The sequence below is a fragment of the Cajanus cajan genome, chromosome 2 (genome assembly GCF_000230855.2).
Source record: "Cajanus cajan strain Asha chromosome 2, NIPB_CcT2T_4, whole genome shotgun sequence".
NCBI lineage: Eukaryota > Viridiplantae > Streptophyta > Magnoliopsida > Fabales > Fabaceae > Cajanus > Cajanus cajan.
In genome coordinates this window covers 9,702,618-9,774,706 of record NC_138518.1, presented here as the reverse complement: position 1 = coordinate 9,774,706, position 72,089 = coordinate 9,702,618, and the positions used below count along the sequence as shown (strand labels likewise).

The 72,089-nt window shown below is 38.7% G+C and overlaps 1 pseudogene; it reads right to left on the bottom strand.

The window, feature by feature from the left end:
• Positions 1-34,535: 34,535 nt before the first annotated feature.
• LOC145954689 (uncharacterized) lies at positions 34,536-71,402 on the bottom strand (annotated as a pseudogene).
• Between the last annotated feature and the right edge of the window lie 687 nt (positions 71,403-72,089).

Sequence of the window (72,089 nt, the reverse complement as noted above, 5' to 3'; positions counted from 1 at the left end):
AATAGGTGGAGATATCTCACACGATTCACTTCTAGGACGAGAGGTGAGGTCAACTTGGGTCCTAACCGAGATCAACCAGGTCAAGCTTAATCACGTGCCCGTCCAGGTCTGAATCTGATCTGGACGGTACACTTGCCTTCTAGCCCTGAGCCTGTAGGCGAGAGGGCTTAAACCGTTGGTCCTATGGTTCATATCAGAAATAGGCCGAGATAATATATGAGACGTCACGTCGATTCATGATTCCCTGGGACCTGATAAGAGACGTCTCTTCACCTTACCAAGGAAGAGACATGCATTTATTGCAAAGCCGGCGTTGCAGGGGTGTGAATAATGACGTTGCCACGTGCCGGTGCCTGTTACTAAAGTTAAGAATGTGGGGCCCCTTAGGGTTAGGCGTTACGACGCCCCACACGCGTTATGACCCTTGGGTCTCAGCCCCCCACGCACGACCTTTCACCTTTATAAATATATGTTACTTCTCATTTTTTCATTTCATTTGCACTTCTTATTTTGCACATTTCCTTCTCCGGTGGCCTCTTCCTTCTCCGTTTTAAGCTACGGCGGTCCACGATGGTTTTTGTACCTGTTGTGAGTGGGTGAAGTTGGTGTGAGAGCCCTTAGGTACGCGTATCTATTCTGAACCTTTGGTAGTTTTCTCTTGTGAACCCTTGAGTTGTAGGTTAATTAGGCTTATTTAATCAAATGGACGGCATAAATTATGGAGAGGCTTACAAGTGGGTAAAGGACGATGTGTTAAGGTGTGAGTCTTCTATAAACTTTTGGCATATTATGGAGAGGTTTTACAGAGAGCACGTAATCTGTCGTGATGGGAATGATGTAGTTGTGTGTGAGCCTTACGTTGATAGGGAGCTTATATGTATTAGTTCACCCTCTACTGAAAAGTTTACTTTCTGTTACTCCACCCTCATTTCTAAACTAAAGGTGAGATGGCCCCTTACTGAGTGTGAAAAGGGTGTGCTCCGAGCATTGGACGTAGCCCCAACGCAATTGCACCCCAATAGTTGGGCTTTTGTGCGTGGTTTTGAAATTTTATGTAGTGGCCTCGGGATAACACCGACTGTTGACAAGTTCTTTTATTTCTTTGAAAGTCGGGCCAACAAACGTAGTAGTTAGGTATCTGTTAGTGGGGTCTCGGGTCGGGGAGTGTTGTCCTTTTTTCATCATCCTACAAGGACTTCAAAAAATTATTTTTCCAAGTTCGTAGTGTACGAGGCAGGGAGGGTGTATTAGAGGGTTTTCCTTTATATTGGAATCAGAAAATGATAATCTTTGGTGGGCTAGATTTCGAGAAGATTTCTGAGACTGATCGGGATGATGTAAAAAAATTGAAAATCTCAAAACCATATTCAATACTCGCAAACTCCTAGACTTAGAAGTTAGGGCTACAGAACTGAAAATTTATATAGGTACTCGACATTTTTCTGATAGTTATTCTTGTCGTTTTACGTAGGGTTAACCTTGACTGAATCTGAATGAACTTTTTTTTTGTAGAGAAAATGGCAAGCATGAGCAACCGAGACTCGTCTAGCTCGAGACAAAAATGTCGATGCTGCCCAAGTCTTTGAGAATGAAGTGTCATTGCTGAAGATTGGGGTAGAGAAGCTTCAATCCGAAGTTTAAGCGGTCAAGGTCGACGCTACTTGTCCACTAGTCCCAAGATTATAAAAGGAAGGGGCTTGATGAAATTGTCATAGATCCCTTCAAAAATCACTATTAGTATGTTAATGTTTGAGTCAGTTATTCATCAAGTGTATTTGGCCAAAACCTGCCTATCCACCTCTCTCAACATGTCCATCTTAGATTATATATAGGATGGTACACTTGTTCACTAGTTGCAAGCCTATAAGGCAAGGGGTTTGATGAAATTTTCATATATCCCTTCCTAAAAACATCATAAGTATGTCAATGCTCAGGTCGGTTATTCACCAAGGATACTTGACCAAAAATTTTGTCAAGCCCTTTTGGCAAGCTTATCTCAAATAATATCTGAAATGATGCAAAAACAAAAGGGTGAGTCTAGATTTTAAAACGACCAAAATATAGTAATAATAATTTGAGTATTGCTTGGTTTGGATAGGAAGGAAATATGAAAAGTAAAAAAAGTTGAATAAAAAAAAGTAGAAGAAAAGAGAAAATAAGTTTTAAAATGTTTTAATTGTAAGAAGTTGAAAAACGTGAAAGAGAAATAAAAGATAAACTTATAAAAATTTATATTTTTTAGTAAGTCCTACAATTTTTCTAAAGATCTTACAAAATCTTGAAGAGATTTTATTAACATGATCCCATTATGCCTTTTCTTTCTCTCACTCCTCCTCTCTTTTTCACAATTAAAAATTATATTTTCAATTATCTTTCTCTCTCTTATGCTTCTCCCTTCTCAAGATCTATCTAAAGAAACTATGGGTAAAGGTTCAAATAAGTGGTAGTGACTTGTGTCCTTTAACCAAAAAGCCTAAGATTTGCTTAAGATTTGAATCCTGACCTTAAATATAGAATACACTATGTTAAGAGGGGAATATTCATTGTATTTGATTGAATCTGATTTTGATACACTCTACATTGCTTTCGTGTTGGTCACTCCATCCCTTTCTTTATAACTTTTTTCACAATATATACTCATGAAGAAGAGTTACTATACCTTATATTTATGTCATAAATGTCTTTATTAATAGTTTTAAAGTGTCATCTCCTAATTACCATCTTTAGTTATAAAAAAATATAAATAATTTAGAATAATTATATGAATAAAATTTAAAAAAATGAATACACCAAAATCATCATATATCTTTTATTTATATATATATATAGAGAGAGAGAGAATAGTATAGACATACGATGATTTTTTTTATTATTTTTTATAAAGGGACATACAATGATTTGCTAATGTATAGTTTTCTTCTTCTTGTATTTAGATGGAATATAATGGTAAGTTCAGTGGCGAAACTTGAAAAAAAAAAATTGGGGGTGCCAGATTATTATTTTTATATATATAAAATTATAAATTAATTTTTTTATTAATTAAAAAAATAATAAAATTTCTCTTTTTTTTTACTTAATTTTTTTAGTTTTATTAATATATAAATATAATATATATATATATATATATATATATATATATATATATATATATATATTATATTTATAAGTTAGCATAGTAAGAATTAATAAGTTAAATATTTAATCCTCTTTATTAATGGTTATTTACATGCTAAAAATTTAAATTACGCGTTTGATCCTAAAATGTCTACATGATTGCTTTTATTATAACAATATTTAAAAAATATAACAAATAGAAGGAGAGAGAAGTGTTGACTGAAATACCTCTTCTCCGAGCTTTATTAGATCTTCAAATATGGAGACTTTTAGGTACTTTTTGGCGACCTAACACACTTCAATATTCCTCACAAAATCTCAAGAAATACATGAGGAGAGAGAAATAGAATTTTCAAGCTCTAAAGAGTCTTGGACGAAATTTTGTAGCCCAAGAACAGTGCATGAGTATGCTATTTATAAACATCAAAAGTGGCCAAAATGGTCCGTTCCGGTTTTGGAACGGCCCGTTCTGGACCAGTATGTTAAGAGTTAAATGTGAATCTGGAATAGTCCATTTTGGAAGCAGAACGAGTCGTTCTAGATTCAAATTTTACTCATGGGAAACTATGTTGGAACAACTCATTCTCAACTAGGATTTTAAGACCTTTTTAGCAGATTGGAACGGGCAGTTCCAGTTTTAGAACGACATGTTTCACCTTTAGAACGAGCCGTTGCAAATTGAGAACATCCCGTTCCATTTTCGGAACATGTCATTCCGATTCGAGAACGGCCTGTTCTAGGCTACTAAATCAGTCTTTTGTTAGGCTTTAGGCCTTCGGATGTCATGTCATTTTGTTTCCATACTTGGGAGCTCCTTTTCATTGATAATGGTAGTCCATTTCCTTATTTGTATGCCTTGGACAAAATTAGGTGTCTGCGGGCCTACCTATATATAATTAATTAGGTAGTTAACCTAACTCTAACTCATTATATTACAACAGACTGCAAAAGAGTATTAGAAAATCGTAGGAAAATTGGTTAACTAAAGTACTAACCTGTGAGCTAGGTATAATAGCAACAATGTTAAAGTGATCTATCGATTATATAATAAATCACTATAATTAATAACTCCAGGAATATTCACTAATCCGATTATCAAGTCCATTCATGCATGGCTCCCTAATTAGGCACCATACAAAGACCGCATTCATTTTTATTCAAAACATAATATACCACATTTTGTTTTGGGAGAAATTTCAACGTGCACAACATAATAAACATATATATATATATATATATATTGATTTATGTCTTAAACTTTAAATTCATCGATTAAATTCTTAAAATGATATAAAACACAAGTTATTGATCGGATAGACTCAGAGTATACGAATCTCTTTTTATATATATAAATTATATATATAAATAGATTAATAAACTTCTTTGTAACTGGGATCTTCCAATTTTAGGTGGATTTTTACCAAGCCACCACAAGATACTCATGTGAATCCTTATGTGAGAGGAGGAACCTACATTTTAGATTAACTTCTTTGTAACTGGAAATTTTCTAATTTTGGGTTGGTGGATTTTTACCAAGCCACTACAAGAGACTGACGTGAATCCTTATGAAAGAGGAGGAAGCTACTATGGTCAAAGCAACCTTCAAGAGCATTGGCTGGACATAAAGATCAGGAAGTGTTGGCCAACTTTGAAATTGATTCATTATTTGGCCAAATTTGTGCTAACTTTGTTATTGATTTATAACTTGGCCAAATTTGAGCCAACTTCGTTATTGATTTATAATTTGGCCAAGTTTGAGCCAACCTCCTAATCAGCTATAAGTTGGCATAGTTTGAGCCAACCTCCTAATCAAATACAAGTTGGCCAAGTTTTAGCAAACCTCCTAATCAACTACAAGTCGGCCAAGTTTGAGCCAACTCCTAATCAGCTAGAAGTTGGCCAAGTTTGAGCAAACCTCCTAATCAACTAGTCGGCCAAGTTTGCGCCAACCTCCTAATCAGCTATAAGTTGGCCAAGTTTGAGCCACCTACTAATCAACTACAAGTTGGCCAAGTTTGATCCAACCTCCTAATTAACTATAAGTTGGCCAAGTTTGAGCCAACCTCTTAATCAATTATAAGTTGGCCAAGTTTGAGCCAACCTCCCAATCAGCTATAAGTTGGCCAAGTTTGAGCCAATCTCCTAATCAACTACAAGTTGGCCAAGTTTGAGCCAACCTCTTAATTAACTATAAGTTGGCTAAGTTTGAGCCAACCTCCTAATCAGCTATAAGTTGGCCAAGTTTGAGCCAACCTCCTAATCAAATACAAGTTGGCCAAGTTTAAGATAACCTACTAGTCAACTTTAAGTCGGCCAAGTTTGAGCCAACCTTCTAATCAACTACAAGTTGGCCAAGTTTGAGCCAACCTCCGGCAATCACTCTCCACAATTTAAAAAATGCAAAAGGAAAAAAATTATCCAATTGATCGAAGCCGTATCCAGTCAAATAAAACAAGTAAATGCAGTACTAGGAAGTTGTCCTAGGTCGTCTCCCAATGACCATTTTTCTCTGTCAAAGGCTTAAACACAAAATGGAGGGGGGGGCGTTTGGTTCAAATTTTTCACTTTATAACACAATAGAATGCAGATAACACAACAAGTAAAATAGATTGGCTCCTTGTTCAGATTGTAACTCTCTTATCCTTGGTTCACAATAAGATTACTCTATTAACCACTTAATCCTTTTTCCATCCGAGTTAACCAACTAAGCGAAGATTAACTCAAGATTTCCCTACACGAATTAAGCAAACGTATACAACATCAACCTCTTCACAGATTAAGCAATTGTGGCATTGAGCACAACCCATTAAGCATGGACACATTCATACAGAGGTTATATGGAGAAGAACAAAGCATAACAGAGATATACAAACATACCCAACCTCAAACAAAGAATACAATCCATAACAAGAAGCCAACCCAAGGGATTTTAGCCTTCCATTAAAACGAAAACCGAAATGAAAATGCAAGGATAGAAGAGAAAAACGTAAATGGAAAATCTATATTCTTCAATGCAAGGGTTCAGTTCAGATACAAAATGTAAAATGAATATAAGAGAAGAAGAGAGTAAAATAAATTTGGTAGCTAAAGAGAGCAAAACGTAAAACCCAACTACAAGAGAGCAAAATGTGAAAAAAAAAGATAGAGAATACTAGTTACATGGTCACATTAGATATATCCTTTTTAGTGGCTGCCCTAAAACCCTAAATAAAACCTAGAAGAGTCAAAATGGGCCCCCAAGTCAGGTTTGACCCGAAAATACAATAAAACAAAATACAAATTGAAATTAAATGCTGAGGTGGAAAATGGTGCAGCGGTGACATGGCAGATGACGTGGTAGATGATATGGCAGCTCCACTTGAAGTCCAGAAATTAATTCCAAGCCCAGATAATTATTAAACTGCCCTGAAAATAAAAATTGGAATAATTAGATTCAAAAAATTCAAATTAGTTAAAATATGAATTACCGGTCCAATTAAAGCCCAAATAGAAAATAGTATACAATATCAACAATTAAGCACAATTCAGAGATTAAAATGTTGAGCTTAAGAGAGCTGAAGACTTTAAAAAGTTTTGATGATCACAACAACTTCGAGACAACAAGTGTACAACAACAACATTGAGCACAAAAACAAAGTCAAAGAAGAGTCAAGAAAAATGCCTTGAAGTATAGCTATATAATAGAGCTTAGGAAACAAATTGTTGTGAATAAGTTCTTTTTATATTTGTGTGCTTTGTGCATAGGAAATCTTATCTGAATCAAGTAGGGAGTAGATGATGATGAGCTAAAAACATTGGAGAGTTATTTTGAGGCTTAAAATAAAGTTTTAAGAACTAACTCAAAATAATCGATTATTGTTAAATATAATCGATTATTTCAGCAAGTGGGCTAAGTGGAATGCCTTACTGTAATAATCGATTATTTGCCAAAATAATCGATTATTTCATGAACAACTCTCTGGAATAATCGATTATCCAGCTAAATAATCGATTAAATTGTTCTTGGTTGATTTCCAGAAATCTAAAGAACAAAATAATCGATTATTCTTTAAAATAATCGATTATCTGGGTTTGAAACTTTTATAAATAGTTTGAACTCTTTTGAAACTAAAAAACAATGAGTAAGAACTGATAAACAAATTGTAAAAACGTTTTTGAGAGTCTGTGTGACATCTTGGAGAGTTTTCTTTCTGAAATCCAAGAGTAAAACGTTTGTGAAAAGCTTGTGAGGAAATCATCATCATCATCATACTCTTGAAAAAGGAAGACAAAGATTTGGTCAAGAATTCCAGGTGAATTCGTTCCTGTTTTAATTCTTTATGAATCTTTGTGAAAAATCTTGAGAAAAGTTTCTCAAGTGGTGAAGATTCTTGTAGTGGGTTCTACAAGGGGTACTTTCTTGGGGTCAAGAAAGTGGTTATCTTTTTGTAGTGAAGTATATGCATGTGTGTGTGCTTGTAAACCTTCTTGCTTAAAGATAGTGGAACAAATCTTAATCAGGTGGTGATTAAGGACTGGATGTAGGTCACATGTGGAGTGGCTGAACCAGTATAAAAGACTTGTGCAATCTTCTTCAATCTTATCTCTTACTTTGTAATTTCTTGGTTGAACTTTAAAGAAGATAAAACTTGATTAACATGTGTATGTGAATTCTAATGGTTTAAATCTGTAATTGAATATTATTGCTGAACCTCATTGTATTGTAATCAAGTTGCACATTGCATTCATATCATTGTAACAAGTCTTTAAGAGTGCTTCATTTGAAAATTCTGTCATAGAAAAGTTTTGATTGAGATTAAGATCCAAAAACTCTGATAAATTTTTAAAGGGTCATTGAATCCAATTCACCCCCCCCCTCTTGGATTGGGCCATTCTTTTCTAACAATTGGTATCTAGAGCTAAGTTCTTGAGAGTTATTCAAGATTCAAAAAATGGCCAATAACAACCTACTCTATGGTGATGGTGTCTCTATACATAGACCTCCTGTTTTCAATGGTGAAAACTATGTCTATTGGAAGATTAGGATGAGAATTTTCATTGAACCTATTGATATTGCTGTATAGGATGCTATAGAAAATGGACCCTATATCCCTATGAAAAAGAATGATGATGGTGAGCTTAAGGAAAAACATTGGAGTCAGTGGAGTGATGAGGAAAAGAGAAGAGCCCAACATGATAAAAGAGCCAAGAATATCATAACATCTGCATTGTCTATTGATGAATTTTTCAGAATTTCACAATGCTTATCTGCTAAAGAAATGTGGGACACTTTGCAAGTCACTCATGAAGGAACAAGTGATGTAAAGAGATCAAGAAAGCATACTCTCATTAGAGAATATGAGCTGTTTAGAATGCAAAATGGTGAATCTATTTCTGATTTTCAAAAGAGATTTACACACTTGATAAATCACCTTGTTGACCTTGGTAGGAAATTTGACAAGGAAGAGCTGAATTTAAAAGTGCTGCAATGCTTGGACAGAACATGGCAAGCAAAGGTGACAGCCATTGAAGAATCGAAGGATTTGACCTCCTTGACATTAGCTACTCTCTTTGGGAAGTTCAGGGAGCATGAGCAAAAGCTGCACATATTTGATGAACATGAGCAACAAGACAAGAAAGGTAAAGGAGTGTCATTGAAAGCCTTAAAATCTGCCAAAGGAAAAGAGGTGTGTGAAGAAACAAGCTCCGATGATTCCGAAACTGAAAATTTCAACTTGCTGGTAAAAAATCAAACAAGAAAGAGGAAGCAAGCACATCCTCCTTCAATTGCTTCGAATGTGGAAAACCGGGACACATGAAAGTTGAGTGTCCAAATCTCTTGAAGAAGCAACAAGAGGAGAAGAGGTATAAGAAAAATGCAAAAGGAAAGAGAGCCTATATTGCTTGGGAAGACAATGACTCAAGCACAACAAGTGAAGAATCTGAATATTAGGAGAACAACTTGTGTTTGATGGCTGGAACTGCACAAGACACAATTGTAAGTGACTCCGACCTTGAATCAAATCCGGACTATGACCAACTTCAAGAAGCTTTTATTCAAATTCATGAAGAGGCTGTCAAATTAGGTGCCTCAAATTCAAAGTTGAAAAACAAGCTGAAATGGTATGAAAATGCTTTAATTAAAGCTGAACAAGAACTTGAAGATTTGAAGCATGAGCATGAAAATCTTCAAACTATGTTTAACTTTAGTGAAGCTCATTCTTCAAAAGATGTTTGTGAACATTGCAAAGTTTTTGAAAAAGAAAATGCTGATTTAAAATCCACACTTGCAAGGTTCACAAAGGGAAATGCAAATTTGAATATTCTTTTGGGAAAACAAAAAAACACTTTTGATAGGAGTGGACTTGGCTTTAATCCAAGTACAAGCATACCAATTGTGTCAAAGAAAGTAGCTTTTGTGAAAAGTCAAAATTTTAGAAAACTCAAAAGAAACTTTCTAGACAAGCAACTTGTTTTTATTGTTGTAAAAGAGGTCATACAATTAGGAACTGCTATTCAAGAAAATATGGAGTTCCAAGAGGAAAAATGATTTGGTTTGAGAAGAGTCAAAGGCTGAGAACTAACCAACAAGGACCCTTCACATGGGTACCTAAATTTTTCCTCTAAATTTATGTTGTAGGAATGCTTGAGGGCCAAAAATCTACTTTGGTATCTTGATAGTGGCTGCTCAAGGCACATGACCGGGGATCCCTCCAAATTCTCAAGTCTGAAATTGAAGAATGAAGGGTATGTTACCTATGGTGACAACAATAAAGGCAAAATTTGATGGCATCCTTACTTGCATGAACTTGAGATGATGAGCAAGAAGGAGGACGCCTTCTCCAAGGATCAAGTTCTTCAAAGGTGGACCAAGGTTTTAGGGTGGATGATGATGGAATGGACGAAAATGAAGGTTGGGTAGAAGGTGTTTGAGGAAATGCTTGAGAATGGTACTCTAGGGTTGGCTCACTTCATGATGATGAAGGCCACTTCTAGGGTTGTTTCTCTCAAGGTGGAGATGGTAGGGTTTGGCCGAAAATAGCCAAGGGTGACTAAGGAAATATATAAAGGCACTAAAGGCTCTCTTTATATTCAATATCCAAAGTATTTACAAGGTGTGGGGTGTTGGGTATTTATAGGAGGGGAGGCATCTAGGGTTGCATTTGTAGTAGGCAAATGCATTCCAAATGAAATGCAAATGAACCCTAGATGCAACTTGGTGGCCAAGGATGGAATCTTTGGGTTTAGATTGGCTATATCTAGGTGCATGATAAGACCATGCAACCTTTGCCCTCCACTTGGGCCTAAGCCTTTCTAACACCAAAAATAGATCCAATGAACACCAAAAAAATGTGTCACCCTTCTAGTTAACACCCTAGCCCAAAATTAAAAACCCTAATCATCTAGAGCACCCCATAATACAAGGGTAAAAAGGGAAATACAAGGGAAAATAAATTCTAAGTCCTAAACACCCCAAAATACAAGGGTAAAATTGGAAATACAAGTAAAATAAATTCTATGATTAAAAAGAACTTAGGAGCTAAGGTCCAAAAGTGGCCTCACTAACCCATTCCTCTTGCCTCCTTTAATATATCACCTCTTGGTCTTTTCGGCCTTAGTGTTATTCCATCATTCCCTCCCTCTTGAAAAGGATTTGACCTCAAATCAAGAGGTTCCTCATGGTGGGCATCATGACCAACAAAAACATAAAAATAAGCATTAGAGGTAATAGTATATGATAGAAATGGAAAGTGTATCCTAAGAGGAGTTCTACTAAAAATGCTAAAAAGATTGTCTAAATTAAAAGGACTAGACTTTCTAATGTTAAGGATAGGATCCTCCCCACGGTGAAGTCTAGGTGTATAACTAAAACCTAAAAAGGTAAAAAGACTAAAACTATAGCACACTAATGTATTAGTCCTAAAAACTAAAATATCTTGTTGGAAGTGCCCAATGTAATGACCTAGGTATGTATTGGAAAATAAAGAAAACTTAACTAAAAAATTACCTAAACAACTTTGTATTGCATAATTTGTTAGATACATATGAGAAAAAGGTGCTAAGAGGAGTCTAGGAAACTCATATAATCTAAGTTTGTCTTGTAGGAAAGTATTCAAGTTAAGTTCAAATAAGTTTGAACTTCCTTCAAGATCAAAAATAGAAGATACAACACCATGAGATGTATCCAACAAACCATACAAACCAAAAGTTGGGTGCTTTATGAAGAAAACTAAAGTAGAAAAAGTCTTAAAGAAAGAAGGCTTATCTTCCTTGGGCACCACCAAGGAAGTAGCACAAGAAGTGGGACTAAGTGAAGTCCACTTCTTCTTCACTAAATCTTGAAGTTGAGATTTTTTTTCTTTAAAAAGGATTTGTTTTTGAATCTCCACTTCATGACTAGTGGCAACGTGAGAGAAAGAGTTAAGGTCTTGATGAATGAAGAAAGTCTTTTTAAAATCATTTTCAATGGGAAAGTGACTCTCTTCAAGCATAAGCCCTTTGGAAGAAACATTATCCTCCTTACTCTTCTCTAAGAGTGTTGGTTGTTGTTTTTCATTTTCTAGCCACTCTTTAACCTTCTCTATACTTTTCTTTATTTTTTCTTTCTTTTTTATTTTCTTTTATTTTTCTTTCCTTCTAAGTTCCTCCTCTCTTGTTGTATTTTCTTGCTCATGCATACTCCTAGGAACTCTAAGTTCTTTGCCTTTTTGAGATCTAGTTGGAACAATCCTAGGTTGGGATCCACTAGTTTCTCTCCTCTCAACTAATTTTGCAAGTAGTTGTTTTATTTCCTCATTATTTTTTTCAAACTCTTTTTCTTTTCTCCTCAATTCTTCCTCTCTTTTTATATTTTCCGCTTCTTTTTTTCTTAGGTACTCTTTGAGTTGCCTAATTTCTTCCCTAACACTAGACCTAGTACTACAAGAGTTATGACCATGGACACTAGAATGATCACTCATCTTTGATCCAAAAAGGTTTTCACAAAGTGTTTTCAAAAAGGTTTGAAAAAGTTTTCACAAAGAGTGAGTGATAAAAGGGTTTTCACAAAAAAGGATTTTCAAGGTGCAAGATAGGTATGAAAAGGCCTAAGTGTACAAAGTGAACTATCAAGGGAGGTGGACTACTAAGAATCACTTAAAAACCAAGTCTTTTCAAGTAAAAATCACTAAGCCTTTTCACACTTTTTTCACAAAAATAATTTTCACAATACTAAGGTGTGTGATGTGCACGCCCCCCTAGTAGGCAAATGAAGCCTTCTAAACGAAACAAATAAACAATGTAAAGTCCTAGGCAAATATACTACCAAAGCTTTAAAGCATGTAAAGGAAAGCACTTAAAGCATATGCTAGTCGGTTTCCTAGGTGAAGGTTTTCAAATCACCTTCAAACTACACGAAATTACTACCCAAAAAAATGAAGAGGTTTAAAATGGCCAATTACAACCCAAAATGGAAGAAAGCAAAGGCCAAATACAAGAAGGCCAAAAATAAAACAAGAACGAAACAAGTAAAAAAAAGAAATTTTTGAATCTCCAAGTCTTCAAATCTCCACCCCTTCACAATGAACACCCAAGGTTAGCCTTTCAATGGTGTTTGCACTCTTTGATTTGGTGTGATCCTCCAAAGTTCCTTGAACTTAAATCGGACAGCCCCTCCACTCAATCCACCAAGAAAGTGTGTGGTGTTTAAAAGCTTTCCTCACCTAGGTCAAGAAGAAAACACAACCCAAGAGTACAAGAGGCCAAGGAAGAAAACTAAAAAGGCACAATTAAAAAGGCTAAACTCAAGTGGATTTGTTGAGACAAACTTAAGAGTAGAGAGAAAGACTCAAAAACTAAAATTAAGGCACATTAACAAAAGACAAGCACACAAAAGAGTAAGTCCTAGAATGGCACTAGAATAGAATTTATCAAATAGGCTTAAAAGAAAGTAATGCACTTAATGTGTTTGATTAAATGTCTCATAAAGTCAATAAGCATTGTCCAAAAGTCCAAGAATAACTCCAAGTGCCAAGGTATGAAAATTTGGTCCAAAACTCCACAAGTCTAGCAAAGGTTCCCTTTTTCTTTTGTCTTTGATTATTTTGATTTTGTTTCTTTTGTTTCTTTTGACACTTGACTAGGTCACGATTTTGAGGTCCAAAAGTCCAGCCAATACTCTTTTTTTTTTTTTGAATTTTATAGTTCTCCTTTGCTTGGGTTTTACACTTATGTTTGTTAGTTTGATGAGTAAGTCCTTAGAGTATCCTTTTAGCAACTTACAATGGCTTAAAGAGACAAGTTTTGAGTGTCTTCTTAAGGTTTTTAATGTGCAATGTCCAGCAACAAGAACTTGCACATAAAAGGAATTTTTATACTCAAAACATCAAACAATACATAGGCATGTTAAGTGCACCAAGGAATACACAAAGTGGCCGAAAATTTTAAAGCAAGTATGTGCAAAGAAATTAATCACACATGATATTTTAGGAATGTAGAACATGCTAGAACTAATTAGCATGCATGATTGACTCTCTAAAGCACATCAAGGACTCACGGCCATTTTATCAAACAAGTGGCGTGCATGTCATTTTTTGTTCATTTCAAAGGCTAAACATAAAAACTTGGAATTTCTTTCAAGTTAGTTCAAAGGAAACAAGCTTATGACAAAACCATATGGATTATAAAATGAAAAACATCATTATATCATGCAGCCCAAAAATTTCCAGCAACTCAATTTTAAAGAAAAAATGGTAGGAACCCTAGCAAGGAAGCCTAAAGCACCAAGATGATTCACAAGAATGATGAGGCATGAATCAATACATGAAAAGGAGGAATAAGAATCATGACATATGACAAGATGAGGACTCAATCATGCACAACAATTTAGACATTCAAGGAGACACAAATGACATGACCGAAAATACCAAAGATGGAAAAGTTACCCTTGAAGAACCAAGGCTCTAGATACCACATGATGGCATCCTTACTTGCATGAACTTGAGATGATGAGCAAGGAGGAGGACGCCTTCTCCAAGGATCAAGTTCTTCAAAGGTGGACCAAGGTTTTAGGGTGGATGATGATGGAATGGACGAAAATGAAGGTTGGGTAGAAGGTGTTTGAGGAAATGCTTGAGAATGGTACTCTAGGGTTGGCTCACTTCATGATGATGAAGGCCACTTCTAGGGTTGTTTCTCTCAAGGTGGAGATGGTAGGGTTTGGCCGAAAATAGCCAAGGGTGACTAAGGAAAGATATAAAGGCACTAAAGGCTCTCTTTATATTCAATATCCAAAGTATTTACAAGGTGTGGGGTGTTGGGTATTTATAGGAGGGGAGGCATCTAGGGTTGCATTTGTAGTAGGCAAATGCATTCCAAATGAAATGCAAATGAACCCTAGATGCAACTTGGTGGCCAAGGATGGAATCTTTGGGTTTAGATTGGCTATATCTAGGTGCATGATAAGACCATGCAACCTTTGCCCTCCACTTGGGCCTAAGCCTTTCTAACACCAAAAATAGATCCAATGAACACCAAAAAAATGTGTCACCCTTCTAGTTAACACCCTAGCCCAAAATTAAAAACCCTAATCATCTAGAGCACCCCATAATACAAGGGTAAAAAGGGAAATACAAGGGAAAATAAATTCTAAGTCCTAAACACCCCAAAATACAAGGGTAAAATTGGAAATACAAGTAAAATAAATTCTATGATTAAAAAGAACTTAGGAGCTAAGGTCCAAAAGTGGTCTCACTAACCCATTCCTCTTGCCTCCTTTAATATATCACCTCTTGGTCTTTTCGGCCTTAGTGTTATTCCATCAAAATTCTTGGCCATGGAAATGTTGGTAATTCCTCCTCTCAAACATTGATTGAAAATGTATTGCTTGTTGAAGATTTGAAGCATAATTTGCTGAGTATAAGTCAACTAAGTGATAAAGGCTTTAAAATTGAATTTGATGACACATGTTGCTTGATATGTGATAAAAAGAGTAAAGAAATCAGATTCATAGGAAAAAGGATTGACAATATATACATGCTAGACTTAGAGCACTCTATAACAATGTCAAACACTAAATGTCTAATAACTCAAGAAGAAAGTATATGGCTTTGGCATAGGAGAGCTGCACACATTCATATGGATCACTTGAATAAATTGAGTAGGAAAGAATTAGTGGTTGGTCTACCTAAACTCAAGTTTGGAAAAGACAAACTATGTGATGCTTGTCAAAAAGGAAAGCAAGTGAAGGCTAGCTTTAAAAGCAAAAATCAGATTTCAACATCTAGACCTTTGCAATTAATTCACATGGATTTGTTTGGTCCATCAAGAACAATGAGCTTAGGCAGAAACTACTATGGCTTAGTGATTGTTGATGACTACTCAAGATATACGTGGGTTATGTTTCTTGCAAATAAAAATGATGCTTTTAATGCCTTTAGAAAATTTGCCAAGCTTGTTCAAAATGAGAAGTGTTCAAACATCACCTCTATAAGAAGTGATCATGGAGGTGAGTTCCAAAACATCATGTTTCAAAAATTCTGTGAGGAACATGGTATAAATCATAATTTCTCAGCACCTAGGACACCTCAACAAAATGGGGTTGTTGAGAGAAAAAATAGGTCCTTAGAAGAACTTGCTAGAACAATGTTGAATGAAACAAACTTGCCAAAATACTTTTGGGCTGATGCTATTAACACCGCTTGTCATGTGTTAAATAAAGTTCTGATTCGGCCTATATTAAAGAAAATAATCTATGAAATCTATAAAGGAAAGAAGCCTAACATTTCCTATTTTAGAGTGTTTGGGTGTAAGTGCTATGTGCTGAACAATGGGAAAGAGCAACTTGGGAAGTTTGATGCAAAGGTTGATGAAGCAATATTTCTAGGATACTCTACAAATAGTAAGTCTTATAGAATTTATAATAAGAGAACTCTAGTTGTAGAAGAATCTGTTCATGTAGTATTTGATGAATCAAATAAGCAAGAGACAAGGCAAACTGAAATTGAAGATTTAAATGAACTGCTTGATCAACCCCTATTGAAGAGTGAACCAAATGAAAAATCTAAGGAGAGTGAATCACATGAGAAAGTAAAGGGAACATGTGAACAATTGCCAAAAGAGTGGAAGACTTCTAGAGACTTATCAATGGATAACATAATTGGAAATATTGGTAAGGGTGTTACAACTAGGAGTGCTATCAAAAATATTTGCAACACTATGGCATTTGTCTCACAAGTTGAACCTAAGAACATTGATGAAGCACTTAAAGATAAGCATTGGTTAATGGCTATGCAAGAAGAACTAAGTCAGTTTGAAAGAAATGAAGTGTGGGATTTAGTGCCATTACCAAAAGGTTATCCAATTATTGGAACCAAGTGGGTTTTCAGAAATGAGCTTGATGAATCTGGAATAATTCTTAGAAATAAGGCAAGACTAGTGGCTAAGGGGTATAACCAAGAAGAAGGAATTGACTATGATGAGACTTTTGCCCCTGTAGCAAGGATTGAAGCTATTAGACTACTTCTTGCTTATTCTTCTATAAAGAATTTCAAGCTTTATCAAATGGACGTAAAAAGTGCTTTCCTCAATGGGCTGATACAAGAGGAAGTGTATGTGGAACAGCCACCTGGTTTATGGATTTCAAGAATCCTAATCATGTGTACAAGCTCAAAAAGGCATTCTATGGCTTGAAGCAAGCTCCTAGATCTTGGTATGACAAGCTGAGCAAATTTCTAATTGAGAATGATTATGAAAGAGGAAAGGTGGATAATACATTGTTTTTCAAGAAATTTAAAAATGATACAATGTATGTGTAGATATATGTGGATGATATTGTGTTTGGATCTACAAATACCTCTCTTTGTAAAGAATTTGCTAAAACCATGCAAGGAGAATTTGAGATGTCAATGATGGGAGAACTTACCTTCTTTTTGGGATTACAAATCAAACAAATGCATGATGGAACTTTCATAAGTCAAATCAAGTATTGCAATGAACTTTTGAAAAAGTTTGGTATGGAAGGGTGTAAGGAGGCTGCCACACCAATATCAAACAATTGCAATCTTGACTTAGATGAGAAAGGAATTGTTGTTGATAATTCAAAATATACAGGTATCATAGGATCACTCTTGTACTTGACAGCAAGTAGGCCTGATATAATGTTTGTTGTGTGCCTATGTGCAAGATTCCAAGCTAATCCTAAAGAATCTCACATGAAAAGTGTAAAGAGAATCCTTAAGTATTTGAAAGGTACAACTAATGTCGGTTTGTGGTATCCAAAAGGAGTCTCATTAAGTCTAATTGGTTACTCAGATTCAGACTTTGCTGGGTGTAGACTAGATAGAAAAAGCACAAGTGGAACTTGTCACTTGTTAGGTAGTGCACTTGTTTCATGGCATAGCAAAAAGCAAGCTTGTGTTGCTTTAAGTACAACTGAGGCTGAGTATATAGCAGCTGGAAGTTGTTGTGCTCAAATTCTTTGGATGAAACAACAGTTAAGAGATTATGGAGTTGAGTTGAACAAAATTCCTTTGAGGTGTGACAATACTAGTGCAATAAATCTGACTAAGAATCCAATTTTGCACTCTAGGACTAAACATATTGAGATAAGACACCACCTTTTGAGAGATCATGTTCAAAGGGATGATTGTGTTGTGGAGTTTGTAGAGACAAATAAAAAACTAGCTGATATTTTGACAAAACCTCTACCAAGAGAAAGGTTCAATCAATTGAGAATTGAGTTGGGAATAATCAATGAATCAAGTTTGAATTGATTATGCTGTGAAAATGGAGGTAAGAGATGTGTGAAAGATTAAGTTTGAAAGTGGCAAATAAGACTTAGTAAAATTTGAGAAGTTAAAATTTTCAGAAAAGCAAATCTTCACTGGAATAATCGATTATCTTAAGATATAATCGATTATCTTAAGTGATTTATGGAAATAATCGATTATCTTGGGAAATAATCGATTATCTGGAACATGAGGAATTCCAAGAGTTTATGAAATAATCGATTATTTGGGTAATAATCGATTATCTAATAAAAAGAAACTCAAGAGTCACTGGAATAATCGATTATTTGGGCAATAATTGATTATCTGGTAAAAAGGAACTCAAAGGTCATTGTAATAATCGATTATCTTGGGTAAAAATCGATTATCTGGGAAATGGAATTTGAAAAGCCACTGGAATAATCGATTATTCTGCAAATAATCGATTATCTGAGGAGTATAAGGAAAAATAACCTTCTATAATAATCGATTATCCTTAAAATAATCGATTATCCATATCAGATTTGGTTTTCAAGTGATTTTTCTTATGCAAATAATCGATTATTTGCATAAATAATCGATTATCTGGGCGGTTTTTTAAATTTTCTTAAAACGGTTAACTCCGCGCCAATCTTTAAACCACCCATATATTCAGAAGTGCTAGGGCTTTTTCTCTCATTTCTCAAACCCACAAGTCACTTCTCAAAATCTCTCTTTTCTCATTCTCTCATTTTCTCTCAAACACTCAAAACCCTAACCCTCTCAAATCCTCCCAAAACTCTCATCTTCTTCATTTCTCTCAAAGACCCAACCATGGAATCTTCTTCCAAGAGGCCCAAGAAGCTTGAAGTGAGGGGGAGCAAGCGCCCTCTTCCCTCAGAGCAACTGATTTCGAAGTGGTTCGCGGATGAGAAAGCGCAAGAATATTACTTCGAGTGGTATGCTGGTCGGAGAATCATCCCTCCGAAGACCCTGAAGCTTGAATGGTTCAAGAATGAAGGGTTTAGCTTTCCAACCCTTTTGGAGCATCAGGAGTTGAAGGCGTTCTTGGAGATGGAAGGACCTTATTATCCGGAGCTAATCAGGTTATTCCTCTGTTTTGCCTCCACTAATGATGGGGTTATGCAATCTGTGGTTAAGGGGAAGCTAATCAGGCTGGATCGACCTACATTGAAAGCGGCTGCTGGGCTGAGCGGAACCGGAAAGGAAAAACCCCAACCATTCAATTTCGGGGATTTTGAAGAACTGACGACGTTTCGGGACTTTCAAAGGGTTCCATCAAATACCAACTACGAGAAATTTTTGGCGGGAGGTATGAAGAAAAACTCTCGTTTAATTTCTTTCATTATTGTCTGGATGTTAAAACCGAGGTTGCACAACCATGCTCAAATGTCTCGGGATGACATTTTGTTAATGCATGTGATTAAGAAGAAAATTAAGATTGATTGGGTGTCGGTCGTGAACGATTGTATCTGGAAAGCAAGGAGAAAGGAAGACGGTCCGATTCCTTATGCTTTGCTTTTGTCCAAAATTTTTGAGAATGTTGGTGTAGATCTGACAGGTGAAAGAAAGATTGTACTACACGCATCAAATAAGATTGAGAAATCTTCTTTCCATCACATGGGGATGCTGAAGCAAGAAGATAAGTGGGTTTTTAAAGGAGACATTCCTCCTACCCCGGAGCCAGCTACAGATGAGGACGGTGTCCCTTCTCATAATGAGGATCAGCCACCACAAGTGGAAGCTGAGCCTAGGGAAGCTGAGCCGGAGCTGAAGCCATTCTCACCATTTGAGCAGATCATGATCAACAAAATGGATGCTATGATGGAGATGTCACGGAGACATGAATCCATGTTCTCTGGAATTCTTGATAGGTTTGACGACTTAGATCATGAAGTCAGACTCATCAAGACCCAGCTTGGTATTCCGGAGGATTGTAGACACCCAATTTCGTCCGGGGGGCATACAAACAAGATAGGACATCAGAGGCCCCAAAAACCCAAATTAACTTTTTTTTAGTGGCCCGGAACGGGCCGTTCCAAAATCGAAACAGGCCGTTCCCAAGTCCGGAACGGGCCGTTCTAGAACTGGAACGGGCCGTTCCAAGGGTTCTCAATGGCCTAAAAATCCAATATCGGAACGAGCCGTTCCAATTCCAGAACGGGCCGTTCCAATACCGAAACAGGTCGTTCCAATACCGGAACGGGCCGTTCCATTTTCAGAACGGGCCGTTCCATTTTCAGAATGGGCCGTTCCAATACCAGAACGGGTCGTTCCGTTTTCAGAACGGGTCGTTCCAGGGTACGTAATTTGAACGTAACGTTCGGATCCGGAACGGGCCGTTCCGAATCCAGAACGGGCCGTTCCGAATCCAGAACAGGCCGTTCCGAACCTAGAACGGGCCGTTCCAACCCACATCTGATGCCTATAAATTGAAGCCTCGGGCACAGTTCTCAGGGCGGCCAAAGAAATTTTGAATAAGACTCCTTTGAGCACGAAAATTCTCGATCTCTTTCCTTTTTATTATATTTCTTGAGATTTGTGTCGCGTCTCTATATTCTCTCTCTTCTATTATATTTCTTGAGTGTTGTGAGGCAATTGTAGTGCGAAAGGTTGCCACAAAGCACCTCAAATCTCCCTATTTTGAAGATCCAATAGAGCTCATTCAAGAGGTATTTCAGTTAATTTCTTTCTCTCTTTTTTATTTCTTATCTATAATAATTATTGTTATAATAAAAATAATCATGTAGACATTTTAGGGTTAATTGTATTATTTAAATTTCAAGTATGTAAATAGTTATTAATAAAGGGGATTTAATATTTAATTTATTATTTCTTATCACATTAACTTCTTCATAGGGTACCGATTGAGGGTGTTGTAGGGGTGCTTAATACCTTCCCTACACGTAACCGACTCCCGAACCCAATTCTGGCTATCAAGGCCATTATTGAATTTAAAAAAAAAAACCTTTTCTTTTTCCAATGTTTTGAGTAAAATATTGGTGGCGACTCCAAGAACCTATTTTCAAAACCATTAATTAAGGATTAGTCTGATGTCCGGGCATTCCTTAATTGATGAGACTTTTAAAAGAATGTCTAAACCATAGGTCGCAAGATCGGAAATTTTCGGGTTGCGACAGATGGCGACTCCACTGGGGACGTTTAAAGAGGGTCAGGCCCATTTAATTGATGAAGTTAATAAAATAAAAATAATAATTTAAATATTTTCCCCTTTACTTTGTTTGTTTTATTTGTTTGACTTTAATATTTATTTGCCTGTTTAAATTCAGCATTTGTTTGAAATAAAAATTGTACACAATCCTTTGCACACAACAGTTCCCCCTAAACCCGGGGGCATGAGGGTATTAAACATAGGGAGTGGTTGACGTACGACCGGCCCAAGTTTGGCCTTGGAGCCTGCGAGCCTTGTCGAAAATCACACTCAAGGTGATAACCGGTTACTCTAGCCTGAAATACTGCGACAAACCTTAGAATTTGCCAGGTGACGGTGACAGAGATACTGGGTCCCTATAATGGGGGCACCTTGGGGGCCTTAAGACTAGTGAGATTAGAACCGTCCTATACAATGCACTTTTCTTGCAGGGACCACAGACCAAGGATTTAAACATGACTGTTCGTGGGTGTACATTTGTTTGAGCATATGTGTGTTGCATTTGTTTGTGTTTATTTATTTCAAATGGATAAAAAGTATAAACAAATAGATATTAAAAAAAATTATAAAAATTTTAACTCCCTTCTATATACCTAAACCTCAAAGCATCATATAGGATAATTTATTTATAAAAAAAAGATAAATAAATATATAGCAAAAAATCATGTATTATGACCTTTAGCCAAAAACATGATAAAATTTAGGCAGAAAATAAATATCATGCATCTCCTAGGACAGTACATTAGCATACATTCATTAGAAATGGAAGGCATCCTATTTTACGTTTCATATAGGTCACACGCCTTCCTTGTAAATAATAAATAAGAATAAAAAGGGAAATCTAATTTGTGCGTGTTAGCCGGATAATGGAAATTACTGTGATCAAATGCGAACCTGATACATCAAATCGGGAAACACTTATCAGTAATTAGGGGCATCACACGCCCAAATCAACGATTCAAACAGCGAGACTTTCCCATGACGAAATGACAATTGTCGGGATAAGAGGAATGCTCAAGAATGGACGAATCCTTGCTTCTAGGGAATTACAACAAAACCCAATTGAAGAATAAAGGCATTGCATGACAAAAACCCGCTAAGACGAAAATTCGTAAAGCGCGTCCTAGGAAAAAATTAGGGTAAAGAAAAAAGAATCAAAATCCCGATAGGATACGTCCTGTGCAAAAGTTAGGGATACATAAAAAAAAGGCAATGTCTGCTTGAGTTGGAAATTGAAAGGAAATTTTTGGGTATTCCCTTCAAAAAGCAAGAATTCACAAAGGTTTCACTCCAAATGAAAACACCGACGTTCAAGCAAGTGGAAAGGTTTTCTATTGAAATCATTAAATCATTCATGACTCTCTAGGGGGCAACCTCTGTCTATCTCTCTGTGTATGAATCACGAACTCGGGGCTTGCCCAGGCCTTCGAGCTTTGTTAAAGGGGCATGTGTAAATTGAAAGTACTGTTTTAAATGCCATAACACTCTTTTGTTTCTCTTCTCCCTCTAAATATCCACTCTAGGCATCATCCATCAACCCTTAACAAACAAAATGTATTTGCAACAAAGATGTTACTCAATAATAGCATGGAAAGGATAACAAAGGAACAACCAGGAATTCAAACATGACTAGGGTTTGATAAAATAAAGACATCCCATATCTCATGAATGCTGCAAAAATGAAGGCCCGGCAGGAAACCCACTAAGGGGGCTGCGCAAAAGTTAGGGTAAGATCTGCTAGGCAACCCACAAGTAAAAATGGGTAACCTAGGCAAAATAAAAGATCAAAAGAAAATGTCCGCTAAGGAAAACATCTCAAGTAACCTAGGCAAAAGTTAGGACGTCAAAGCAGCGACATGAGTTGAAAACCGAAAGGCGGATCAGGGGATCATCTAAACAAAGCACAACCCTAAGTCATCACTCCACTTTCCAAAAAGGCTAAAAACAATGATAGCTTCCTTGTAGCAAATACATTTTGTTTAATAACCCTAAACACCAAAGCCTACCTTGGCTAGCCATTCTTCTAAAAATCCCTTTTGAGAAAACCCTTTCTAACAACCCTTTTGAAAAAATAAATACAAACATCCCTTCTTTCTTTTCTCTCAACCCTTATGGCATTAAAATGGTACAGAAAAGATACACGGAAAATGCACAGTGAATACTCACAGAGGGAAGGCCGAGATGTCCTCAAATAGAGGTTAGAGACGCTTGACCACACGTCGACTGGATAGTCAAGGAGCCACTGAAGCTTGGACATATCCCGATAGCAATCAAGATTGACATGGATAGAAAGAAATCGTCAACATTAACCTTAAGGCATACAGATTAGTTTCCCGACATAAAAAAAATGAATTGCATCTTTAGGAATAAACACATGAGCATAACTGCATCGCATGCATATGAGTTAGGGGCATATGGAAGGGTGTTACACAAAAATATAAATAAAAGAATCATTCTTGTCTTGCATTTTCATTGCATCCATGCATTCTACTTGTTATGGGTCAGAAGGAGCCATCAGGATAAAACACTCGTCAAAGCAAAATAGTCGAGCATGAGCCAAGCAGTGGCAAACGACAACATGTAGTGATTCTATGTGCCCACTAAGCAAAGACATATCAATAGTGGAATAGAATCAACCAGATAAGCAGACTCATAAGCATGAAGAGGCCATCACGCCTTACTCCTCAACCGAATGAAGGATGATCTAAGAGAATGCCAAGACCAGGAATGACTTCCTAACCAGAGCCAGGAGTGGCTTCCAAAGTAATACTCGTCAATAAAGATTCAACAAATAACATCATGGGAATAGATACCTCCACCAATGATGACAATAAAAAAAACAAAAACAAAAACAAAAACAAAAACAAAAACAACATGAGAAAAAGGCAAGCTTCACAAATGTTGAAAAAGCCGAAGCATTTAAGAAAAAAAATAGCAAAAAAGGCAAGCTTCAAATATGAAAGAGTCGAAGCTAAATATAAATGAAATTCATAAAAAATCCTACCACAAGCAGACGCCTGGAGAGGCATCACAATACTCACATTGACAAGAACAACACCAAACACTTACCAGCCATCCCACAACATTGCGCTTGGAGAGGCATCACAATACTCAAGTGGCAAGGGCACCACCTACCAGCAATCCTCGTCTTCATTAGACGTCCTCCCAAAGAAAAGGGGAATCACATCATCATCATCAGCAGGCAGCCTGGAGAGGCTAGGCATAATAATACTCATTATTTACTCCTTTGCCCACCGTCACAAGGGCACCACTTACTAGCAATCCTCGTCTTCATCAGACGTCCTCCCATAAAAAAAGGGCAATCGCATCATCAACATCAGCAGGCAGCTTGGAGAGGCTAGGCATAATAATACTCAGCATTCAGCAGGCGGCCTGGAGAGGCTAGGCATAATAATACTCAGCATTCAGCAGGCGGCCTGGAGAGGCTAGGCATAATAATACTCAGCATCAGCAGGCGGCCTGGAGAGGCTAGGCATAATAATACTCAACATTCAGCAGGCGGCCTGGAGAGGCAGGCATAATAATACTCAGCATCAGCAGGCGGCTTGGAGAGGCCAGGCATAATAATACTCAACATTAGCAGGCGACCTGGAGAGGCAGGCATAATAATACTCACCGTTCAGCAGGCGGCCTGGAGAGGCTAGGCATAATAATACTCAACATTCAGTAGGCGGCCTGGAGGGGCAGGCATAATAATACTCAGTATCAGCAGGCGGCCTGGAGAGGCCAGGCATAATAATACTCACTATCAGCAGGCGGCCTGGAGAGGCTGGCACAATAATACTAACAATATCAGCAGGCAGCCTGAAGAGGCCAGCACAATAATACCCACAATATCAGTAGGCGGCTTGGAGAGGCTGGCACAACAATACTCAACATCAGCAGGTTGAAGAATCGGATCTCCACCTCACTATCAAAAGAGAAACAATGGAGCTTCTATTCGAAGACTGAAGATCAGGTGTACAGTTTGTCAACCTTGTTACCTAATAGAGTACGCAATCAATGCTCAACTGCTCTAAAGGGCGATAGGTTACAAGCAAATACATTTGTCCAAGGGAAGCAACGTAGAAGCATCAACACAAAGACGAGAAGAAGACCCGGACGAAATGTCTACGTCTTTACTTGCCTTTGGAAAAGCAACACAACTATTCCAAAGGACAAGTAAAGAGGGGCAGCTGTAGACACCCAATTTCGTCCGGGGGGCATACAAACAAGATAGGACATCAGAGGGCCCAAAAACCCAAATTAACTTTTTTTTAGTGGCCCGGAACGGGCCGTTCCCAAGTCCGGAACGGGCCGTTCTGGAACTGGAACGGGCCGTTCCAAGGGTTCTCAATGGCCTAAAAATCCAATATCGGAACGGGCCGTTCCAATATCGGAACGGGCTGTTCCAATTCCAGAACGGGTCGTTCCAATACCGGAACGGAGCGTTCCAATACCGGAACAGAGCGTTCTAATATCGGAACGGGCCGTTCCAATACCAGAATGGGCCGTTTCATTTTCAGAACGGTCGTTCCAGGGTACGTAATTTAAACGTAATGTTCAGATCCGGAACGGGCCATTTCGAATCCAGAACGGGTCGTTCCAGCCCACATCTGATGCCTATAAATTGAAGCCTCGGGCACAGTTCTCAGGGCGGCCAGAGAAATTTTGAATAAGACTCCTTTGAGCACGAAAATTCTCGATCTCTTTCCCTTTTATTATATTTCTTGAGATTTGTGTCGCGTCTCTATATTCTCTCTCTTCTATTGTATTTCTTGAGTGTTGTGAGGCAATTGTAGTGCGAAAGGTTGCCACAAAGCACCTCAAATCTCCCTATTTTGAAGATCCAATAGAGCTCATTCAAGAGGTATTTCAGTTAATTTCTTTCTCTCATTTTTATTTCTTATCTTTAATAATTATTGTTATAATAAAAATAATCATGTAGACATTTTAGAGTTAATTGTATTATTTAAATTTCAAGTATGTAAATAGTTATTAATAAAGGGGATTTAATATTTAATTTATTATTTCTTATCACATTAACTTCATCATAGGGTACCGATTGAGGGCGTTGTAGGGGTGCTTAATACCTTCCCTACACGTAACCGACTCCCGAACCCAATTCTGGCTATCAAGGCCATTATTGAATTTTTAAAAAAAACCTTATCTTTTTCCAATGTTTTGAGTAAAATATTGGTGGCGACTCCAAGAACCTATTTTCAAAACCATTAATTAAGGATTAGTCTGGTGTCCGGGCATTCCTTAATTGATGAGACTTTTAAAAGAATGTCTAAACCATAGGTCGCAAGATCAGAAATTTTCGGGTTGCGACAAGGATGAGGAGTGATTTCTATTTTGTTGTTATTTTGTTTAGTTTTTAATTCAAGTTTGGAACAATTTTAAGTTAATTTGGGGTGTAATGATTTTAATTCCTGAACACTTTTATTGCTTTTGATGTTGAACAATTTAAATTTGATGAAGTTGAAGTTTGTTTGCTAATGTGATGGTTTAATTCTGATTCCAAATTTTGGTTTGGAATGCTGGTGAAAAATGCTCTGTTTTTTTGAGCATATATGTTGATTCATGTTGTTAATTTGTGGTTTGGAATACTCTAATTTTTTTTTGTGTGAAAATGACTATTTTAATTTGGTTTGGGTTGCTGAACCAAAGTTGGGTAATTCATGACAAAATTGTTGGACATAGTCTATACATGGCTCAAATTCGTTAACCTTGGCTTACTTTGTTTTTGATAATGCCAAAGGGGGAGAAATGGTATTGTGTGTTTAGTTGTTGTTTGCAGGTATTGTGCTTGTGTGTGTGTGTTGTGCAGGTTTTAAGGCACAATGAGGAGTTTCAAGCACAAAGTGCATTGAGTCAAGTGAATATTGGTTCATGGTTTGGTTCATGGGTTGTCATCATCAAAAAGGGGGAGATTGTTGAGCTTAAGAGAGCTGAAGACTTTAAAAAGTTTTGATGATCACAACAACTTGGAGACAACAAGTGTACAACAACAACATTTAGCACAAAAACAAAGTCAAAGAAGAGTCAAGAAAAATGCCTTGAAGTATAACTATGTAATAGAGCTTAGGAAACAAATTGTTGTGAATGAGTTCTTTTTATATTTGTGTGCTTTGTGCATAGGAAATCTTATCTGAATCAAGTAGGGAGTAGATGACGATGAGCTAAAAACATTGGAGAGTTATTTTGAGGCTTAAAATAAAGTTTTAAGAACTAACTCAAAATAATCGATTATTGTTAAATATAATCGATTATTTCAGCAAGTGGGCTAAGTGGAATGCCTTGCTGTAATAATCGATTATTTCCCAAAATAATCGATTATTTCAGAAACAACTCTCTGGAATAATCGATTATCCAGCTAAATAATCGATTAAATTGTTCTTGGTTGATTTCCAGAAATCTGAAGAACAAAATAATCAATTATTCTTTAAAATAATCGATTATCTGGGTTTGAAACTTTTATAAATAGTTTGAACTCTTTTGAAACTAAAAAACAATGAGTAAGAACTGATAAACAAATTGTAAAAACGTTTTTGAGAGTCTGTGTGACATCTTGGAGAGTTTTCTTTGTGAAATCCAAGAGAAAAATGTTTGTGAAAAGCTTGTGAGAAAATCATCATCATCATCATACTCTTGAAAAAGGAAGACAAAGATTTGGTCAAGAATTCCAGGTGAATTCGTTCCTGTTTTAGTTCTTTGTGAATCTTTGTGAAAAATCTTGAGAAGGGTTTCTCAAGTGGTGAAGATTCTTGTAGTGGGTTCTACAAGGGGTACTTTCTTGGGGTCAAGAAAATGGTTATCTTTTTGTAGTGAAGTATATGCATGTGTGTGTGCTTGTAAACCTTCTTGCTTAAAGATAGTGGAACAAATCTTAATCAGGTGGTGATTAAGGACTGGATGTAGGTCACATGTGGAGTGGCTGAACCAGTATAAAAGACTTGTGCAATCTTCTTCAATCTTATCTCTTACTTTGTAATTTCTTGGTTGAACTTTAAAGATGATAAAACTTGATTAACATGTGTATGTGAATTCTGATGGTTTAAATCTGTAATTGAATATTATTGCTGAACCTCATTGTATTGTAATCAAGTTGCACATTGCATTCATATCATTGTAACAAGTCTTTAAGAGTGCTTCATTTGAAAATTCTGTCATAGAAAAGTTTTGATTGAGATTAAGATCCAAAAACTCTGATAAATTTTTAAAGGGTCATTGAATCCAATTCACCCCCCCCTCTTGGATTGGGCCATTCTTTTCTAACATAAAATAAATACAAAAAGGTAAGAAAATAAGGGAAAATAATGACTCATCAAATTTCCCCACACTTAGCCTTTTGCACTCCTAGGCAAAATCAAAAAACAAAGCAAGGAACAATTCTAAAGACACCAAAGAGAGTGACACAATAGGAAGAATTAGAAACAAGAATACACACAAGAAAACAAACAGATTTACACAATCCTCAATGAATCCTAGGAAAAGAAAAGGAGTAGACAACATCCAACACACAAAGAGTCAGAGAATCAATCAATCAGCTTAAGGATGTAATGAGGTGAATCAAAAGGAACAGAACCTCATAAGATGCACTGTATCACTGTATCTCTCAAGTGTCTAGGCAATTGTATACTCTCAATGCACTCATGAAAAACAAGCAACAGATAGACTTGGCAAGCCTCTAAAATCAACACCCAACACACAAGCACATAAGGATCAAAAGGTATTTTTAAGGTTGTAATGAGGCCAAGGACAGGGTAGAGGATAATATATGGGATAAGTAACTACAAACCAGAAGAACCAGAGGAGCAATGGGGGAATAAGTCAAGAATACGCACAAGAAACAAACCCAGAAACCTCTAATGACCTCTATGATGATCAATCCTCTTTCTCTTGCCTCAAACAACTTCTCTTTTTCATTTTTTTTGTATTTTTTTTAAATGAAACGTACATAGTGAGTAGTACACACAAAAATTTGAAATGAGATAAGATAACGTGCAAAGGAGTCAAATGTACAGCATAAGGAATTAACTTGCCAATATACATCATCCAATGAAAAATACACACACACCCACACTTATTCAAGAACATATTCCTAAAACAATTCCAAAGCTCCAAAGCTCCCTAAGGTTAAGGTAATCATGCTTTTTCGCTTAAGGCTTGTAATGAGCTTCAAACTAAGAAGGGGAAATAGGCTCAGCAGGGGTTATCAAAGGAGTTAATTCAAGGTAGGCTTATTTGGCTAGAGGCTTATGACAACAAAATGCCTTAATCCTTTCCAAACATGCATGCGGACCAAGAAATATCAAACAGAGTCAAGCCAAGAATATTGTGGAAGCAATCAAGAGGAAAAACACACAAGAAAGAACAGAGAAAGGGTCAAAACCTCACATAGGGTAAATCTCTGTCACATTCAATTCAACCTCTCAAATGTGAAGTCCCACATCGGTTAGGAAGGAGAACGAAGCATGCCATATATATGGGTGTGGATACCTTCCTTGTGTGGACGCGTTTTGGGGTGGCATGAGTGCCATTGCCAGAAGCAAAACCGTGAGGGCTGCGGCCAAAGCGGACAATATCCACATGCGGGTTGCTGGGGTGTTACATTTGGTATCAGAGCCTGGACCCGGGCCGGTGTGCCAGCGAGGGCGCTGGACTCCCATGAGGGGGGTGGATTGTGAAGTCCCACATCGGTTAGGAAGGAGAACGAAGCATGCCATATATATGAGTGTGGATACCTTCCTTGTGTGGACGCGTTTTGGGGTGGCATGAGTGCCATTGCCAGAAGCAAAACCGTGAGGGCTGCGGCCAAAGCGGACAATATCCACATGCGGGTTGCTGGGGTGTTACATCAAACCTCATAATCAACTTGCCAAGCAGAGAAAGATAGGGATTTCAATCCATATAACATCACTCATATCCAAGAGTGAAGCAAGTGCCTACAAACTATCAAAACCCAGAAATCAAAGAAAAGCATGCAAAACTGTATATAACACCTAAACATAAAACCTAAACCAAAAATAACAAATAAACCCTAAAATCATATAACCAAAACAGTCCCTCCCACACTTAAACTACACATTGTCCATTGACTTTAAAGCTCTTATCTGTGGATTCACTTTTGATCTCAACTGTACCATAAGGATAAACATTAGTAACAACAAAAGGTCCAATCCACTTTGATCGTAACTTACCACTCATGAGTTTAAGCCGAGAATTGTACAAGAGAGAGGCCAACCACGAAGTCCTTCCTAGCTATCAAGCTGTCATGGAACTTCTTGGTTTTCTCCTTGTAGAATTTTGAATTCTCGTAGGCTTCCAAGCGGATCTCATCAAGCTCATTTAGTTGCAGCCTCCTTTCCTCACCAACCTGATCAATGGAGAAGTTGCAGATCTTTACAGCCTAGTAGGCCCGATGCTCAATCTCAACAGGTAAATGACATGCCTTGCCAAAGACAACCCGATAAGGAGACATCCCTATGGGTGCTTTGTAGGCAGTTCTATGCGCCCAAAGAGCATCATCCAACCTGTTACTCCAATCTTTTCTGTTAGCCTGGACAATCTTCTCTAAGATTCTCTTGATCTCCCTATTTGAAATTTTGGCTTGCCCAATGGTTTGGGGGTGGTAGGGTGTAGAAATTTTGTGCACTACCCCATACTTCTTGAGCAAAGCCTGCATGGATCTATTACAAAAATGGGTGCCTTGATCACTTATAATAGCTCTGGGTACTCCAAACCTGCAGAATAAGTGAGATCTAACAAAATCCACAACAACCCGAGCATCATTAGCTCTGGTGGGTTTGGCTTCCACCCATTTGGAAACATAATCAACAGCTAAAAGAATGTAGGAAAAACCAAAAGAAACAGGAAAAGGACACATGAAATCAATACCCCAGACATCAAACACCTCACAGAATAGCATGGGCAGCTGAGGCATCTTCTGTCTCCATGTAAGGGATCCTCTTGCTCGCTGACACCGCTCACAAGTGCTACAAATCTTCCACGCATCTCTGAAGATGGTGGCCAGTAGAAACCATAATCAAGCATCTTGTGAGCTATCCTCTAAATGCCTAGATGGCCACCTGGTGCAGAAGAATGACAAAATTGTAGGACCGAATCGATCTCATGATCTGGTATGCATCTCCTAATCACCTGGTCACTGCACAACTTCCACAAATAGGGGTCATCCCAAATATAATGCTTAGTATCACTCTTAATTTTATCAATTTGAGCTCGTGATGCTAAGGGAGGAAAAACAGAAGTAACTAAAAAATTAACAATATTTTCAAACCAAGGGGTGGTAGAAGAAACAGAAACAGAAGAAACAATTAACAAATTTTCATCAGGAAAATTATCTTGGATGGGCCAGATGTCAGCACTATCATCTGCTCTTTCAATTTTGCTGAGATGGTCTGCCACTAAATCCTGAGTTCCACTCCTGTCCCGGATATCCAAATCAAACTGCTGGAGCCAGAGCATCCACCTTATCAATCTAGGCTTTGACTCAGCCTTTTCGAGCAGGTACTTCAGAGTTGCATGGTCAGTATAGACAATAACACGAGAACCAAGCAAATAAAATCTAAATTTATCAAGAGCAAAAACAATGGCAAGAAGCTTTTTCTCTATGGTAGTGTAGTTTGCTTGGGCAGCGTCCAAAGTCCTGGAAGCATAATATATCACTCGAGGAAACTTGTCAACTCTTTGTGCCAGGACAGCTCCCAATGTATAATTAGATGCATCACACATCAGCTCGAATGGGACTGTCCAATCAGGTGCATGAATGATTGGAGTGGTGGTCAGTGCTTCCTTGAGGTAGTCAAAAGCCTGTTTACACCTGTCATCAAAAACAAAATCAACATCTTTTTGTAGTAGATTGGATAGCGGAAGGGCCTTCTTGCTGAATTCATTGACAAAGCGCCTGTAGAAACCTGCATGGCCAAGAAAAGATCGAACCTCTCGCATGCAAGAGGGGTAAGGCAACTGTGAAATAACAGAGACTTTCGCAGGATCTACTTCTATGCCCTTACTAGAAATAATATGCCCTAAAACTATACCCTGTTCTACCATGAAGTGACATTTTTCAAAATTCAGAACAAGATTAGTTTCAATGCATCTATTAAGCACTCTATCCAAATTATCTAAGCATGTGTCAAAATAGGATCCATATACAGTGAAATCATCCATAAACACCTATATTCAATTTTCAAGAAAGTCACTAAAGATGCTAAGCATGCACCGTTGGAATGTGCCAGGGGCATTGCATAGGCCAAAAGGAATCCTCCTATAGGAAAAAGTACCAAAAGGGCAGGTGAATGTGGTCTTTTCCTGATCCTCAGGAGCAATATGAATTTGAAAATAACCAGAGAAACCATCAAGAAAATAGTAATGAGATTTACCTGCCAAACGCTCAAGCATCTGATCAATGAAGGGTAGAGGAAAATGATCCTTCCTTGTTGCTTGGTTGAGCCTCCGGTAGTCAATACAGACCCTCCAACTATTTTGGACTCTAGTGGGTATGAGCTCATCCCTCTCATTCTTAACAACAGTAAGGCCTGTCTTCTTGGGGACCACCTAGACTGGACTCACCCACTGACTATCTGATATACGATAAATGATCCCAGCTTGAAGAAGCTTGGTCACCTCCTTCTTCACTACATCCAAAATGATAGGGTTGAGTCGCCTCTAGGGCTTTTTGACTGGTTTAGCTCCATCCTCTAAGAGTATCCTATGCATGCAAGTGGATGGGCTAATACTAGGAATGTCCGCCAGGGTCCAACCGATGGCTTTCTTATGCTTTTTCAGAACGTGCAATAATTTCTCCTCTTAAACAGCATCAAGGGAGGTGGAAATGATCACTGGCAACTTCTCATCATCCTCCAAGTAAGCATACTTGAGGTTTTCTGGGAGAGGCTTTAATTCTGGAATGGGTGCTGGCTGAATAGTAGAAGGAACTAAGGGTTTCACAGCATGTACCTCAACCCGCAAGTCAGATTCATGTGTACTTCCTGAAACATGGTTAGTGCATTCTGACTCTAAAGAAATAATATCCAAAGGTACAACACCCAAAACATGAAATACAAAATCATATTTATTTTTGGAACAGGAATCAAAATCAGATACAGAAACAGATTCAAAATCAAACTCTGAAACATAATCAAATTCAATGCATGCAAGAGAGTTATATAGATCAGATAGAAAACAATGTTTCTTATCATGCAAAGAATAAAAATGAAGAAGCATACTCATCAACAACATCATCAAGTATCTCAGCACGAAAAATAGAATGGTCTTCAGATGGATGTCTCATGGCACCAAGAATATTAAAATGGACAATACTATCACCAAATTCCATGGACAATGTACCAGCATACACATCAATCTTAGTTCAGGCTGTTTTCAAAAATGGTCTGCCTAAAATGATTGGGGCAGATCCATGGGAGAATCCCTCCTCCATATCAAACACATAGAAATCAGCAGGAAAAATTAGTTCACCGACCTGAACTAAGACATCCTCAATGAAACCTGTAGGGTGGACGACACTTCTATTTGCCAACTATATTACCCCACCCGTAGGTTGCATTGGACCAAGAGACAAAGATTTAAAAATGGACAGAGGCATGACATTGATAGAAGCTCCTAAATCAAGCAAGGCATTTTCAAATTTACCCTAAACCAATAATGCAAGGTATACATAATGTACCTGGGTCCTTACATTTTTCAGGAATGTGCGGAACAGATTTACCTATCAAAGCAAACACATTTTTTCCCATGTTGATTCTCTCATTTCCCTTCATTCTCCTCTTATGAGTGCATAGCTCCTTCATGAATTTTGCATATCTCAGGATTTGCTTTATGGCATCAAGCAGAGGTATGTTCACCTCCACCTTTATGAAGGTCTCCAATATGTCCTTATCCACCTTTTCCATTTTTTTGCTTGGAATCAATTTAGGAGGAAATGGAAGAGGGATAGAAGGCTGTTGCAAATCAGAATTGGTGCTGGAAGAAGGCCCACCTGCATGAAAATTTTGGGCACCAACTGGTTCATCATTTTGCTCAGGTGCAGATGCTGGAATTGGTACTGGCACAGGTGCAGATCGAGGTGGAGGTACTGCACAGTCTGTGAAGGCAACCTGATTGGTCATTTGTGAAGGCAACTTATCTGAATTTTGAGACTGTGCCTGATTTAGTCGAATGGCCATCTGCCCCATCTGATTGGTCAAACTCTGAATGGAAGCTCTGGTCTCTTACTGGAATTACATATTTTGAAGAGTCATCTGCCTCACTAAGTCCTCTAATAAAGGTTCAAAAGTAGAAGGTTGAGGAGCTGGTGGTGAAGGAGCTTCATGTTGTCTCTGCTGTTGTTGGATAGGGGGAGACACATATCTGCTAGGACCAGCATTGTTTTGGAAGGGAGGGGATGGCTGTTATTGTTGTTGCTGGTTAGACCATCTGAAATTAGGATGATTTCTCCAACCTGGATTGTACCTATTGCTAGAGAGGTCATAACTTTGCTGCTATTGTTGTTGCTGGACAGGAGGTCTGTTGTAAATATTTGCAGCATATGCCTCTAGATGCTCATTTACTCCTGACTGTTGCAGAGAAGGGCATACATTTGTGTGATAATCAATTGAAGAACAAAGGTCGTAGACCCTTGCTACTGATGGAGATTTTTGATTTACAGCAAATTGAGTCACCAAGTTGACTAATGCATCAAGTTTACTCTCCAGCTTTTTATCTGCATCAGTGGTGGCCACATCATGAACTCCTCTGATGACAATTGCATTGTCATTTCTAGTATTGAATTGTTGAGAGTTCGAGGCTATCTTTTCTATCAAGTGCCTGGCTTCAGCTGGGGTCAAGTCACCAAGCGCTCCACCACTTGAAGCATCTATCATACTCCTTTCCATGTTATTTAGCCCCTCACAGAAATATTGCAGCAACAATTGCTCAGAAATCTGGTGGTGAGGACAGCTTGCACACAACTTCTTGAATCTCTCACAGTACTCATATAAGGTCTCTCCACCAAGTTGCCTAATCGCTGATATATCTTTTTTGATTGCAGTGGTCCTCGAGGCAGGGAAGAATTTCTCCAGAAACATTCTTTTCAAGTCATCCCAGCTAGTGATGGACCTGGGAGCCAAATAATACAGCCAATCTTTAGCAACTCCCTCATATGAGTGTGGAAATGCCTTCAGGTAAATGTGATCCTCTTGAACATCAGGAGGCTTCATGGTAGAACAAACAATATGGAACTCCTTCAGATGTTTATGTGGATCCTCACCTGCATGACCATGAAACTTGGGCAACAAATGGATTAGTCCAGTTTTAAGCACAAAAGGAACATCTTCTTCAGGATATTGAATGTACAAACTCTCATAAGTAAAATCAGGTGCATCCATCTCCCTAAGAGTCCTCTCATGAGGTCCATTATAAGGTTGTTCACCCATGTTTTCTGGTTGACTTGAATTAAGCTCAGATGTAACAGTTACACTAAGACTATCACTATGACTATGACTATCACTATCTAAAGATGGAATGATATGCTCTCTAATTAGTCTATGGAATGTCCTATCAATCTCAGGATCAAATGGACGCAAATAACTTGGGTTGCTCCTAGTCATGCACTACATGCAACACATGCATCAGGACACGTGAACAGTAGGGGTAAAATGGGAATTTCCATGAAGACTCAGAAAAAATCAAAACTAATGCACCAAAATCATCCTAAAATCATTAGAAACTACCACAAGAAATTTGAGAGCAAAATTCAAAGCCTAGATATATGAACTACCTAGGAAAAGTTTGGAAAAATAGGGAAATAAAACTTCAAAAATAGAAAAACGCACAGAGGAGTTTTGTAGGCAGCCAAAATAGAGTATGCGTAAACCGAAATAGAGCATGCACCAAACACGCACCAAAATAGAGGAAAAGCACACCAGATTTTGCACCAAAATGCACCAGATTTTGCACCAAAAAACGCACCAAAAATTCTTTTTAGATGAATTTTTGGATTCTACACTTATGGACCTTGCAAGAATTGAAACTCAACACAACACAACAATGATTTAGCACACCAAATGGAATCAATATAATTGGTCAATGAGCTATGAAATGCAATAAAGATCAGTTATCACACAAACACATGACAGCAAATGCACCAAAAAAACCAAATTTGAGTTACTGTTCCATTGGTTTACTGTTCATGGATTCTCTCTACTTGCATCAGACTTAACAACATGAATTCTTCAACTGAAAAACTTGCTTGCTAGACTTGTAGGGACTAATAATAAACACAATTACACAACATAACATACAGTATCACACGAAAATGCAAGCATCACTAATAGACTTAAACTGATATACTCAAAATTAACAAAACTTAACAGATACTCTAAAATACAAAACACACAACAGAACACAACAAAAACAAATAACACACAAACACACAGCCTTTTACAGAAACCAATGATCCCCGGCAACGGTGCCAAATTTGATCGAAGTCGTATCCGGTCAAATAAAACAAGTAAATGCAGTACTAGGAAGTTGTCCTAGGTTGTCTCCCAAGGACCATTTTTCTCTATCAAAGGCTTAAACACAAAATGGGGGGGGTTTGGTTCAGATTTTTCACTTTATAACACAATAAAACGCAGATAACACAGCAAGTAAAATAGATTGGCTCCTTGTTCGGATTGTAACTCTCTTATCCTTGGTTCACAATAAGATTACTCTATTAACCACTTAATCCTTGTTCCATCCGAGTTAACAAACTAAGCGAACATTAACTCAAGATTTCCCTACACGAATTAAGCAAACGTATACAACATCAACCTCTTCACAGATTAAGCAACTGTGGCATTGAGCGCAACCCATTAAGCATGGACACATTCATACAGAGGTTAAATGGAGAAGAACAAAGTAGAACAGAGATATACAAACATACCCAACCTCAAACAGAGATTACAATCCATAACAAGTGTCGCCACCCGCCGAAACGGACATTGGCATTCGCGACGATGGTTGGACTCTTTTTAGTTTTGAAAAATGATGGATTGTTAGAACAACTTATTCTCAAACTGAGACCTCATCGAACTAACAATTTTATTAAATGATCCTCACCAATCCGTGTTAATCCCAAACGGGACCCTCCATGGATTAGTGGTTTTCGCAAAAAGGGGTTCTTGGAGTCGCCACCAATGTTTTACTCAAAACATTGGAAAAAGAAATAAGGCAATTGATTTTCGCAAATCAACTTTGGCCATTACAACCAGAGTTGGGTAAGGGAGTCGATTACGTGTGGGGAAGGTGTTAGCACCCCACAACGCCCCTTTCGGGTTCCCTATGACGGATCATTTCATAAATAATAGCGTAAAATTACTAAACTACCCCTATTTATTAGAACGATTATAAGTAAACTATCTACATGATGAAAGCTTTAAACGTGCAATGCAACAATCAAAAAGCGATAAATGAAAGCGGTAAAAGAAAGGATTTGGGAAGAAACCTTCGAAGCGGGCTTTTATATATTCAAAAAGGAGTTAGGAGGCTTTTTGGCGTTCCTTTCCACTACACGTTCGCTCGCTCCTTTCCCTAAAATAAATATAAACTATGGAAATCAAAGAGATTTCCCTTCGACTTGTTCGAGTCTCAAGCTGAAGGCTCGTGAACTCAAGAACTTAGTCGGATTATCTCTCGGAGAGATTTATAGGGCAGAGAATAGCTCCAAAACCCAAGAATACTCAGCAAGAGGGTGGAGAAATGATGCAAATGTGTGTAAGGACGAGCTAATGACGTCCTATTTATAGGATTGAGGCGCAGTACGGCCTAAGAAGTCAATACGGCCCGTACTGAGTTTTTGAACTACAGTACGGCCGTATTGAATTCAGTACGGCCGTACTGAAGTTCAAAAACTTTAGTACGGCCGTATTGATTTCATTATGGCCGTATTGTAGTTCAAATGGCTCAGTACGGTCGTACTGAACCTCTAGGAGGGCGTATTGAGCTCCAATCCTCACACACCTTTATTCTAAGCTACTCTAAGACTTCTAGACCTACAAAGAGTCATCTTAGGGTCTTCCAGGAGTCCTTCCGGCTGACTTTCCTTCGGTCTTCGAGAGTCTTTGAGTCTTATTTCCGACCCGGACAATTTTAGGGGTCTACAGCTGCCCCCCCTTTACTTAGTCGAACGGCTTTTTTGGTGTACTGGTTGACAAGTAAAGGAGTTGACCCAATTGTCCAGGGATTAAGCCATCCTTCCGACTTGTAGTGTCTTCAGGTGGGAAAATTGTTGAGTAGCCTCTCCAGGTTGAGTTTGCCCTCTCCAGGGTGAGTATTAGTCGTCGCCTCTCCAGGCTCGTGCATACCTCGGTGTTTCTGACGACCTCGGTAGCGTGAGTTTGCCCTCTCCAGGGTCTGCATGCCTCCGTGTTTCTGACGACGTTGGCAGCTGCATACCTCCGTGTTTCTGATGACGTCGGTAGCTGAGTATTAGTCGTCGCCTCTCCAGGCTCGTGCATACCTCGGTGTTTCTGACGACCTCGGTAGCGTGAGTTTGCCCTCTCCAGGGTCTGCATACCTCTGTGTTTCTGACGACATTGGTAGCATGAGTATTAGTCGTCGCCTCTCCAGGCTCGTGCATACCACCGTGTTTCTGACGACGTTGGTAGCGTGAGTTTGCCCTTTCCAGGGTCTGCATGCCTCCGTGTTTCTGACGACATTGGCAGCTGAGTTTGCCCTCTCCAGGGATTTGTGATGATTTTGTCTCCACAGTCCATGATGCTGCTTCGACGGTTGTTTTTTATTTTGGTGCCGCTGAGGGCTGGATAATGCAGGGATCCGTCTAGGGGATGTGCAGTTACTCATAGGTTCTTGTGTCCCAACTTTCCATTGCGTAGTTGGTGCCCACTGGGGAAATTCTGATTCCTTGGGGATGCAGACACAAAGATTCTCTTTCTGAGGTGAGCGATGCCTTATGATTGGCTGACGTCCTTTCGACGTTGGTGGAGTATCCCGGTTATCCTTATTCGGGTGACTCTTTTGATTTTCTGGTTTTGTTGCCTCTGCGTAGGCTGTTATCCGCTGGGGGATTCTGTCGTATTGATCTTGATTGGCCTCTTCTGTTAGGCGGATTATCTTGACGTTCGGTGTTTGGCTGAATGCCGAATTCCGCTTGGGGAATGGTTATTGATCTTTTCGGATTTTCTCTTTTTGAAGGAGTGCCTCTGAGTGGGCGAATGGGGATTGAGGATCTTATGTATCCCAGAGTATTATTTAGAAAGCCTCTTCAGGCTTAGCTTCACTCGTCGCTCGAGTTGGAAAGCTATCTTCTACTAAGGAAGTCTAAGTCCTTTGACTCGGATATTTTGTTTGGATGATCATGCTTCCATTGGGGAATCTTGCTGATCTTGCTCTGATAGCTTTCACTGGGAGTTCGGTCCAAGAGTGCAAGTTGAGATGTCTCTGGGGAGTATTATTTCGGAAAGCCTCTCCAGGCTCAGTTATTCTGTACGATGCGGTTGATTTTCTGATTTTTGCCTTTTTTTGTCGATTTCGGCTTTTTTCTGTTATTGATTGCCTTTTTTGTCGATTTTCGGCTTTTTCTGTTGGTTATTGATTACCTTTTTTTTTTTTTTCAATAAATAGAGAATAAGTGATCTTCCAGTACACCTATCATCTGTATGCATGTATGCGGTATGATGCACCTAATTCTATTTGATTTATTTTTCAAAAGAATTAACCGATGCGTTTCTTTGCTTGGATTTTGCCATTCCTCTAGACGGGCTGTGCATTGCCGATTTCTGTAACCAAGGAATGATGCGTGTTATATCGAGATTGGTGTCATCAACCAAGTGATCCTTCCCTTCCTTTAGAAGACGTGTCAACCCTCCTATTGACCACTATATCTCCATGTTTCCACTAGATTATTCTAAAATCGTTTGGGACAAGAGAAAAGAAAGGAAAGATATTTTTGTTCAAAAGTTTGTGTTTTAGAGGGGATTATTATTGTTTTGAAAAAGGTTTTTGTAAGAATGGCTGGCCAAGGTAGGCTCATGTGTTTAGGCTTGTTTGATTAAACACTTATGAAGTTAAGAAAGTCTTGTTATTGACGTTGTGATTCGACAACTTAGATAGCTTCCCTTGAACCTTTCTTTTTGAATTCAGCTCATGGTACCATCATGGATTTCTTTTGCTTTTTTGATTGTCCTTATTTTTTCCTGAAACACCCCTTTGTGGTGTCTCAGCGTACCTTTGTTTTTGTTCATTTTTGCAACCCTAATTTTTGCCTAGGTCACCCTTTTGTGGGATTCCTAGCGGGTTCTTTGCTCTTATTTTTGCGCAGCCCCCTTTTTGGGTTTCCTGCCGAGCTTTTTGTTTTTAGGACTTTGTCCTTAAAGGATTTCTTTTTTATCCATGATGGCACTTGTCGAGGCCAAGGAAAGGTGCTCCAAGTTGTCACACACACTTCCACATAAAAATGATGCGGGTTTATTGTTATTAAGACGATTTTAACCTCATTCATGCTTATTCAAACAGGGTTAAAAATAATGTGGTCTAGAAATTTATTGCAAGCAAGAAAAGAAGCAATAAGAAATAATAAAGAACGATTTTATTATAATTCTAGCGGAAACATGTGCCCTATCGAGGCTCGGGGGTCGGGCTGTCCCCGAGGAGTGATCTCTAACAGTCATCAGGTCTATACATCCCTATCGGAAGAAGAAGAGCACTTGATGACGACGACCGGCCTTGACGCTTGTGAACCGACCTTCCTAAAGATCTGGCTTAAAGAACGTCGAGAAGGATCTTGGTTCCTCTTCGTCCTTTGATCTTTATTAGGGTTGTATCCTAACCCTTGTTTCCCCGGATTATCCTTAATAATGGGTAGCTCGGGAATTCCTTGGGAATCCTGGCCAAGTCCTTGTCCAGGCAAGTATTCATTCTTGGTGAGCATGTAGGCTACCTTCTTCATTTCTCGGGGAAACGTTTCGACATTGGCAATCTCCAATGCTTGGAAGGCGGTCTCTAGAGCTTCCTCTGCTGCATCCACGTAAGGTATGGCAGATGGCTTGCTGATGAGTATGTCATCTTCGGCTTGTACAGTCACCAGCTTGTCACCCACTATGAATTTGACTTTCTAGTGGAGCGTAGAGGGACTAGCTTTCGCATCATGAATCCAAGGTCGGCCGAGGAGACAGCTGTACGCGGGAGTAATGTCCATCACTTGAAATTTGACATTAAAGACGGTGGGTCCAATTTGGATTGGAAGATTGATTTCTCCCACCACTTCTCTTTTAGAACCGTCGAAAGCTCGAACGATCATGTTGCTCGGGCGCATTTGGATTCCCTTGATTGCCACTTGATCAAACGTTCTTTTTGGCATCACATTCAAGGAAGATCCATTATCCACCAAGACTTTAGCGATGTGATATTCCTTGCACTTTACAGAGATGTGCAAGGGCTTGTTGTGATTCGGTCCCTCAGCGGGGATTTCTTCATCGGTGAAAGTGAGGTGATCATTAGCCGTGATGTGACTAACAATCCCCTCAAACTTGTCTTGGGAGATAGTGTGCGACACGTACGCCTCGTTCAAGACTTTCAACAGAGCTTGCCGATGCGGTTCGGAGCTTAGGATCAACGACAACAGAGTAATCTTTGCTGGCGTCCTATGAAGTTGATCCACGATGGAGTACTCGCTCTGTCGGATATATTTTAACAGCTCGTCAGTCTCCTCCTCAGATTCTTTATTTTCCTCGGTTTTCTCTTTTTCTTTTTCCTTTCCTTTATTCTTGGGAGCTTCATCATGAAGATCTTCGGGAGTGTAGATCCTGCCACTCCTAGTCATGCCCCCAAGTCCAGCGATGTTAGAGATATCGCTGTCGGCAGAAGAATGGATGTCGTATATCCATGGCACAGCCTTATTCGATTCGTAGGGAAAAGGTCTTGGAGCAGTGATCTTCAACGGTGTCGGACCTTCCCCTTTATTCGTCTTGATTACCAACAACGGAGTTGATGTCCGTTCGCTTGGCGCGGTTGTTGGCTTACACTTAATAACAAACGGCGTGCGATCCATTCTGAACATACGCATCGATTAATCCTTTCTTTTTATTAATGTTATTAATGAATTACTAGGAGAGATGTATGCAAATGAATGACTATGAAATGCAAAGGCAATTGAAAGATTTCATAGATCTCAAAAATTCGATTTATTAATCAAAGAAAGTGTACAACTCATTATACAATGCTTCGAAGAAAATTTTTACAAAATGAGAAAAGCCGATAGAAACCCACAGGCGGGTTCATGTTTCTTCTCCATTCAACTTCGGCTTCCTCTACATGACGGGCCATTGCTTCGGCTTGCGTATGGACCGCTTGGCTCATATTATCATTAATCTTTTGAGCGTCCTTCGCCTTTTGAATATAGTAGTTGATCATGGCTTGCAGCTCATTAAGCTCGTCTTCGGCTCGATCCTTCTCCTCTCGGAGCTTAGCCATATGTGCTAGTCCTTCCCTTTCCTTCTTGCGAAAATCGGAAAGGCTTGCGGTTTGTTGTTGAGCAACTTCCCGCCATTGCTGCGCATCGGATCGAGTCAAGAGTAGATCATCTTGCATATCCTTGATCAACTGTGCCTGCCTTGCGTACTCGGCTTCAAGGCGTGCTACCTTTGCATCGACATCTCGGAGTTGACTACTCGGTTCGACCTTTGGCATTTTGGATGCCCGAATAGCCTTCTCATTAAGGTTAGCACACTCGTCCTTGAGCCGCTCTATCTCATGATCTTTTTTCTTGCACTGCCTTTGTAGACCATCAATGGCAAAACTGGATTCTTCGCTTTTCTCCTCAAGAACTCTCATCTGAGCTCCCATGATTTCCAGCTTCTTGGTCAAGGCATCGACTTGTTCTTGCAGCAACCTCCTCGTAACTGCGGTCGCGCAAGAGGTGGATGGTTGGGGCACTCCCCTCTCGTTCCTCCAAGTCTCGTAGTCGGTGGAGACGGATACCCGAGGCTTTCCAAGCTCTCGATCTCCCTCGTAGATTGGTCTCTCCCACGCTCTAACGACAGCGTGCATGTCCCTTTGATGCTCAGAATCAAAGGAGAAACACAATCCTCCAAGCTCCTCTTTAGTAGGAACAATCTGAGTCCTCATAAGTTGCCTCATAGCCAATCTAGGTGAATAAGCTATGCAACCTCTGAGGCCCATCAACGGTACGCTTGGGTAACTGCCGCATCTCATCAATACGTTGCTCGGACGGAACCAAGGACAAACCCATGTGAAGTGCTCAATGCTCCACTGTTCCATCTCTTCCTTCCATTCGGAAGCATAACGGCGGCATACGGGGATCTTCGAAAAGCTCCTCAACGGATCGGGCAAAGTCCCCATGTGACTAGAGGCGTAGAAGTGTGTGATGCTCCACACATATAACAAGGAGGTGCAGCATCGGATAATCTTCCCTTGCTTCTGCTGAGATATGTTGACAGAAAGCAAGGTGTCGGCAAGAATGGCAGGCACGGGACTCTTCATGTGCACGTCCCATGCGAAGAAAGCGTCCATAGCGGCATGGTCCACTATGTTAGCGTGAAAGGGGAATAGGACCGTCCCAAACACGGCTAACGCTAGAGTCTTGTTGAAAGCTAACCAATCTCCCTCACCAGCTAAGGAAGAAAGGTGATCCTCAATCATAGCGAGCTTCCAACCTTTGATACTGCCGTTCCCCACTAAGGCAGATGATCGTGATGGTAGTTTGACTTGAGTAGTGACCCTCTCCACGGCCACATAATTACCATGAAAAACATAGACCCCTGCTGATTTGGGTCATCGCAGCATGAGCTCGTACTCCTCGAGAGTAGGAACTAAGTCAAACTGGGGGAACTCGAAGCAATGCAGATCGAGACTCCAAAAGTGAACCAATGCTCTCAGAAAGGCCGGATCCACACATATCTTCATCAAATCGAGGACTCGTCCATATGATTTCTCGAACTCAACACGAGCCTCGTGTGGCATCAAAGAACAGAGGTGGTCCAACCTCTCGGCACGGTATAACAAGAAGTCCACTTTCTTCAACTGCCCTTGCACTCCCCTAGATCCCTCCATGATCTACAATAAGAATGCATGATATGAGATGATGGTGTTGAATATGCATGCATTGTGTTTATTCAACTAAGCATTATCATGTTTTCAGGATGTTCCTAAGATGATGCATGATATTGCTTGGTTTGGATAAATAACTATTTTTTTTTTGGGTATTTTGTTTTTTTGTATTTTTTGGGTGAAAAGGGAAACTACCTACATGAATGTGATGAGGGTAGATGTTAACACCATGCAATGGAAGATTCTTATTCCTATTTATTCTTATTCTAAAAGGGGAATGTTGTATGTTTAAAGAATGCAATGTATGCTCAAACAATGTCACATAAACAATGCACAAACAATTCACTCATCCACGAACAGTCACGAGCGAATCACGAGGTAGGGGTATCCTGCAGACAAGTGCATATTCAAGGAGGTTCTAACTGTTCTCACCAGTCTAAGGCCCCCAAGGTGCCCCCATTATAGGGACCCAATCCCTCTCGTCGTAAGTCGATGGAAAGCTCCAACGCACTGTCGGACTTGAGTTCATGGTTTTCACCTTGAGTGATGCTTCTCGACAACGGTCTACGGGCACCAATAGACCCATTCGACAACCGGCCGTACTAACATCCACTCCCTATGGCTTTCCACTCATGCCCCCGGGTATAGAGGGAACTGTTGCGTGCAAAGGTTCGTGTGCAGTTTATATTTCAAACAATTGCGAAAATTTAAACATCCAACAGTTATTAAAGCCAATTAGGTAAAACATATTATCATACAAGCGAGGGGTAATGAAGCAATTTTAAACTATCATTTTAGAAATAATCCATCACTAAATGGGACTAACTCTCGAGGCTTCTCCCCAGTGGAGTCGCCATCTGTCGCCACCCGCCGAAACGGACATTGGCATTCGCGACGATGGTTGGACTCTTTTTAGTTTTGAAAAATGATGGATTGTTAGAACAACTTATTCTCAAACTGAGACCTCATCGAACTAACAATTTTATTAAATGATCCTCACCAATCCGTGTTAATCCCAAACGGGACCCTCCATGGATTAGTGGTTTTCGCAAAAAGGGGTTCTTGGAGTCGCCACCAATGTTTTACTCAAAACATAGGAAAAAGAAATAAGGCAATTGATTTTCGCAAATCAACTTTGGCCATTACAACCAGAGTTGGGTAAGGGAGTCGATTACGTGTGGGGAAGGTGTTAGCACCCCACAACGCCCCTTTCGGGTTCCCTATGATGGATCATTTCATAAATAATAGCGTAAAATTACTAAACTACCCCTATTTATTAGAACGATTATAAGTAAACTATCTACATGATGAAAGCTTTAAACGTGCAATGCAACAATCAAAAAGCGATAAATGAAAGCGGTAAAAGAAAGGATTTGGGAAGAAACCTTCGAAGCGGGCTTTTATATATTCAAAAAGGAGTTAGGAGGCTTTTTGGCGTTCCTTCCCACTACACGTTCGCTCGCTCCTTTCCCTAAAATAAATATAAACTATGGAAATCAAAGAGATTTCCCTTCGACTTGTTTGAGTCTCAAGCTGAAGGCTCGTGAACTCAAGAACTTAGTCGGATTATCTCTCGGAGAGATTTCTAGGGCAGAGAATAGCTCCAAAACCCAAGAATACTCAGCAAGAGGGTGGAGAAATGATGCAAATGTGTGTAAGGACGAGCCAATGACGTCCTATTTATAGGATTGAGGCGCAGTACGGCCTAAGAAGTCAATACGGCCCGTACTGAGTTTTTGAACTACAGTACGGTCGTATTGAATTCAGTACGGCCGTACTGAAGTTCAAAAACTTCAGTACGGCCGTATTGATTTCATTATGGCCGTATTGTAGTTCAAATGGCTCAGTACGGCCGTACTGAACCTTTAGGAGGGCGTATTGAGCTCCAATCCTCACACACCCTTATTCTAAGCTACTCTAGGACTTCTAGACCTACAAAGAGTCATCCTAGGGTCTTCCAGGAGTCCTTCCGGCTGACTTTCCTTTGGTCTTCGAGAGTCTTTGAGTCTTATTTCCGACCCGGACAATTTTAGGGGTCTACAACAAGAAGCCAAGCCAAGGGATTTTAGCCTTCCATTAAAATGAAAATAGAAATGAAAATGCAAGGATAGAAGAGAAAAACCTAAATGGAAAATCTATATTCTTCAATGCAAGGGTTCAGTTTAGATACAAAACGTAAAATGCATATAAGAGAAGAAGAGAGTAAAACGAAAATGGCAGCTAAAGAGAGCAAAACGTAAAACCCAACTACAAGAGAGCAAAATGTGAAAAACAAAGAGAGAGGAGACTAGTTACGTGGTCACATCAGATATATCCTTTTTAGTGGCTCCCCTAAAACCCTAAATAAAACCTAGAAGAGTCAAAATGGGCCCCAAGTCAGGTTTGACCCAAAAATACAATAAAATAGAATACAAATTGAAATTAAATGCTGAGGTGGAAAATGGTGCAGCGGTGACATGGCAGATGACGTGGCAGATGACATGGCAGCTCCACTTGAAGTCCAGAAATTAATTCCAAGCCCAGATAATTATTAAATTGCCCTGAAAATAAAAATTGGAATAATTAGATTCAGAAAACTCAAATTAGTTAAAATATGAATTACCGGTCCAATTAAAGCCTAAATAGAAAACAGTCCAGAATATCAACAATTAAGCACAATTCAGAGATTAAAATAAGTACAGAAAGGTAAGAAAATAAGGGAAAATAATGATTCATCACCAATCAGACAATCACTTCAATGTGTCAATCCACACATGTATAGTCATGCAAATCAAATTAAGATTTCAGAGTTTCTCAATTGCAATATAATTGCACAGGAAATTTTTTGAAACATTAGAAGAGAAGAACATGATTAGGTACTTAGGTAGAATATTGAAGTAAACATAATTTAACAAAGACATCTTAATATGAATGAAATTAGACATCCAAAACAACCTTAACACTTAGAAACTAATTTTACCTCACAATCATGAGAAGAAACAAGGCTGGAAAATATCAAGTATCGTATCTGAGCATTGTCTTTAACAAAATCAACCCAACAACCAAACAGAACCAAAGCAAGTGCCCTTAAATTCGAATCTCCACTATCAAAAATAGATTTCACTCTCTTCAACAACTCCAAGTGATTGGCTACTCTGGCCTCTGACAACAACCTTTTTCTCTTCTTATCACGGTGTTTCCTTTTAGACAAGAAAACCCTAACAACTGAAAGTCTAGTCTCTTTGTCACCTTCCCTAAAGGCTTCAGCAAGGCACAAGAGAATGGTATTGGCAAATAACTTATCTTCACCTGGAACAAGTCCAAACATGGCACAGGGAGCAACACCAAATTCAGGCTCTCTACTCCATTGTCAAAGGCGAGGCTCCATTTCCAATATGGCTTTGATAGGAACACCTAACAGGCATAAATTTCAATAACAGAGAGAACAATCAAACAAAACATATAACTTTTATAAGGCTTTGTATGGATTCATGCTATATGTGGTGAAATAGAATGGTATTTTGATAGGTAATGTTGCTTTGATCACCAAAATTTCAATCAAATAAAAAGGAACATAATGTCAAAAAAAACAACGAAGAAAGAAGAGAATTAACTAACCAGGTTTGGTAGAACGGAGACCCATTTCGAGCTGAATGCTCCATTCCGTGGCACGAGTGAGTCAGTTATTCATCAAGGGTGTTTGGCCAAAACCTCTCAACCCACCTCTCTCAACATGTCCATCTTAGATTATATTTAGGATGATATACTTGTTCACTAGTCCCAAGCCTATAAGGCAAAGGGGTTTGATGAAATTGTCATATATCCCTTCCTAAAAACATCATAAGTATGTGAATGCTCGGGTCGGTTATTCATTAAGGATACTCGACCAAAAATTTAGTCAAGCCCTTTTGGCAAGCTTATCTCAAATAATATCCAAAATGATGCAAAAACAAAAGGGTGAGTCCAGATTTTAGAACGACCCAAATATAGTAATAATAATTTGAGTATTGCTTTGTTTGGATAGGAAAGAAATATGAAAAGTAAAAAAAGTTGAATAAAAAAAAGTAGAAGAAAAGAGAAAATAAGTAAAATATATATAGGATTTTAGAATGTTTGAATTGTAAGAAGTTGAAAGACGTGAAAGAGAAATAAAAGATAAACTTATAAAAATGTATATTTTTTAGTAAGTCCTACAATTTTTCTAAAGATTTTAAAAAATCTTGAAGAGATTTTATTAACATGATCCCATTATCCCTTTTCTTTCTCTCACTCTTCCTCTCTTTTTCACAATTAAAAATTATATTTTCAAATACCTTTCTCTCTCTTATGCTTCTCCCTTCTCAAGATCTATCTAAAGAAATTATGGGTAAAGGTTCAAATAAGTGGTAACGACTTGTGTCCTTTAACCAAAAAGTTTAAGATTTGCTTAATATTTGAATCCTGACCATAAATATAGAATACACTATGTTAAGAGGGGAAATATTCATTGAATTTGATTGAATCTGATTTTGATACACTCTACATTGCTTTCGTGTTGGTCACTCCATCCCTTTCTTTATAACTTTTTCATAATATATACTCTTCAAGAAGAGTTACTATAACTTTATATTTATGTCATAAACGTCTTTGTTCAATAGTTTTAGAGTGTCATCTCCTAGTTATCATCTTTGGTTATAAAAAAAATATAAATAATTTAGAATAATTATAAGAATAAAATTAAAAAAATGAATACACCAAAATCACCATATATCTTTTATTTATATATATAGAGAGAGAATAGTACAAACATACAATATTTTTTTTAATTTTTTTTATAAAGGGACATACAATGATTTGCTGATGTATAATTTTCTTCTTCTTGTATTTAGATGGAATATAACGGTAAGTTATAATTGTAATTTTTAAAAAATATAATTATGGTGTGTAGTTTGTTAGCATATTTTAACCGAAAAAACAAGTAATTGAAAAGTGGCCAAGTAGCTGAAATAGCTAAAAATAAAGAATAACAGTAATTAAATAATAAACTTAAAATCATGTATTAATTTTAATTCTTATATATTTATTTTTAAGTTCTTTCTAATTTCTTACAATTTTATTTATTTGTAAATTATATTTAAGACTCATATATGTTTTTAATCTCTAAAATATACAAATTTTAATATAATCTATAATATTTTTTTTCATCTTTCTAAAATTTGAAGTTAAAATTTTAATCTCTACTATTATGTGATACTTTTTAATTAGCTATATGTTTATTAAAAAGTCAATCGATCATCTTTACATATACTTACATCTATCTATGATACTTTAATAATATTATGGTGTATATAGTTTATACAAGGTGTAGCTTTATATAAAAGTTTTGGACAAGGCCTTGTCGTAAATTGAAATTTCCGATCTTACAATTAATGGTTTAGTTTTAAAAATCTCATTAATTAAGGAATGCCTAGATATCACACTAATTCTTAATTAATGATTTTAAAAAATGAGTTCATGGAGTCGTCACTAATGTTTTACTAAACATTAGAAAAAGAAAAGATTTTTAAAAGTCCAATAATGTCATTGATCGGGGGTCGAAGGGAGGTATTAAGCACCCCTATAACGCCCTTAGTCCTTAATCGGTACTCTTATCATAAAGTTATCATAGTAAGAATTAATAAGTTAAATATTTAATCTCCTTTATTAATAGTTATTTACATGCTAGAAATTTAAATTACGCGATTGATCCTAAAATGTTTACATAATTACTTTTATTATAACAATATTTAAAAAATAAGAAAATAGAAGGAGAGAGAAGTGTTGACTGACCTCTTGTCCGAGCTTTATTAGATCTTTAAATATGGAGACTTTTAGGTGCTTCTTTATTAGATCTTCAAATCTGGAGACTTTTAGGTATTTTTTGACAACCTAATACACTACAATATTCTTTACAAAATCTCAAGAAATACAGGAAGAGAAAAAAAGAGAATTTTCGAGCTCTAAATAATCTTGGACAAAATTTTCTAGCCCAAGAATAGTGCATGAGCCAGCTATTTATAGACATCATAAGTGTCTAGAACGGGCCGTTCTGAACAAGCATGTTAAGAGTAAAATTTTAATCTGGAATGGCCCATTCTTGAATCAGAATGCCCCGTTTTGTATTTGAATTTAACTCATGCCAAACTATTTTGGAACGGTCGTTCTCATATAAGGTTTTAAGGCCTTTTTAGCATATTGAAACGACCCTTTCTAGTATAAGAACAACCCGTTTCACTTTTGGAACGGGCCGTTTCATATTGAGAACAACCCGTTCTAGTGGAGTATCCACTTCTACTTCTCAAACAATTCAACACTGTAAACTCAATACTAATAACTAAAAAGCTGTGAAAATGTTGAAGAGAGAACAAGCTGCACTACATCATGATAATTCAAAAGACTGAATGAAAGTAGCTAATCAGCAAAGAGTGTCACTAACCAAGAAACCTCGAAATACTGCCTGGATTTCAATAGCAGCCCATTCCTATTTGATCACCACGAAGGCTTTGACTGGAATTCTCACCATAGTAGCTAAAGCAACAGTAAATGCTCATAATTAGGAATCTTACTTGGGTTGAAGCAGATTAGGAATTGAGTAACTGGTACACCTAATTGAAGTGAATTATTGTCTCTAACTTCTCTACCTAATAATTAATATGAACTTTGTTTATGTTTTTTATCAGAACCTTCAAAAGATCACCAAGCTCCTTACTGAATTCACCTAAGGGATCTAATATCATCTTTTAACCTAATAATAGAAGAGAAATAAAAGATATACAAGTAAGATAAGAAAGAAAAAAAAATGAAAATTTCCAAATTCTTACTATTTTGGAATAATTTGAAATTCTACTATCTTAAGAAATTTCACATATGCTCGGATTTTAAATTCTTTATAAATTCTCCATCGAAACAAATATTTCACCCCAGAGCATTTGAAATTCTAAAAAAAATGAAGGCTTAAATATGTTTTTAGTCCTTATAAAATTGATGATTTTGATTTTGGTCCCTCTAAAATTTTTTCTTTGTTTTTCATCTTTCTAAAATTTATAAACATTATTTTTTATCATTGTAAAATAGGTAAATTTTGATTTTGATCCTTGTAAAATATTTTTCTTTAGCTTTCATCCCTCTAAAATTTAAACTAAATACTTTTAGTCCCTAATGATCATTTTAAGGTAGATAAATAACATTTATTTTAAAGATTTATAATTTTTTTATAAGTGTTAAATATCAATATAATATCAGTAATGGTTGTAGATAATACTTAAGATGATTACTTAACTTTTTAATAAATAAAAAATAGTTAAAAAAATGATTACATAAAAATAAGGACTAAAAACAACAATTTTAATTTTATAGGGATAAAAAACATAGAAAAAAATTATAGGGACTAAAATCAAAACTTGCTAATTTTATAAGGACCAAAAATTTATTTAAGCCAAAAATGAATTATTCTATTCAAATTTCCCATCCAAACACACCCTAGATGATTTATTGCTATGAACTTTTTCAAATTCAAATTCAATTAAAGCACACATGATAAAATTTCTAACCTTTAAGTTTAACATATGCCTCATTTTTAATCATTTGTCCAAGCTTAGTGATGTAGTTCTACTTTGCTTATCACCATTACGAATATAGTTACCATTTTCAACAATGTCTCATGTGCCAATTTTAACTTAAGGCTATAAAATTACGTATATGAGAAACATGTATTATACTGCATACATATAAAAGTGATCAATTAAGTAAATATGTGCAATATAAATAAAGTAATCTAGTAAATGTAAATTATACTTCCTAAGTTGCCGATCAAGCAACTACTACTAATATACATCTGACCTTATTAGGCAGTCAACAAAACATCCTCCAACTTATGCACCATTGAATGGCCTCTCCAACAACACTCCAGTCTTATCCCTACCCTACTCTCATATCACGTATGATCATCACAGTCCACACCACATGGAAACACACAAGGGTAAGCTAAGGTAAAAAGAAATAACATATATACAACACATGAACACCACATCATCATCTCTTTAACAACATAAAAATAGGGCATCATAGTATACAACATAGATGAACACAACAACTTAAGTTCAACACAATAGCACATTTCATCACAGATTAACACATCATATGAATAGCACAATCAACTCAATACGTCATATGTTAAACATAACAACTGTATGTTTTTATCACGCATTTCAACTAGTAGATCTCCTACAACACAAGATGAGTAGTTTAAGTGGATTGACCTTACTGAATCGACCACATGAGGTGATTTTTTTGTGCTAGCTAGAATAATAGTAAATTGGATAAATATTCACAAGACAGTAACCTGATTTCATGGATGTCACTACTTAAACAAGGAAGTATAATATTACTATCAGGGTGGAATAACTGGGTACTGGCCTACCACGACATTAGCTAGCTTAAATAAGCCTTCTATAGGATTAGCCCAACGATGAACCCTTAAATACTACTCCTTTCTGATATTCGATTAGGAACTAAGTTCTTGACTTTATACTCTACTTAGTTGGTCACTTATAATCAACATAACTTGACCTGACCCTTGTATTGTGGTTACTTCATACATGTGTACCTCGACTGATGGAATAACACTAAGGCCAAGAAGACCAAGAGGTGATATATTGAAGGAGGCAAGAGGAATGGGTTAGTGTTGAAAAACCATAAGAGGAGTAAGCCTACTTTTGGGCCTTAGCTCCTAAGTTTTTTATAGCATTTATTTTTATTCCTATTTTTGCCCTTATCTTTAATTCCTATTTTACCCTTGTATTTTGGGGTATTTTAGTCATAGAATTTATTTTACTTGTATTTCCAATTTTACCCTTGTATTTTGGGGTGTTTAGGACTTAGAATTTATTTTCTTTTGTATTTCCCATTTTACCCTTGTATTATGGGGTGCTTTAGATTATTAGGGTTTTTAATTTTGGGCTAGGGTGTTAATTAGAGGGTGATGCATTTTTGGTGCTTATTGGGTCTATTTTTGGTGTTAGAAAGGCTTAGGCCCAAGTGGAGGGCAAAGGTTGCATGGTCTTATCATGCACCTAGATAAAGCCAATCTAAACCCAAAGATTCCATCCTTGGCCACCAAGTTGCATCTAGGGTTCATTTGCATTTCATTTGGAATGCATTTGCCTACTCCAAATGCAACCCTAGATGCCTCCCCTCCTATAAATACCCAACACCCCACACCTTGTAAATACTTTGGATTATATAGATTTTGAGTGAGCATTTTATGCCTCAACATCTCATCCTTAGTCCCTAGGTTAACTTCGGCTAACCTCCTTCATTCTCCACCCTTGGAGAGTGAAACCCTAGAGTGGCCTCCATCCACACTTGGAGTGAGCCAACCTTGAGGATTCATACATCATTCACCATACACTTCCGCCACCCTACAACCATTTCACACCTAGCTTCCCTTGTCACCATAAACCTCCCTTTTGTCTACCCTTTGGTGAGCCTAGATCATGGGCAAGGTGTCTCCCTTCATCACACTATCATCAACCATGGAAGGAGGGACTCCATCATCGACCTTATCCACACATGGTACCAATAAAGTCTTAGAGGGGTATCAACACAATATCAACTTCAAGGGTCAACTTTTCAAGAAGGATTTTCAACGAATTGGGCTCTCACAACACCATAACACAATATCCACACAATGAGATATTCAACTTTTGAAAAGTTCCCCTCTAATCCTAAGTAGTTAACACAACTCGACAACACGACAACCTTTTTCATATTCAACACAACAACGAAATCAACATACAACTTTACATCTCACAACTTAATCATCACTAGTCATATTTAACTTTTTAATTTACATATATCATAACAACAGATCATATATTCAACACAACTACATGTCAACGCATAAATTACAACTCATATCTATTTCTCAACTAATGACTCACAACACAAGCATCACACACTACTTCATCTCTATAACTCATTCATCATATTTTCATTAACAACTTAAATCAACAAGAAATCAACACTTCCTCAACTACAACATCATTTTCTTCAACAACTAGCACTTGACACTACACACCTTGTGCGTGATGCTACTCACCTTATGCCCAATGCTATCTAGGCAAGGAGCTCTCTACCTCACCCATGCTCGATGCTACACAACCCACGCTTGGCATGGCTAAGGTAAAGGCCTCTAAGCCGTCATGTCTAGCATGGTAAACTATCATGCTCAACCCCACCTCAGGCAGAGAGTCTCTACTTGAGTCTTACTCGATGTCACTACCTCGGCACCCCAACAAAATCCAGAGAGCTTTGGCTAGGCCACGCTAGGTGCCACTTAACTCTAATTTTGACGTTACCAAGTTAGAGAGCTCTCACGATTCCCACATCCGACGCCATTCAACCAACTCAATTTCGTTCCAACTCGAGACAAGTCTCTCTCTTCACACTCAACACCACCAATCATGCGTCTGGCGTGATCTAGATAGAGAACCTTAAGTGATGGAAACTTGGTTTGGAAATCCGGATTGATGTTAAATTCCCTTCAAGCTCCTCCCTAAATCTTGGACTCCTTGATTCTTCCTAGGCTTGGTTAAGGTCTCCTATGGAGGAGGAGGCCTTAAGACCACCACGGTTGGTGGAGAAACTCTCCCAAGAGGCGCCACTCCTTGTTGAAGAGATAAGCCTCTTCAATTCTCACCATTCTCTTCTATGAAGGGATAAGAGAATTGGATGAACTCAAAGAGGTTTAGGGACTTTTGGAAGAGAGAAATCTGAACTCTATTCAGAAAATACAATCTCAAGGGAGGTGAGCTACAAGGAGCCACTTAATAACCAAGCCTTTTCAAGTGAAAATTACTAAACCTCTTTATACTTTTCTTACAAAACAAAGTTTTCACACAAGCAAGCAAAGTAGTTGTGTGTGTGTGCATGAAACCCCTATTAGGCAATGGAAGCCTTCTAAACGAACTTAGAAGCTAAACAAGTAAAGGGAAAGCAAATAAAGCATAAACTAGTCGTAGGGTCCTAATGTGGAAGTCCAAGTGGCACTTGAAGCTTTTTGGGACACTTCCACAAGTCTAAACGAAGTATGAAAGCAAATAAAGCTAGGCGTATCCTAATGGAAGCCCAAATGGCACTTAAAGCCTTTGGGGACCCTTCCACATGTACTAACCGAGTCTATTAGTCTTTATTTAGAACTATTTAGTGTAGACCCCTAAAATTGTCCGGGTCAGAAATGAAGCTTGAAGACCCTCGAAGACTGAAGGAAGATCAACCGGAAGGACTCCTAGAAGACCCTAGGATATTTCTTTGTAGGTCTAGGGGCCTTAGAGTAGCTTAGAACAGGGAAATGCGAGAACGGAAGCTCAATACGCCCTCCTGGGAGTTCAATACGGCCGTACTGAGCAATTTACACTACAATACGGCCGTAGTGAACTCAATACGGCCGTATTGAAAGTTCTAAACTTTCAATACGGCCGTACCCAATTCAATACGGCCGTATTGAAGTTCAAAACTTCAATACGGGCCGTATTGAGCCCCAGGGGCCGTACCGAGCCTCCCTCCTATATATACGATGCGTTTCGGACGTTTTCTACACTTCAGACACACTGACTTTTCACTTTTCACCTCTCACTTTTCCTGCTTCCCTCTCTGGTTGAGTATTCTTAGGTTTTCTAGCTATTTTTTACCCTAGAAATCTCTCTGTAAGTCAATTTGCTCTTAGAAAAGAGAGCTTGCGAGCGTGCGAACGTGTAGTGGGAAGGAGCGCCGAAAAGCCTCCTAATTCTTCTTCTTAATATAAAAGCCTGCTTCGGAGGTTTCTTTCTATAACCCTTTTATTGCTTTTATTTATAAGCTTTCTTTAATTGTTACATAACAACATCCAGAATTTTTCTCATGTAGACATATTATTATTATTCGTTCTAATAAAAAGGGGTAATGTATTAATTTTAAATTATTGCTTATAAAATAATCTGTCATAGGGAACCCAAAAGGGGCGTTGTGGGGGTGCTAATACCTTCCTCACACGTAACCGACTCCCTTACCCAACTCTGGTTGTAATGGCCTAAGTTGATTTATGAAAATCAAGTGCCTTATTTTTATCTTTTTCCAATGTTTTGAGCAAAATATTGGTGGCGACTCCAAGAACCCTAACCTTTTATAAAAAAAACCACTAATTCATGGAGGGTCCCGCTTGGGATTAACATGGATTGGTGAGACATTTAATAAATAAATTGGATAAGATCGACAAGGTCTCAGTTTGAGAATAAGTCGTTCTAATAATCCAATGCATTTTCGAAACTAAAATAAAAGCGAGCTTGACCGTCTTCGCGACCGCCGAGGCCCCGTTCGGGCCGGGTGGCGACAGATGGCGACTCCACTGGGGAAGCTTCGAGAGTCAATCCCATTTAGTGACAGATTATTTTAACAAATAATAGTTAAAATTACTTCATTACCCCTCACTTGTATGATAACATGTTTATCTATTTGGCTTTAAATAACTGTTGTATGTTTAAATTCCGCAATTGTTTGAAATACAAACTGTACACAAACCTTTGCACACAACAGTTCCCTCTATACCCGGGGGCATGAGTGATTAACCATAGGGAGTGGATGTTAGTACGGCCGGTTGTCGAATGGGTCTATAGGTGCCCGTAGACCGTTGTCGGAAAACATCACTCAAGGTGATAACCATGAACTTGAGTCCGACGGTGCGTTGGAGCTTTCCATCGACCTACGATGAGAGGAATTGGGTCCCTATAATGGGGGCACCTTGGGGGCCTTTGACCAAGTGAGAACAGTTAGAACCTCCTTGAATATGCACTTTTCTGCAGGATACCCCTACCTCGTGATTCGCTCGTGACTGTTCGTGGATGAGTGAATTGTTTGTGCATTGATTATGTGAAATTGTATGAGCATACATTGCACTTTTAAACATACAACATTCTTTTTTAAATAATAAGAATAAATAGAAATAAAGATCTTCTAGTACATGGTGTTAACATCTACCTTCATTGCATTCATATAGGTAGTTTCCCTTTTCACCCAAAAAATACAAAAAGATACAAAATATCCAAAAGAAAAAAGGGTTATTTATCCAAACCAAGCAATATCATGCATCATCTTAGGAACATCCTAAAAAACATGATAATGCTTAGTTGAATAAACACTATGCATGCATATTCAACCTCATCATCTCATATCATGCATATAGATCATGGAGAGATCTAGGAGTCATTCATACATCTCTCCTAGTAATCCATTAATAAACATTAATAAAAAGAAAGAAATAATCGATGCGTATATTCAAAGAATGGATCACACGCCGTTCGTTATCAAGTGTAAGCCAAGCGAGCACACGTCAACTCCATTGTTGGTAATCAAGACAGAAAAAGGGGAAGGTCCCACGCCCTTAAGGATTGTCGCACCAAGACCTTTCCCTTACGAATCGAATAAAGCTGTGCCATGGATATACGACATCCATACTTCTGCCGACAGTGATATCTCTAATATCGCTGGACTTGGGGGCATGACTAGGAGTGGCAGGATCTACACTCCCGAAAATCTTCATGATAAAGCCCCCAAGAATAAAGAAAAAGGAAAGGATAAAACCGAGGAAAAAGAATCCGAGGAGGAGACTGATGAGCTGTTAAAATTCATCAGACAAAGCGAGTATTCCATTGTGGATCAACTTCACAAGACACCAGCGAAGATCACTTTGTTGTCGTTGATCCTAAGCTCCGAACCGCATCGGCAAGCTCTGTTGAAAGTCTTGAATGAGGCGTATGTATCACACACCATATCCCAAGACAAATTTGAGGGAATTGTTAGTCACATCACGGCTAATGATCACCTCACCTTCACAGATGAAGAGATCCCCACCGAGGGACCGCACCACAACAAGCCCTTGCACATCTCTGTAAAGTGCAAGGAATATCACATCGCAAAAGTCTTGGTGGATAATGGATCTTCCTTGAATGTGATGCCTAAAAGAACGTTCGATCAGATGGCAATCAAGGGAGTCCAAATGCGCCCGAGCAACATGATCGTTCGAGCCTTCGATGGTTCTAAAAGAGAAGTGGTGGGAGAGATCAATCTTCCAATCCAAATTGGACCCACTATCTTTAATGTCGAATTCCAAGTGATGGACATTACTCCCGCATACAGCTGTCTCCTCGGCCGACCTTGGATTCATGATGCAAAAGCTGTTCCTTCTACGCTCCACCAGAAAGTCAAGTTCATAGTGGGTGACAAGCTGGTGACTGTACAAGCTGAAGACGATATACTCATCAGCAAGTCATCCACCATACCTTACGTGGATGCAGCGGAAGAAGCTCTAGAAACCGCCTTCCAAGCATTGGAGATTGCCAATGTTGAAACGTTTCCCCGAGAAATGAAGAAGGTAGCCTCCATGCTCACCAAGAATGGATACTTGTCGGGACAAGGACTTGGCAAGGATTCCCAAGGAATTCCCGAGCTACCTATTATTAAGGATAATCCGGGGAAACAAGGGTTAGGATACAACCCTAATAAAGATCAAAGGACGAAGAGGAACAAAGATCATTCTCGACGTTCTTTAAGCCAGATCTTTAGGAAGGCCGGTTCACAAGCGTCAAGGCCGGTCGTCGTCATCAAGTGTTCTTCTCCTTCTAATAGGGATGTTTAGACCTGATGACTATTAGAGATCACTCCTCGGGGACAGCCCGACCCCCGAGCCTCGATAGGGCACATGTTTCCACTATGATTATAATAAAATCATTCTTCATTATTTCTTATTGCTTCTTTTCTTGCTTACAATAAAATTCTGAACCACATTATTTAACCCTGTTTGAATAAACACAAGTGAGGTTAAAATCATCTTAACAAAAATAAACCCGCATCATTTTTATGTGGAAGTGTGCATGACAGTTTGGAGCACCCTTTTCTTGGCCTCAATAAAAGCCATCATGGATGAAAAGAAATCCTAAAACAAAAGAGGCTCGGCAGGAAACCCAAAAAGAGGGCTGCGCAAAAATAAGAGCTAAAAAGTCCGCTAGAACTCCACAAAGGGATGTTCTAGGCAAAAGTAAGGGCCATCAAAAAAAAAAAAACAAAAAAAAAACAAAAAAACAAAATAAATCCATGATGGTACCATCAAACTAAATTCAACAAAGGGCTCAAGAAAAGCTATCTAAGTTGTCTAAACACAATCATTAAATAACAAAGATGTGCTTAACTTCATAAGTGTTTAAACAAACTAGCCTAAACACTTAAGCCTACCGTTGGCCAGCCATTCTTACAAAATCCATTTTTCAAAAATAAAATAATCCCCTCTAAAACACAAACTTTTGAAAATATATCCTTTCCTTCTTTTCTCTCTTGTCCCAACGATTTTTGAATAATCTAGTGGAAACATGGAGATATAGTGGTCAATAAGAGGGATGACACATCTTTTAAAAGAAGGGAAAAATCATTCGGTTGATGACAATCAAAATCAAATGTGCATCGTTCCTCGGTTTATAAAGTCGGCAACGCACAGTCCGTCTGAAGAAATGGCAAGGTCCCAACAGAGAATGCATCGATTAATTCTTTTGAAAAAATGAATCGAATAGAATTAGGTGCATCACGTTTACATACATGCATACAGATGATAGGTGTACTGGAAGATCACTTATTCTCTGTTTATTATTAAAAAAAAAAAAAAAAAAAAAAAAAAAAAAAGGGGGTCCAATACGCCCGTATTGGTTCTCAAATTTGGCCATCAACGGTAAGGCCAATACGGCCGTATTGAATCCAATACGGGCCGTATTGACGGAAATTTTTTATAAATAAGCCTCCCCCTCTCATTTTTTGCGTCCAATCTTCATTCTCTGCATCCTTGCTTGTGAGTGTACTCCCAAAAATCTCTTCAGAAAAAATGGCAGAGTCATCCAGGAAAAGGCAGAGAGCTCCAGCCAGACGTGTAATGACAGATCGACATCGAGACCGGCTACAGCTTATAGAGACATTCACCGTCGAGCCGTCGAGGGTGCTCGACTTTGAGCTTCTCCGAGCAGTGGGCTTGGAAAATGATGTCAGGAGCTACTTCGACGCCATAGGATGGGGATTTCTCCTTAATCTCCCATCCCAGCTATATTTGACGGCCACGAAGGAGTTCTTGGCTACAGTCGGCGTCACAGAGTCGACTAATAGCTATGGGGAGGATGTTTGCACGGTGGATTTCTGGATGAATGAAGGATACCGCTCGCTGATGTTGGACGAGTTCAACGTCCAGACAGGTTTTTTTTAGCCGCACTGATCAGATGGCATTCCGAGATGCCATATGCGAGTGGCCTGATCAGTTGACCCCGGTTGAGATGTGGAGTTTACTCACGGGCCGACAGGATTATCATCCAGGGGTGAAGGGCTCCCGGCTCCCGACTGCTCTTAGGATCTGCCACAAGATCATCACTAGTACCATTCATGGCAGGTCCAAGAGTCCGGAGTCGATTACACGGCTGGATCTGCTGGCCTTATATTGCATGGCCACTAGCCGGAAGGCCAACCCTGGGTATTTTTTCCTCGAGCACGTGAAGAAGCTCGGGGTACGAGAGGGAGGAGAGTCCAGACAGGGGTACATCTTGGTTGCCCCACTCCTCTCACTGCTGGCGGAGACATAGGGATGTCCCGATGGTGCAGAGCCAGGGGCATTAGCGCCGAAGCTGATTGGTGCCGCCACCCGGATTAACATGAAGATCATCGCTAGATCGCCAGGAAGGGGGTTTGTGCGAGTAGATGGCCTCGAGACCTTCGACGACCTCCTTAACAACCTCGACTTTGAGGGAGGCGACGCCCCGCAGCCAAAGGCTAGCACATCACAGTCGAACAGGGGATACTTTGACGCCCGCTTTGACGCACTACAGCAGAGCATTGACATGCAATTCGGTGCTTTTCAGCAAAGCATCGACACGCGATTCGATGCTTTTCAGCATAGCGTCGGTACATGGCAGCAGAGTACCGATACTCGACTAGACAGCTTGGTGCAGGGGTTCGACAACCTCTCTGTCTGGCTTCATAGCCACTACCCTACTCCTCCACAGGATCCGCCGGCAGACGAGTGAAGACCGGCTTGCTTCTTTCTTTTTATGTATTTGGTTGAATGGGCTACGTTCCATCATTGTCTTGTACAAAATTTCATATTTATTTAATGAATGAAATTTTTTTACTCCTGTACGAAAAAGCCAAAACAGTAAAAAAGGCAAAATACAGGAAAAGCCAAAACAAGAAAAAAGGCAAAAACACAACAAAATTATACAGAATGATTGAGCCTGGAGAGGCTCGCAGAAATAATACTCTCCAGAGAAAACTCAACTCATGCTCGGAGACTCGAAATCCCCAGCGAGAATTATCAAAGCGAGATCGTCAGAATCCTCAAAAGGTAGCACGATTGCCGAATCAGAATATCCAGGCGAAGGACTTCAAATTCCTCAGTGGAAGATAGCTCTCCAACTCAAGCAATGAGCGAGACTAAGCCTGAAAGGGCTTTCTAAATACTCTGGGATGCACAAATCCTTAATCCCCAAACGGAATTCGGCATTCAAAAACGCCGAGCTCCACCTAACAGAAGAGGCCAGCCAAGATCTGCCCGACAGAATCCCCCAGCGGATAACAGCCTACACAGAGGCCACAAAGATCAAAAGTCAAAAAGAGTCACCCGAATAAGGATAACCGGGATACTCCACCTACGTCGAAAGGACGTCAGCCAAACATAAAGCTGCTCATCTCAGAAAAGAGCATTTGTATCCGCACCCCGAGGAGTCAGAAATTCCCCATGGGTACCGACTACGCAATGCAAGTTGGGGCACAAGAACCTATGAAGGACTGCACATCCCCTAGACGGATCCCTGTGTTATCCAGCCCTCAGCGGCATCAGATCAAAAAGACAAACCGTCAAAGCAGCGTCGTGGACTGTAAAGACAAACTTATCATGAAGCCTGGAGAGGCGGTACTCAACCATCAGCGTCGTCAGAAGCACGTTGATGTTCAAACTTCCGGCTCGGGCATCGAGTGAAGTTAACCCTGGAGAGGGCAAACTCAAGACTGCCAACATCGTCAGAAACATGAAGGCAAAGCCTGGAGAGGCGGTACTCACGTTACCCCGTCATCACAAACATGGAGGTATCCAGCTTCCGGCTCGGGCAGCGAGCGAAGCTAAGCCTGGAGAGGCGGTACTCACATTGCCAATGTCGTCAGGAACAACAGAAGCACAGCCTGGAGAGGCGGTACTCAATCATCAATATCGTCAGAAACACGCTGGTATCTAGCTTCCGGCTCGGGCGTCGAGTGAGGCTAAGCCTGGAGAGGCGGTACTCAACCATCAGCGTCGTCAGAAGCACGTTGATGTTCAAACTTCCGGCTTGGGCATCGAGTGAAGTTAACCCTGGAGAGGGCAAACTCAAGACTGCCAACATCGTCAGAAACATGAAGGCAAAGCCTGGAGAGGCGGTACTCACGTTACCCCGTCATCACAAACATGGAGGTATCCAGCTTCCGGCTCGGGCAGCGAGCGAAGCTAAGCCTGGAGAGGCGGTACTCACATTGCCAATGTCGTCAGGAACAACAGAAGCACAGCCTGGAGAGGCGGTACTCGATCATCAGTATCGTCAGAAACACGCTGGTATCTAGCTTCCGGCTCGGGCGTCGAGTGAGGCTAGGCCTGGAGAGGCAGGTACTCAACCATTAACGTCATCAGAGGCACGTTGGTGTTCAACTTCCGGCTCGGGCATCGAGCGAAGTTGACCCTGAAGAGGATAAACTCACACTGCCAACATCGTCATAAGCATGAAGGCAAAGCCTGGAGAGGCGGTACTCACGTTACTCCGTCGTCACACACACGGAAGTATGCAGCTTCCGGCTCGGACAGCGAGCGAAGCTAAGCCTGGAGAGGCGGTACTCAACCTGAAGAAACAACTCAACAGTCTCCACCAGAAGATGCCACGAAGCAGAAGGATGGCTTACTCCCCGGACAATTGGGTCAACTCCTTTACTTGCCAATCGGTGCACCAAAAACCGCTTGGCTAAGTAAAGGGGGGGCAGCTGTAGACCCCTAAAATTGTCCGGGTCAGAAATGAAGCTTGAAGACCCTCGAAGACTGAAGGAAGATCAACCGGAAGGACTCCTAGAAGACCCTAGGATATTTCTTTGTAGGTCTAGGGGCCTTAGAGTAGCTTAGAACAGGGAAATGCGAGAACGGAAGCTCAATACGCCCTCCTGGGAGTTCAATACGGCCGTACTGAGCAATTTACACTACAATACGGCCGTAGTGAACTCAATACGGCCGTATTGAAAGTTCTAAACTTTCAATACGGCCGTACCCAATTCAATACGGCCGTATTGAAGTTCAAAACTTCAATACGGGCCGTATTGAGCCCCAGGGGCCGTACCGAGCCTCCCTCCTATATATACGATGCGTTTCGGACGTTTTCTACACTTCAGACACACTGACTTTTCACTTTTCACCTCTCACTTTTCCTGCTTCCCTCTCTGGTTGAGTATTCTTAGGTTTTCTAGCTATTCTTTACCCTAGAAATCTCTCTGTAAGTCAATTTGCTCTTAGAAAAGAGAGCTTGCGAGCGTGCGAACGTGTAGTGGGAAGGAGCGCCGAAAAGCCTCCTAATTCTTCTTCTTAATATAAAAGCCTGCTTCGGAGGTTTCTTTCTATAACCCTTTTATTGCTTTTATTTATAAGCTTTCTTTAATTGTTACATAACAACATCCAGAATTTTTCTCATGTAGACATATTATTATTATTCGTTCTAATAAAAAGGGGTAATGTATTAATTTTAAATTATTGCTTATAAAATAATCTGTCATAGGGAACCCAAAAGGGGCGTTGTGGGGGTGCTAATACCTTCCTCACACGTAACCGACTCCCTTACCCAACTCTGGTTGTAATGGCCTAAGTTGATTTATGAAAATCAAGTGCCTTATTTTTATCTTTTTCCAATGTTTTGAGCAAAATATTGGTGGCGACTCCAAGAACCCTAACCTTTTATAAAAAAAACCACTAATTCATGGAGGGTCCCGCTTGGGATTAACATGGATTGGTGAGACATTTAATAAATAAATTGGATAAGATCGACAAGGTCTCAGTTTGAGAATAAGTCGTTCTAATAATCCAATGCATTTTCGAAACTAAAATAAAAGCGAGCTCGACCGTCTTCGCGACCGCCGAGGCCCCGTTCGGGCCGGTGGCGACATTTAGGAAGTGGTGGAACTTAAACAAGGTCCCAAACAACCACTCCATAATGTAGGTTTGTATACACAAGTAAATTTTAAACAAAGCTAACCCAAGTAGGGTTAACGAGTTACAAGACAAAGGAAACAATCTAAATCAAGTCTTCTTGAAGAATTTCCTCCAAGGGTAGTTAGGACAGGTCTGGAACAGCCTTGAAGTCAAGAGAAAACGTCCCAAATTGGCCTCCACAAATCCGTCTCTAAGGTGTCCAAATCCATCACCAATTGCCTCAATTTCCGTCACTAGTTTGTCTCCAAATCCGTCTCTAATGTTAACCTAAAAATCAAACAATTCTTGGCTGCAAAATAACAAACAAGTGAGCCTATCCAAAGGTGTTTCACTCAATTTATGTGTACCTCAATCTCCTTCAAGTATAGACCCCTTTGAGATTAGCCAATATGTCTCAATTAGTCCTTCCTTCCAAGTGTGATGGCTTGAAAAGGATTATGGCTTCACCAAGGCTTAACAACCAAAACAAGAGAGAGTAGAGGCCAAAGAATGAAAACTGAAAAGCACAATTTAGAAAGGCTACACTCTAATAGGAATTTAATATGACAAAACCAAAGAGAGCCAAGAAGACACAAAGCAACAATTAAGGCAAATTTTAAAAAGCTAGCACACAAAAGATTATACCTAGGAATGGTACTAGAATGGATTACAAAAACCAAAATAAAACTTGTGCAATTGTTTTGATGATTTAAAAGTCTTTTTCCAGCCACTGGACAGCAAGCAAACCTCAAGAAAAGTTACACAAAAATTTAAGGCCAAGTGCTACAAGAATTGTTTTGTTTTCACTTTGATTTTTCTAGGTTTTTCTCTTTTGTTTTCTTTTCTTTTTCTTTTCTTTTTGTCTCTTTATTTTATTTATTTTCTTTAAACACAGAGAGTAAGCACTTAGAACATAGGCCAAACAATTAATAAAGAGGTTTCCAAGTGGTGGAGAAAAGAAGAACAAGAAGAGTAGAAGTGTAAGTGTACTAGTCAAAAATTTCAACACAAATTGTTACTAGTTTTAGTACTAGTTTGTTCACTTCTTTTGTACACTTTAATTTTCGTTTTCAATACACTTCTAACTCTGTTTTATTTTATCAAAACAAGCACAAGACACACAAGGAATTGCTGGTCAAAAATTGCTAAGAAACTAATAGCAATTGAAGTTCACAAAATTTGACTCTAGAACATGTTAGGTCTAACAACATGCATTGGAATCATTTTATGAGCACTCTAAGATTATTAATGTTCAACCAGAAATGACACAATATAGGAACAGAGATTAACACATTAAGATTCAAAAAAGAAAAGGCACAACAAGGATTTAATGAAAAGTAAAACAACTACACATGGCTCTAAGACAAAACTAGTAGATTAAGAAATGTAAAAATGCTTGTATTCTTGTTTCTTTTTAGGAGTTTCTTTTTGACCGAATATTATAGGAGTCCAATGGAAGATAAAAGCAGTCCTAAAACATTGAAAAAGACATAAAAAGAATACCTAAGGCACATACAAGGATTGATTCACAAGAATTTAGAAAAATGAACCAAAACAAACAAGACAAAGTGAGTGTGTTCTATAAATTTATAGTTGTGACACAAAAACCACTCAAGGCACACAAACACAAGACACAAAAAGGAAATACATGGAGGAACAGTATAGACACATATTAAGATGATATGAACCGAACAAAACAAGACAAAGAAGCATAGGAACGAACTTACCAAGAAGACCTAGCTCTGATACCAAATAATGGAAACTTTGTTTGGAAATCCGGATTGATGTTGTATTCCCTTCAAGCTCCTCCCTAGATCTTGGACTCCTTGATTCTTCCTAGGCTTGGTTAAGGTCTCCTATGGAGGAGGAGGCCTTAAGACCACCACGGTTGGTGGAGAAACTCTCCCAAGAGGCGCCACTGCTTGTTGAAGAGATAAGCCTCTTCAATTCTCACCACACTCTTCTATGAAGGGATAAGAGAATTGGATGAACTCAAAGAGGTTTAGGGACTTTTGGAAGAGAGAAATCTGAACTCTAGTCAGAAAATACAATCTCAATTACATCAAAAGTGTCTTACATGGTAAGGTTTACAAGTATATAGGAGTAGGAAGCTTAGTGAGCAAGCTAGGTCTAACCATGGTTCACTAGGAACCATGGTTGAGCATAGCTAAATCGTCCAAGTTAAGAGGCTTGAAGAGCAAGCTTCTCACTTAGCTTGCTTGGTAAGCTTGCTAAGGAGAAGCTTGTGCTTCAAGCTTCCAAGCTAGAGATCCTTCAAACAATTCGACCAAAGACAAGTGTGAACACAAGTGTGAACACACTTCTAAGGTAGGCGGCCTTTTGGAATTAATTCACTCCATCCAGTTTGAAAATGGTTAATTTGGTTTAGTTAGGCTCATTCAATGTGAATGGAACCTAGCTAAATCAAATCTATGAAAAATTAGGAGTAAAATGAGTCCAATATGTAAATTTTAGCCTAGGACCACCTTTGGCTAAATTGCTAGGAGCACTCTCTAGCTTACTAAGGACACTCTCTATTTTGCTAATGCCACTCCTACTAGAAAAACTAAAAAGAATGTATTTCTAGGTTAGGTTAAATGGAGTCAAAGTGTCCAGGTAACCTACCCTAGAAATAATATACAATAGCTACTAAAAAGGAAATAAAGTGCCTCACAAATACAAAGGCAAAAATGCACCTATACAAGTATCTACTATATACAAGGTACAAGAAAACAACTATACAAGTGTGTACAAATGGAAACTTAAGAGACTAATAAGAGGAACCATAATCAATGCTCATGATGAGCAAAGGTCTAAGAAACACCTCCTCTTTAGAAGCCTCCTCTAGCTTCCTAACCATGGACCTAGTTAAAGGTCCAATGGCCTTCAAGTATACATCCTCCTTGGATGGTCCTCCATCATACCCTCCTTCTTGAGAAGGACCTGTCCTCAGATCTACTGTCTCATCATTAGTGTCAGTATCACCTGAAAAAGGCATAATATCACAAACATTAAATGCATTACTAACACCATAATCAGAAGGTAGATCTATCTTATAAGCATTATCATTTATCTTTTGGAGGACTTTGAATGGACCATCTCCTCTTGGACTTAGTTTGGACTTCCTTTGAGTGGGAAATCTTTCTTTTCGTAAATGAAGCCAAACTAAGTCTCCTTCTTCAAAAATAAGTTTCTTTCTCCCTTTCTTGTTGTATTCAATATATTTTTGAGTTTGTTTTTCAATTTGGTCTTTAACCTTCTCATGAGGTTTTCTAATAAAATCAGCCTTAGACACTCCTTCTTTATGCAAATAAGAAGAAGTACTAGGCAATGGAAGTATATCAAAAGGAGTGAGAGGTTTAAAATCATAAACAACCTCAAAAGGAGAAAGATTGGTAGTCTTGTGAACTACCCTATTGTATGCAAACTCAATGTGAGGAAGATGTTCATCCCAAGACTTTTTGTTGTTCTTTAAAATGACCCTCAATAGTGTAGATAGGGATCTATTTACTACTTCAGTTTGCCCATCAGTTTGTGGGTGACAAGTAGTAGAAAATAGAAGTTTAGTTCCTAGTCTTTCCCAAAGTGTTTTCCAAAAGTGACTAAGGAACTTAACATCCCTATCTGAAACTATTGTTTTAGGGATTCCATGTAATCTTACAACTTCTTTAAAGAAAAGTCTTGAGATATGGCTACCATCATCTACTTTGTGGCATGGAATAAAGTGAGCCATTTTTGAAAATCGGTCCACTACCACAAAAATAGAATCATGACCCCTTTGGGTTCTTGGAAGACCAAGTATAAAATCCATGCTAAGGTCAACCCAAGGAGTGCTAGCTATAGGTAGAGGTGTGTAGAGTCCATGAGGCATAATTTTGGATTTAGCTTGCAAACAAGCTATGCATTTTGAACAATACCTTTGGACATCTACTCTCATGTGTGGCCAATAAAATCTTTCTTTTATAAAACTTAGAGTTTTATCAACTCTAAAATGGCCCATGAGACCTCCTTCATGACTTTCCTTAATTAAGAGCTTTCGAATGGATCCTTTGGGTATGCAAACTTTTCCCAATTTAAACAACTACCCATCATCAATGTAGAATCCATCAAAGGCCCTTTTTAGACATTGTTCATAAGTGGATTGAAAATCTAGATCATTTTCATACAATTCCCTAATGTTATCAAATCCAAGAATTTGGGAACTCAAAGTAGTAAGTAATGTGTATCTTCTAGAAAGTGCATCGGCCACCACATTACTTTTCCCTTTCTTGTATTTAATTACATATGGAAATTGCTCTAAATATTCCACCCACTTAGCATGCCTTTTGTTTAACTTACCTTGCCCTCTCAAATACTTTAATGACTCATGATCGGTATGAATGATAAATTCCTTAGTCACTAAGTAATGTTCCAAAGTTTTGAGGGCTCTTATAAGAGCATAAAGCTCTTTATCATAGGTGGGATAATTCAAGGTGGGACCACTAAGTTTTTCACTAAAATAAGCAATGGGATGGACACCTTGAAGTAAAATCGCACCTATACCTATTCCACTTGCATCACATTCTAGCTCAAAGGTTTGGGAAAAATTTGGAAGAGCTAAAATGGGTGCATGTGTGAGTTGGTCCTTTAAGTTATGAAAAGCCTTCTCTTGTTTCTCCTCCCATATAAAAGGCACATCCTTCTTGACCAACTCATTAAGAGGAGATGCTATGGTGGAGAAATCGTTAACAAACCTCCTATAGAAGCTTGTTAATCCATGGAAGCTCCTAATGTCTCCCACACTCTTAGGGGTAGGCCACTCTTGAATGGCCTTAACCTTTTCGGGGTCAACCTTAACCCCCTCTTTGCCAACTATAAAACCTAGGAAATTCACATTCTCTTGGAAAAATGTGCATTTCTCTAAGTTAGCAGAGAGATGGTTTTCCCTAAGAATGAGTAAGACATTTCTAAGGTGTCCTAAATGCTCTTTAAGACTTTTACTATAAATAAGGATGTCATCAAAATAAACAACGACAAACCTACCTATAGAATCCCTTAAGACATGGTTCATTAATCTCATAAATGTGCTAGGAGCGTTGGTCAAACCAAAGGGCATGACTAACCATTCATATAATCCAAACTTGGTCTTAAAAGCGGTTTTCCATTCATCTCCTTCCTTAATCCTTATTTGGTGATAACCACTCTTAAGATCAATTTTAGAAAATATGAGTGCTCCATGCAACTCATCTAGCATATCATCTAGTCTGGGGATTGGATGCCTATACTTAACAGTTATATTATTAATAGCTCTACAATCTGTGCACATTCTCCAAGTTCCATCCTTTTTTGGAACTAGAAGAACAGGCACAACACAAGGGCTTAGGCTCTTTTGAACCCATCCCTTCTTCATCAAACTTTCAACTTGGGTCTCTATTTCCTTAGTTTCTTGGGGATTGGTCCTATAGGCAGGCCTATTGGGTAGGCTTGCCCCGGGCACCAAGTCAATTTGATGTTCTATCCCCTTTAAAGGAGGAAGTCCACTTGGAACTTCTTTGGGAAATAGGTCATCAAATTCCTTTAAAAGATTTTGGATCCCCTTTGGTAGAGACTCAGGTTCAAAATTTGTGGCAGCAAGTGTCTCTTTAACATAGAGAAGGAAAAGAGGTTGTTCAACTAGAAGACATTGTTTTATTGAATGGTTTATTGAAAATTGGCTTCTAGGAACAACTTCCTTGGAAGGGACACTTCCTTCCAACTCTATAACCTTCTCTCCCTCTCTCTCAAGACTTAAGAGGTTTTTTTTTTTTTTTCTAATTTTTCCTTTTTTTTTTCTTCCTCAATTTTTTTTTCATGACAACTTGATCCTCCAACACTTGAGAAGGTGTAAGAGGAGTCAAAGTGTGTTTCTTGCCTAGATGTACTAGGCGAATTTTATTAGTGACACCATCATGAATGGCTTGTCTATCATATTGCCATGGCCTCCCAAGTAGAATGTGGTTTGCGTCCATTGGAATGATATCACATAAAACTTCATCCTTGTATTTTCCAATGGAGAAAGGCACATTTACTTGATCCTTAACTTCTATAGGTCCATCCTCATTAAGCCATTGAAGTTTATAAGATTTAGGATGGGCTATAGTAGTTAAGTGAAGTTTATCAACTAACCTTTGACTTACAAAATTGTTACAAGATCCACTATCAACAATGAGAGAACATGTATTTTTGAAAATTTTTCATCTAGAATGAAAAAGGTTTTCTCTTTGTGATTGATCTTGTTCTTTTAGTTGGTTGGTTAATAACCTTTTGGCAATTAATAGATCACCCTCACATGGTGCTTCCTCAGTAGAACTATGAATTTCGTCTTCTTCACTTGAGGAGGATGAAGAAGATGAAGTGCTCTCTTCACTTAGGATTTCATTGCCCCTAATGATCATGGTCTTTTTTGTAGGGCATTGGGAAGCTATGTGTCCCCTTCCTAAGCACTTAAAACACTTAATGGAACTAGTCCTAGTATCATGGGAAGGTTTTTCTTTTGATTTTTTTTTTGTGGCCTATCTTTTGAATAGGATGGGGTACCCTCCTTCTTGAAGTCCTTCTTAGGGTAGGGGGTAGTTTCTTTCCTAAAGCTAGGCTTTCTTCTAAGTTGTTGTTCTAGCCTCACACAAAGTTGAACTAGTTCATTTAAGTCTCTATATGGTAATAGTTCAACTTTATCCCTAATTTCTAGGTTTAGGCCACTTTGAAACCTAGCTATGATGGTTCTTTCCTCTTCCCTAATTCCGGCCCTCATCATAAGCAACTCCATTTGTTGCCTATATTCCTCAACACTAAGGTGTCTTTGTTGGAGTCTTTGGAGCTTGTCCATTAACTCCCTCTCAAAATATGGAGGAATGTGCCTTCTCCTTAAGGCACTTCTAAGCTCATTCCAATATTGAATTGGAGGCTCATGATGAGTTCTTCTTTCCCTTTCAAGGGAAGTCCACCAATACATGGCATACCCTTGAAAGCTTAGGGTAGCCATGGGAACCTTTCTCTCTTCACTCACATTGTGGCAAGTGAAGAGTTGTTCAACCTTCATCTCCCAATCTAGGTAATCATCCACATTATCTTTTCCATAAAAGGGAGGAAGGTCAAACCTAGGTTCTCTAGAAGTTGTTTCCTGCCTAGGCCTATGATGCCTAGGGGGTCTTTGATAGTAGCCATCATCATGGTGACTACTATGAAACCCTTCACTTGTAGATGAGTGAGTGTGTGATTGATGGCTATGGGACCTAGAAGGCCCCTCTCCATCACGTCTTTTGGGCCTAGAATGCCCATGTCCCTCATTGGCATGGGGTTTGCTAGCCTCACCCCCCACCACAAGTTTACTCAACAACTCTCTAATAGTCTCATTATTCTTTTCATTTTCTAAGTCTTTTTTTCTAATATACTCCCTAAGTTTTCTAAGCTCATCTTTAGTGCTTTTATGACTCTTAGGAGAATGATGACCATGCACACTACTCTCATGAGAATGATCACTCATTTTTGCAAGATAAAAGGTTTTCACAAATCTTTAAAGAATTTTGCAAAGTGAGTGATAAAGATTTTCACAAAGAGTTTTTCTTTTTGGTGTAATACTAAGTACTTGGAGGTCTAAGTATACAAGTTGCACTATCAAGGGAGGTGAGCTACAAGGATCCACTTAATAACCAAGCCTTTTCAAGTGGAAATTACTAAACCCCTTTATACTTTTCTTACAAAACAAAGTTTTCACACAAGCAAGCAA